General features: G+C 39.7%; 3 protein-coding genes, 1 non-coding gene and 1 pseudogene across 4 annotated transcripts; 3 read left to right on the top strand and 2 right to left on the bottom strand.

The window, feature by feature from the left end:
• Positions 1 to 34604: 34604 nt before the first annotated feature.
• On the bottom strand, positions 34605 to 35673 carry LOC146719913 (uncharacterized; annotated as a pseudogene).
• Positions 35674 to 43739: 8066 nt separating this feature from the next.
• LOC146719912 (uncharacterized) lies at positions 43740 to 44282 on the top strand. The gene has a single exon (XM_085489407.1). The coding sequence runs from the start codon at positions 43740 to 43742 to the stop codon at positions 44280 to 44282; it is 543 nt and encodes a 180-aa protein (XP_085345533.1).
• Positions 44283 to 49052: 4770 nt separating this feature from the next.
• TRNAV-GAC (transfer RNA valine (anticodon GAC)) lies at positions 49053 to 49125 on the top strand. Its single transcript has one exon. It is a non-coding gene; the product is annotated as a tRNA-Val (tRNA).
• A 573-nt stretch (positions 49126 to 49698) lies between these two features.
• Positions 49699 to 54321, bottom strand: LOC114936775 (uncharacterized). The gene is made up of 2 exons (XM_029310088.2): positions 53173 to 54321; positions 49699 to 53034 (listed from the first exon to the last, which is right to left on the bottom strand). Exons 1-2 carry the CDS (start codon positions 54319 to 54321, stop codon positions 49699 to 49701), a joined length of 4485 nt encoding a protein of 1494 aa, XP_029165921.2.
• An 11769-nt stretch (positions 54322 to 66090) lies between these two features.
• LOC114936773 (uncharacterized) lies at positions 66091 to 68699 on the top strand. Its single transcript, XM_029310086.2, has 6 exons — positions 66091 to 66181; positions 66264 to 66386; positions 67062 to 67339; positions 67422 to 67554; positions 67993 to 68221; positions 68322 to 68699. The coding sequence occupies exons 1-6, from the start codon at positions 66091 to 66093 to the stop codon at positions 68428 to 68430; spliced, it is 963 nt and encodes a 320-aa protein (XP_029165919.2). The 3' UTR covers positions 68431 to 68699.
• Positions 68700 to 72089: the final 3390 nt, after the last annotated feature.

Here is a 72089-nt window from a genome sequence, read left to right as displayed (position 1 = left end):
TCCGCCCCATATTCCAACACCGTTCCCACCAACCTTTCCATTAGCCATACTCTTTTCATCCAGTCTGCAAATCTTCTTTTCCCCATTCCCCACACCTGTCTTATCACCGCTCCTGCTTTCCTTACTCTGTCCTTTACCTGTACCTTCTGTCCCCCATTCCTTTGCAACTTATATCCTAAATACGTGAATTCTTTCACTTCCTCTAATTTTTTCCCTTTCCTCCTCCTTTTCTATCCTTCCTACCTCTCTATTCAGCCTTTCTGTCTTTTTACTCCTCCTTAGTCTTCTTTCTTTTTCATCTTTATCCTCCTCTCCTCCTTCCTCTCTGTTCCTTTTCAAAAATTCATCTATACATCCCATACTACTCCTCCTCTCTTTCGCTAACTCATCTACTTTCTTTGGCCTCCCTACCTTCTTTTTCATTTCCTCCTCATCTCCTTTTTTCCCCCTTTCTCTATCATCCTATCTCTATTAGTCTCTTCACTTATATTTTTTTCTTCTTTATCCATTTTTATCTTATCACTTTCCCTACTTTATTTCTCTTCCTCTATACTCCAACTCGCTAGTGAATTCCCTAGTGAATTCTCTATTCTTCTGCTCTACCTACACTTACTCCTTACACCTACTCCCTTCCTTCCACGTGTCACTCTCCGCCTGCCTCTCTCACCTTTTCCTACTTTCTATTTTCCTAACTCTTTACCCTTTTACTTCTCCTATCCTTTCTATCAATCCTCTACCTCTAATTCTCCTTGCCCCTTTTCTCACTCTTTCCTCAAAAAAAACCTGCCACGCTTTCACACACCTGTCACTCACACTCTTACCAGAACCGGAAGCCTCTGTATCAATTTAGCAATGATATGTAAAAACAAAGGAAGATGGTGTTCACTTAGAAAGAAAACTTAAAATAAACTAAATATATAAAAGTTAACTTTTAAATAACCAACTTCAAAGAAGAAATCAAAGTAAATAAATACATAAAATAAATAAAAATATGAAGTCACATGTATAACATAAAATAAATAAAAATATGAAAATAAAGGTCTTAAAAATCACCTAATGACAGTTAACAAATAAAAATAAGATATAATAAAAAAGGAGACATTAAAATGAAAAAAAAATTATATCTTATATAATAAAAAAGTAAATCTAAAATAAATTAAGAACACAATCATAAATATCATTAAGATTGTCCGTTTCCTTTTGCAAATTAATAGAATTTCTTTGTTTTTTGGTGAAGATCATCTCACTTATCTCTCTTTTCTTTACATTTGTTTCATTATGAAGAATAGATACATTTGACCAATCGAATTCTTGGTTGAGCAATGTTCTGTGTTTACTGATGGCCGAATGATTAGAATTATGTTTTTTAATATTAGAATTGTGTTCTTTTAATCGCGTTTCTAAATGACGTTTGGTTTGCCCAATATAACAGGAGTTGCAATTTATACACGACATTTTATACACCACATTTGTTTTCCTATAAGTCGGTACTTTGTCCTTCCCTTTTCTCACCAATTTATCTAATCTGTTGTTAACCGTATGTAAAATCTTTAGACCACAATCATTTAATATTCTTTGCACATCATCACTTAATCCTTTTACAAAAAGAAAAATGATAAACTAAGATGTGTCAACAGAATTATTTCTTTTCGATAAATAATTATTAAGTGATCTAACTCGTAGCAGTCGTTTGTTAATGATCCAATGAATTAACATTGGGTAACAATTGTTAAAAAGAATCTGTTTTATAAATAATAAATTTTACAAAAATATAGGTCGGAAAAGTTGCTGAAGCGGGAATCGAACCCGCGTTTTTCACTTTCCAGGCGACTTATTTCCATGGAAATATTTTTCCATGAGAGGGAGAGGGAGAGGGGGAGAGAAAAAAAGAGAGAGAGAGAGAGAGAGAGAGACGGTTCGCATTTACAAGCTCGAGAATGACAACTAGGGAGCACTCTCGGATGCATGTTCTTTAATCTCTGTGCGATTCCTACAGATATTGTATTACACGTGCAGGCAAAGTGGCACTTTGTGTGCGTGTTTTCTGGGCGGAAAGCGGCCGATTTCCCACGCCGCCATTTAGCGGCGACGCGGTGAGTGAATAAGTCGCATTCAAAGCTATTGCCTACGGCTGAGCCGCGTTCAAAGTTATTGTCCACGGCTGAAGCCGTAGGCAATGTATTGAACACGGCTATTCCCGTACCGTGCCGCCGCAAGATGGCGGCGTGCGATTGGCCACCTCGCGCACAGAAAACGTGCACAAAGCCACTTTGCCTGCACTTGTAATACAAAATAGTATGTGTATCACGTGCGGATTGACAATTGTTCACTCGTGTGGGGTGGTCGCACTCGCCTTCGGCTCGTGCGTCCATCCCCCGCACTCGTGATCAATTGTCAACTTTCCGCACTTGATACATAATATACTATTACTTGATTTCTTTTCTTCTAAAAGTCCTGTAATGATGTGTCGTAAAATTTAAACATGTATTTATTAATACGATTCTCTTTAGTCGTTTATACATTAAGGAGGAGTGTTGGAAATGTAATGTATGTACACGTATATATTTATTAGAGTTTACTTTCTATATTTATGTCTGTCTGTTTGTGTTTTGTTCACATGTTCCTTTTGTCTTGTGTATATATTTTCGTACCGAGTTTTTTCATTAAATGAATTTACGTGTCTGTTTATTTGAATAATGTGTGATTATTTTTTCATTCATCATTAAATATTATCAAATAGCAATCAAAAAAATTAAATAACTGAACATTTGTTTATTTTAGCTTTATCCACCTAATCGATTATATACAAACAAATATGATGCACGGAATGTTGGTAAACTCATATAAAGAATTTATTGAAGTTCTCGAAGCACACACCGCGTTCTTACCAGACAACACATTGTTGAATAACAACATCATTGACACCATTTTAGAAGAACATCGATTGATATCACACGCTATTCAAGTATGTTTTTCACTTTATATATAAAAAATATATATTTAACAAGCAAAAAATTTTCCGAAAGAATTAAGTAAAAATTATGTAAACTTAGATTTTGTTGTGTCTCCCATAGGGATGAGACACGGGAGGGTACTAGGTCGTCGCCAAAATAAGAAATTGGGATCTCAAACTCCGCTTAACCAACGGGGATTACCCTCGATTTATTAAATGAATTTTATTTTTTTTTATTAACAAACGTAGTCGTACACTGACCGGCAGGAATGGTGTCCGATGTCAGAAAAGTACGACGGAGGGAACGAGACATCGATAGACAAGCGCGATCCGCGGTGTCCGTATGTCCGTATAGTTGTCTCATTCACACTCCTTCAATTCATAATCGAGTGAGTGAAACAGCTATTGGACACCACGTCTGGTATTGCTTTCTCTTTCGATCATACGATGTTTGAAAGAGATCCAATATCGGAGTACTCCCTACAAATTTCTCCTTCGCTCCTTGATTTCCGCCGCGCATCAAGCAACACATACAATGTCACGCTACGTATGTGTGCATATGGTTTTCAGCTGTCATACACGTATATACATCTGAAATCTGACGCCGGACACCATTCCTGCTGTCGGTGTACATTCGGTTGTCTTTTGGTCAAACCACATACTGCTTGCGCTCACCGATTCAAACCAAATTTGAAATATAGTTAGGTTATAACTAAACATGACTCTTGGTAAAATTGTTTCGATGCATGAGCCTTGATTATCCTTAACCAAAATCTTAATGTTGCGCCTTTAGTAGTGCTTTAACAGTGACGAAATTTTTTAGATACGTTACTATCCACTTTATTTCGACGCGAACATATTAATTTGTAATTTAATGTTAAGTTAATGAAACAAACACAAATATTAATATTTTTATTTATTTTTATTTACCTACTTTTTAATGTTTAATTTAAAAAAATCTTTTTTATTTCAAATTTTTATATATGTTTACTTCTAGTATCACGTGTATTTTTCTGATTTCCATTCATCGATGAGGTAAATGCTAGAATATTGCGCTTCATTCTTTGTTGATTTACCGCTACTCTTTCGTTTAGATTATTCATCTAAAAGACAATTCTTAATAAAGCTTAGCGATAAAGGTCAGCGATTTCTTTGATAACGTTCCCAACGCTGTTATTACATCATACTCAGAGGGCATCATTAACAGCAAATGACACACGATATCCGTTTTTTCCATGTACATTCCTGTAGATTTAAGTTCTCGTACAAGCGATTCAAATTTTAAAAAGAGCAACGATAAACATTCAGCCAAAGGTTTGAATTTCATTAATAATAACTTTTTTCGTCAAAGCAACTGATTTGTTACGCTTCGACATTCAAATATATTTTATAACTCCATCTGTGTAGGATTAGAATTAAATTGCTAGTAAACTCCTTGTACAAATAATCGCTTTATTTTATGGAACATTGCACACGTTTATCTCGCAACCATGACTTATGACACATTGGCGGCGCTCGCGTCTTTCTCTTTCCGGTCGTCGTACGACCTGCCGGTGCGCAGGCGCACTCGTTAATATATCCGCCCTTCTTGAAAGGACAGACTTTCAATATAAACTAATAACTCTCTTAATTTCCAATTTAAGACTAAATACTAACTTAAGTAATGCACTGCAATAGGCTAATGAAATTATATCAAAACATAAATTATTCTTTAGCGACAATTAAAAAAAGAGGAAATTAAATTTCAAACTTGGCTACTTCATGCCCTTAACTTTACTATTCGTAATTAATTATTTAATGTCTTTTAAATTGTCTATGGGTATCGGGCATAATTTCTTGACCGATCTATTGACTTCACCGCTTCAGGTCCTTACGGATACGACCCTGACAACTCCATCCTATCCAGGAAATAAAGTAGTAACTCTGCCTAGGATCCATTGAAGCGGTAGCACGTGGTCTTCCTTTAATAGAACCAAAGTGTTTAGTTCTAGATTGTTCCCTCCGTCTGTCCACTTATTTCACCGTTGTAGTTCTTGCAAGTACTCGGCCTGCCATCGATCCCAAAATTGTTGGCTCAATTTTTGGATGTGCTGCCACCTTGTAAGACGGCTCTCCGAAATATCAAGATAATCTTTTCGTACAAGTAGAATGAGCGAATCTCTAATTAAAAAATGGGAAGGAGTAAGTACGGATAGATCAGTTGGATCACTGGATAATGGGGTCAATGGTTGCAAATTTAAAATTAATACGATTTTGGTTAGAAGAATGGCATACTCTTCATAAGTAAATATCCTTTCTCTCGTAACTGCGTAGAGATGCTACTTTGTGATCTTACCGCCTCCCATGAACCGCCAAAATGCCGAGCACGGGGTGCTATAAAACTCCGTGCTATCTTCTGTTGAGCGAGAGCTGTTTGTATTTTTTCTCCTTTCTTCCCGAGAAACACATATAATCTTTTTAGCTCTCGTTGTCGTTTTTAGTTCTGGCAACTCTGCTTCTAGTTCCTCCATGCTAACTGGTCATTGACTTCCGTCCGTCAGCCAATGTAGATCGTGCTATCATAGTCCGTTTTCGGCTAACACTTCGGTGCTGACTCCTCTTGACAGTAAATCTGCTGGGTTCTCGTTAGTTAGCACATGATACCAAAGGATGTTCTTTGTAATGTCTTGAATTTTGGAGATACGGTTTGCTACGAACGTCTATAATTTCTTGGGCGGAGTTTTTATCCATCCAAGTACGAGTGTTGAATCGCTCCATAATCTTGTGTTTCTGATTCGTTCTTCATACGCCTTCTTTGTAACAACTCACAGACGTAAAACCAGGAGAGCCACTTCTAGCTCTAATCGGGGAATGGAAACCGTGTCACTCTTGCCTTGGCACAGATAATGTAAGAGTGTATAATCCCTCGCTTGTTTTCGCTCACCGTATATATGCAAGCACCATATGCTCGCTCTGAAGCCTCTCCGAATCCACAGATCTCAAATTGCCTTGAATTAATTGCAGGAACCACGTTCCGGGGCGTGTTGATTTTTGCTAGCGATTTGTAGTCCTTTTCCCATGTCGTTGAGAGTTCTTGAGGTATCGGCTGGTTTCATTTGAGCTTATTTATCCACAGTGTTTGCATGATTATTTTTCCGATGATTAACACCGGTGCCATAAGGCCGAGCGGGTAAAAAATCTGAATTATTTTGGATAATACGATTCTCTTCGTTATCAATCATATTTTTTCTAACTTGACTTTGTACTGCAAACTATCAGATTTGGCGTTCTACAAAAGTCCTAGCATCTTAAGCGTTTCTTCCTTATCTATGACAAGCGCTTCGTCTGTCCTGCTCTGCGCAGCAAGATGTTTCAAAATTCGTGGATCGTTTGAATGCCAGTTACAAAGATGAAACTACCCTTGTTTTAATAACTGAGACAATTGTCTCTGTAATTCTGCTATTTCTTCAATAGTCCTGGCTCCGCTAAGGACATATATATTTTATTTTTATTAATAATAATACTAGTTATATTTTATTTTTATTAATAATACTAAAGAAATAAAAATATTGACATCAAAAAGTAGTGAAATCAAAAAATTGCGTTAAATAATTATATTAATAATATGAGAAAAAAACTTAAATTATTAGCATCAAAAAGTAGTGAAATCAAAAAGTTGCACTAAGTAAATGACAACACAATATATAATACTTAGATAAATTTTCTATAATGATACAAATGTATAATTATTGCTTTATTTTAAAGTGTTTATAATACATATAATTATAAAATAAATTTACTAAAATATACGAGGTGTGTTCAAAAAGTATCGCGAATTTTGTGTTTTTTCAAAAATTATTTATTTATTCATGAATATCTATTTTGTCCCCTTCAAAGTAATCCCCACCAGATATTATACACTTGTGCCAACGTTTTTTCCAATCCTCGAAGCACTTCAAAAAATCATTTTTTGTGATCTTGTTCAGCTCCTCCTTCGATGCCGTCTTTATCTCCTCAATCGTAGCGTAGCGTCGTCCTTTCATGGGCCTCTTCAGTTTCGGGAACAAGAAAAAGTCACAGGGGGCCAGATCTGGGGAATACGGTGGCTGCGGCATTATTAATGTGTTGTTTTTGGCCAAAAATTCGCGCACAAGCAACGATGTGTGAGCAGGGGCGTTATCATGGTGCAAAAACCAATTTTTGTTCTTCCACAAATCCGGGCGTTTCTGGTGGATTGCTTCGCGCAATTTGCGCATAACTTGCAGGTAATATTCCTTATTGACCGTTCTACCCTGTGGCAAGAACTCATGATGCACCACGCCCCTGCAATCGAAAAAAACTGTAAGCAAAACCTTCACATTTGACCGAACTTGGCGCGCTTTTTTCGGTCTTGGCTCGTGCGGCAGCTTCCATTGGGATGATTGAGCTTTGGTTTCCACGTCATAACCATAAACCCATGATTCGTCACCAGTTATGACCCTCTGGAGCAAATTTGGGTAGTCGCGGACAGAGTCCAACATCTCCTGAGCAATGTTAATGCGATGCTGTTTTTGGTCGAAATTGAGCAATTTTGGTACGAATTTCGCGGCGACCCGTGTCATGCCCAAATCATTGGTAAAAATCGAATGGCACGAGCCAATCGATATGTTTAGGTCCTCAGCAGCTTCTCTAACGGTGATTCGACGATTGACCAATACTATTTTCTTCACTTCATCAATGTTTTCGTCTGTTGTTGACGTGCTCGGGCGTCCGGCACGCTCTTCGTCGTTCACATCTTCTCGGCCCTCGGAAAACATTTTGTACCACCGATAAACGTTGCTTCGGTCCAAGGTAGCTTCACCATATGCCACAGTCAACATTCGAAATGCGTCCGCGCACTTAATTTTGTTTTTCACACAAAATTTGATACAGATTCTTTGATCCATTTTTTGGAATAGGCAAAAATCGAAGACGAGCCAAAACACGTGCAAGCAAAGCAGCTGTCAAAAATTAACTAAACATTCAAAATGGCCGTACTTGTCGGCATAAATGAGAAACATGAGTACCAACATAACGCCACAAAAAAATCGAAAATCGAATATACGTAACCCGCGGAAATTCAAAATTCACGATACTTTTTGAACACACCTCGTATATATTTATTTATTTCTCTTAAAATTTAAATAACATGAATAATTATGTAATTAATTTAAACTGAACTGTATATACATTGTAAAGTTATTATATATTCTTATAAAATATTTAGATAAATACGTATATATAATCAAATTAATTTATCTCTAAATAATTATTTAATTCAAATATTATATATTTAAACATATATTTAAAAAAGGTAATATAAGGCGCAAAATTAAATTTAGAAAATTAAATTTAGAAAATTAAAAATAAAAAAAAAGGTAAATAAAAATTTTTAATTTAAATTAAAAAAATAAAAGTAAAAGAAATATAATTTACAAAAAATACTTAGCACTGTTTTTGTATTGTTATTTTAACACATTAGTAAATAAAATAAAATATAAATCAAAGTATAGACTAATTTTTTGTGCCTTATATTACGTTTTTTGAATATACGTTTATATATATTTAAATGTAAACAAATCTATGCTTACGTACACACGTGCTTGTGTACATACATATGTGCATGTGTGTAGCTTTTATCGTTGTTTAATATATTTTTTGCTACAGTTACTTTTGATAAAAACTAAGCGAAACCTCAGAAAAAATGTTAGCAAACTAAAGTTTGGTACAGACTTTCGTTTTTGAATAAGATTAAAGACGAAAGTTTACCATTGTATAGTGGCCGCTAAAAAATAAAATTAAACAATTAGTACCCAAATTCTGTTATTTTGCAAATGTTTCGTTATATATTCATTTTAGAAAAAGATACAAAAGTATAAAATAAAGAATGGACAATTTTGCATAAAGTGCTCTATAATTTTTCTCGTATGAGCAATACTTTTTACGTAAAAAATTTGCAAGTTTGTTGTGAGGTAAATCGACAAAGCGTAGTGGAACGTTCCATCAGCCGTTACCATATGTGGATTAAAGTATTGCACGCGTGCACAAAAAATGTTATAACTTTTGAACAAATTATCGAACAAAAATGAGCAAAGAACCATTGAAAAGCTAGAGATTTCAGCTTTTTAATGTAATTTGTTTTGTTATTTTACGATAATTTTTCTAAAAATCCTAAGACTATTTGTTGCTAATTTAATGAGAAAAGGCAAAAATTACGTGTAACATGTTGTTTAAACTATCGTAAAATTTTAAAGAATTGGCGTAGAATAACAAAAAATTGCATTAACAAGTTGAAATTTCTGGCTTTTCAATGATTTTTTACTCATTTCTGTACTATAAATCAACATTAAAAAGTTGTGACAATATTTGTGCGCGCGTGTAATGCTTCAATTCACATAACGTCTGTCATCACGCTCCGTGAATTTATCGCGCAGCGTACATCTTGCAAAATTATTTACATAAAAAGTAATATTTGAATGGAAAACTTATAGATCAAAAGGTTAAGCAGTTGTAGAAAATGTCACTATTCTGTGATGGGTGATCGCGAATAAGGTAAAGCAGCTGCGGAAAAAATCACTTTTTTGGGATGGGTGACCGCGGTACGACGATGTATCTGAATAAAAAGTGACACATTTTCGACCAAAAAATAACTTAAAAAATTCATATCTCCTCAACCAATAAAACTATCAAGTTCGTTAAGGTCTCATTTTACTCGGAAAAAATCGCGCTTTCGATTGATATGGTCATCTTTTGAAAAATATGTCCCGGTTCATGAAATATTTCAAATTTTTGTTTTTAAGATTATAAAACGTGTGTTACGATTCTGTAAAGTATACACAGTAACGTCCTACGGATAATTTTCGTTATTGTTTCAATGTTTTCGCTATCTTTTCGATATCTTTTGATATTTTTTTGTTTTTTTGTAGATTGTATTTTGTAACGGTTCACCTTTCCCGACGCCGCGGATCGGCTCGCCGGTTCCAGGATTCGGGAGGAAGGGGGAGATTCAGACTCGCTTATTCCTTTATAATAATGCTTGGTTTATTCAAAACAAAAAGTAGAATGTTCGTTAAAGATTTACAAGCCACCCGGTGGGGTGTAACAAATCGAGGATATATACAATGTACGGCGATCGCACTGAGCGCTTGTGGCGTACAGCCTGGACGACACACAAGAAGACTTACTGACTACCCGGTATATTTACAATGCGCGGCGGTCGAACGGAGCGTTCGTTGGCGTAAAGCCTGGACAGAGAGACTTATTGACTACCCGGTATATTTACAATGCGCGGCGGTCAAACGGAGCGTTCGTTGGCATAAAGCCTGGACAAAGAGACTTATTGACTACCCGGTATATTTACAATGCGCGGCGGTTGAACGGAGCGTTCGTTGGCGTAAAGCCTAAACAGAGAAACTTGATGATTACCCGGTATATACAAAGTACGGAGAGGTATAGCCTATAACAGTGTCCGGAAAGGACTTACAAGTCACCCGGTATACGAAGCTGGAGATGCGGTGTACGGAGGCGTATCGCCTATGACGGCGTCCGGAAGGGACTTACAAGTCACCTGGTATACGAAATCTGGAGATCCAACGTACTGAAGCATATAGCCCCTAACAGTGTCCGGAAACCGGGGAGCCCGGCGTAACGACGAGAAGCCCGTCGTCCGGCTTGTAGCAGGAAGAAACCGGAAACCGGGAAACCCGGCCTAACAACGAGAAACCCGCTACCCAATGCTAAAGGAAGGAGCCAGTAACCGAGAAGCCCGTTGCCTGGCTTAGGAAGTCTGGAACGAGACTCGTGTCGGCTCATCCGCCGAACCGGCTTATATACCCGGCCGGCGGTTCCCCCGCTCCGCGTCGAGTCTACGGCGGGGGTAACGCGCCGGCGTCGTAGTGGGGCGCCTCCGGGGTGAGGCGGCCCGTATGTAGCGTTTAGGGGCGTCTTAGGCGCCAGAACCTCACGTGGCGGGCGGATGATCGGTCCGCGAGGCGTTAATAACGGCTACGCCGTTACAATTTTAATTTGACGAATAAAAGATATAACTTAGCGAGACGCTACCGCGTCTCCTGATCCTTTATGTACTTGATATATTCTGCTTTCAGATCCAGATTCTTCTCAATACGCTTCTCCAAGGATATTAGGTGTTTCATGGCTACTTCTGTTGATTCTCCTAGCTGGATGCTGGCTTGAGTCGATAATCTCACGATAAATCTTTTAGCTGAATCTCGCTTAAAGGTATTGATGAAATGCTTCTCGTAGGCTTTCTCCTTCTCTGACTGTATTTGTGTTTTGATTATCTCCTCTTAAGTTTAGAAACGTTCTAGTTGTTGATGTAATGTGTCATTCGTGATTGTTAAACACATTTCCGATTAATTAAATTCAGCTTTAAACATTTCTCCGCCGATGATTCAATCAAGTATTGTATTCAGCAATGCAGGCTGGCCTCTTAGCGGTTTTTCGGTGCTCCCGCAAAGTATCTTCTAGTACAATTCTGAATCGATGAATAGATCAATTGCGGCGGTTCGTCGAAACTCGGATCCGCTAAACGTACGTCGTTAGGCAAGGTGATCCTGCTTACATCTATCAATACAAGACATTCCAATGTCGTTGTAAATTCACTATTGGCTGCATTGATTCGTAAGTTTGTTTTCTTTGTTGACCTCATTTGCGTCTGACCTACTCCAATAATAGGGCAGTTTTCTGATTTGTATGTTATTTGAAACTTTCTCAAAATTTGAAATTTGCTGTTACTAAATTTGACTGTGATCCCGGGTCGAGTAATGCTCTTCATGTCTACAGGTTTCCTTCGACGTCGTAAACGCGGACTCTAACCGTTGATAAAATCACTTTTGATGTTGGTTTCTGTACGTAGTAGATGCTCATAGACAGATTTTTCTATCCAACATCCGTTGTAGTTTTTGTCGCAACCTCACTCGCTTTGTCCGAGTAGCAGGTGACCACCGATGTTGCTAACGTTTCGCTTTCGTTTGGTTGATTATCCACCTCCCAATAAAGGAGTATATTGTGACGTTTAGTACACTTCTTGTATGTCGACGATCTGCATTCCTTCGCTACATGTCCAGCAGACAATTAATACAGAGCTTTTTTTCTTGTATTGATTTCATCCTGTCTGCGATGGATTGCTTTAGAAGTTCCTCGCATTGATAAAAAGCGTGATTTCCACTGCAAACTTTATAACTCTATAACAATACGACTCGCGCCGCGAAGCTCGCGTTCCAAATATACCTTTTTTGACGCTGTGAGAATTCTCATGGATACCACATACCCCCCGGGTAGGGAGTGCGGGTTATGTGGGACTGCTCGTCTCCCTTGACCGAGCCACTAGTAGTTTGGCCAGGAAATCCAAGCCCTACCTCACTAAACTCACAGCGGGTGTCTACCTCGGGCGTTAGGTGAAGAACGGCAAAGATGCTGGAATTCCATTGTGCGGCCGTACGTGGTTGCGGCGCAGGGGGACACCACCCCCACGCCGCGCCTTTCCGCAAAGTGTCGAGAGTTCCCGCTCAAGCCGCCACCCCCCGCCACCGGAACCACTCCGGTGCTCCCTCCCCCTCCCAAAGGAAAAGAGGATTCGGCATTCACTCCGGAGACCCTCGCCGAGAGCCCCTTTCAGGAGGAGAGGAACCCCTTCTACACCACGCGCCTGCATCTACGTCCAAGAGGGGAGGCCGCGCGCCCCTAGCAGTCGGGCGAGCCCGACCCCGAGACGCGCGGCTCCCTCCGTTCCCTTGGGAATTAGGATTCGGCCGCGACCAGTGAAATTGTCCACTAGGGGGACGCAGACGCCCCGGTCCCGCAATAAGGGAAAGCCGATGCGCCCGCGCTCCTCCACCCAAGAGGGGGTCAATGGGGTATTATCCCCACCGAGACCCTCGACCTGCACTTTATCGATGTAGGTTTATGTGTAGAGGCGTCCCTCTCCCGACCTCCGCCGGCACAAATGGGACCACCTAGGTGGACACTCACCGACGATGGCGGAAGAGAAGAGTCGTCTCCCTCCCGTGAGGCACCCGGGAGAAAGGTGCGGACCTATGTCCTGCACCCCCCCCCCTCTCAAAAGCCTCATCCTGGTTCCACGTTTGGTTGCGTGAGTCTGGAAGTGGGAGCAACCCCCCCCCGGTTTCCGCCGTCTATGGGCATACCCGCATTCGACGGACGAGGAGGGGAGACTACCCCCTTGTCCGTCTTTTTTCTCTTCTTTCTCCGCCGCTGGACTGGTAGCCATTCCTTCTCTCCTTCCTTTTCTTTCCCTCTTTTTCTTCTCCTTCTCCTTCCGCGACATCATTTTCGCAAAAGGAGGAGAAGCTTTCCCACTTCTCCTCTGCCGATACCATCTCCCTCACCACACTGGTGAGGGAGAGGTTCTCTCCCACTTTCGCCTTCAACTCCTCTCTCTCTCTTCTATCCACGCAGCACGCCACTCCAAGGTGTGCTACGCGGTGTCCTCCTCGGCGTTGCAATGCCAACACCGCGCCGTGCGCTTCTTCCCGATTTTACTCAGGTACCTACCAAAGCATCCATGCCCGGTAAGCACCTGAGTCATCTTGAAGTTCCAAATATACCTATACAGTATATACACGCACGCACGCACGCCTTCACCACGGACAGAGATGACACTGCTATGTTGCGCGTCCCCAGGTGGCGGATAGGGGAATGCTCACTGTATGCGTCTCGCGACGGAGAGTAGGAATGAAATAAAATAGCTCCCGCGGACTAAACACAACAAAATAGAGAAATTATGGCAGAGTTAAGAAACGAAATTAAGTTTACGGTGCAGAAAAGGGATACCTCAGTGCCGGCGTTCGGGGGTGCCGATGTAGGCTCCCGCTCGTCGTCAGTAAACTACTGCAGTATGATGGGAACGGATTCTTTGGGTCTCGCAGCGGTCTTCGCTCCGAACAAACAGCACTGCAAAGAGTGGAACCAGGAGTTTGGAAAGCTTGAGGCGCAAATAAACACCATGCTTAAATATATATCTACTAGGACCAATGTCCATGAAGAACTTAGGACGGACATAAACACCATGCGATTAACATACGCCAAGGTGGCGAAGCTTGATGCGGGCTTCGCAGTATTGATGGCAAGTGTGCAAAAAACGGCGGAATCTCAGACCTCGCCCTTATTTGGCAAATCATTGCGATCAAGGGAAAACGATGTCGTGATAACTCCAAAGCGGAAATAAATCTCACCGCCTCAAGGAGATGCATGTAAAACAAAAAAGGTAAGAGAGAAAAAGGACAAGCCTAAACCAGACGAGACAGGCGGGGACGCTGACGGTTCGATAGCACCAAATGCCCCGAAGGATACGCCGTGGCAAAAGGTGAGAACAAAAAAAAAGAAAAAAAAGAAAAAAAAGACAAAACAAGAGACAAGAAACGTAAAGAGCAGGAGGGACAATGAAATCGCCGAGCCCGACCAAGTGCTTTGATTGTGAAGCCGGGGGCGAGAATGACGTTCGCCGAAATCTTAAAAAAGATGAAGAAAGATCCAACTCTTCAAGAAGTAGACAAAAAGGGTGCACGTGTGCGCAAGACTCGAGCGGGGGATCCTACTGGTCCTGAACAATACAAGCAAGTTATTGTAGAACTCAACACGGCAATTAATAACGCCTTGGGGGACGATGTTATAATCATTGCTAGAGTCCAGACGGTCATGCTGGAAGTGGTACATATGGACGGAACAACGACGAAAGAAGCCCATGAAGCAGTCCAGAAGGAGCTTGGCATTAAATTTGGGATCGAGTCGGTGGTGTCTGTGCGTGAAACCTATAGCGGCACGCGTGCAGCCTTACTGAAATTGACACCGGACGTAGCAAAGAAGTTATTGCAGAAGAAGACAGTGCGTATTAACTGGTCGAACTGCCGCGTGCGTTAAGGTGCTTAAACCAACTAAGTGCTTTAGATGCTGGCAGTTTGGCCACATTGCTAAGAAGTGCAGTTCGCCAGTGGACATAGCAAAGCTCTGTATAAGATGCGGTGGATCGACTGGTGATGGATGCTAAAGACCGCTATCCAATGGCTATCACAGGTAACTTCAACGCCTGGGCAGTGGAGTGAGGCAGCAGGGAGACGAAGAAGAGAGGGCAAACCCTCTGGGAAGCGTTTTCCGTGCTTAACATCACACTGCTCAATGACGGAAAGCAGCCGACGTTTGTTCTGGATGAGAAGAGCTCGACCGTGGATCTAACGTTCGTCAGCAGTACCCTTACAAAAGACGATAACTGCTGGTGCGTGATGGATTCGTGCACGCTGAGCGACCATCTCGCGATCAGATGGGACATAGCAAGACAACAGCACCGTGAAGGATGAGCACCGAGGAAGAGGAAATTCTGAGGCTGGAAAGTGAGCACTTTTGATGCGGATGCACTACGCGCATATATCCAAAATAGATGCTTAGAGGGATTAACAGCAGAGGGAAAAGTTGAAGAGGTCCTGAAAGGGATGACAGCAGCTTGTGACGTCGCCATGACTCGCCGTAGAAACGGAAATCCGCACAGAGCAGTGTATTGGAATGACACTATAGCACAGCTTCGAGCGGATAACAACAGGGCAAGAAGAATGGCGCAACAAACTAAGAAGAAGCCGTCTTTTCCTGGATTAGAACCAGCATTTAAGCTGGCTCAATCCAGACTGACCAAAGCTATAAAACGTAACAAAAGACAATACTGGGTCGAGCTCATAGAGGAAGTGGATGGCAATCTGTGGAGAAGACCGTACAAGATCGTTATGACTACAGGGTTTGTCCGGAAAGTAATGCGTCGCATTTTTTTGTGACGCGACTATACATCGCAGAGCGATGGGACCGGTTGGGGAGGAAGGGGGGTACCCTTAGCTTTCCAACGGTAGGTCGCTCAATTGTTTCCATGCGCTTGGAGGGTTAGGACGGCTTATTCTGTGAACCTCTGCTTAGTGGTCGCGTCGAACTTGTGATGGAGAGAACGATAGAGCAACGCTATGCGATAAAGTTTTGCGTGAAGCTGGACAAGACGCCGCTGGAAACTTTTGAAATGCTCAAGAAAGTTTTCGGGGACGATTGCCTTTCCAAATCGCAGTCAAACAGATGGCACAAGATGTTTAGAGAAGGTCGGAAGGAGGTCGCCGACGAGGCCCGCGCAGGACGCCCGTCAACATCGCGAACGGACGACAATGTGACTCGTGTGCGCCAATTATTGAATTCAGACCGTCGAATGAATGTTCGCTTAATGTCGGAATTATTGAACTTGCCGAAAACGATTGTTCACGAGATTGTATCGGAAGACTTGGCCATGCGGAAGATTTGCGCAAAACTTGTGCCCAGAGTGTTGACCGATGCGCAAAAGCAACACCGAGTGGAAGTTTGTGAAGAACTCAAGCAACTCTGTGCAGATAATCCCAATTTCCGGCGGACTTTTTTTTATTTCCTCGGCTGAAAAGGGAGCTCAAAGGACAACAGCTCGAGTCGGTTGACAACGTACAAGCTACTTCGACGGCCTCCCTGAACAGCATCCCAGTCAAGGAGTTCCAGAAATCTTATGACGCATGGAAATCGCGTTGGCAAAAATGTATTGACGCAGAAGGGTCATACTTCGAACAATTTTAAGTTGTTTTACCTATGCGATCAATAAATTCTTTTTTAAAAAAATGCGACGCATTACTTTCCGGACAAACCCTGTAAGCTCAAGGGCCAATCGAATCAACAACCTACATGTCCTAAACAACTGGAGAAAATTATAACAGTACTTTTCTCGGCACAGGAGCCATTCGACTACCAAGTGGGTCAAGAGAAGGATGAAATTATCCCTCCGATTACCCGAGAGGAGCTATTGCAAGCCTACAACAAGATAAGAAATAATAAGGCGTCGAGGATGGACAATATCCTCAATATAGCGCTAAAGACGGCAAAACAGGCAGTCCCTGAGATGTTCCTAGAGATGTACAACGCATGCCTCGCGGAGGAAACATTTCCCGAACAATGGAAACGACAGAGACTTGTTCTTCTGCCCAAGGGCAACAAACCACCTAACAATCCGTCGTCATATCGCCCATTGTGCATGCTGGATACAGCTAGAAAGATCTTGGAGCGAATTATCCACAACCGGATTGAAGCTGCTGTTGGACATTCTCTCGAAGACAACCAGTACCAGGCTTCAGGTAAGGGAGGTCCACAATAGATGCCATCATTCACGTGATGAGCACGGCGAAACAAGCAATCACTGGAGATCGATGGAAAAAGGGCAATAAGAAGTACTGTGCATTTCCGGCTCTGAATGTCAAGAATGCATTCAACTCAGCCAGATGGGACATCATCGGCAAAGCGCTGGATAAGCTGGAGACACCTCAGTACCTGAGAAAATGATCAAAAGCTACTTCAGTAAACGTGTATTGATGTATGACACAGAGGACGGTCCACGTAACTATCGGATTACAGGAGGGGTACCCCAAGGCTCAGCGCTGGGTCCTCTTCTGTGAAATATTATGTACGACGACTTGCTGAAGTTAAAACTACCGGCAGGAGCAAAGATGATAGTTTTTGCGGATGACGTGGGGCTCGAAATCGTCACGAAACATCTGGAAGAAAACAACCGCATCTTAAGAGACTCATACGATGAAGTGCAACGATGGATGAGCTCGGTCGATTTAAAACTGGCTAGCCACAAAACAGAAGCGGTGCTGTTCTCGAGTAGGAAGCAACTGGTGACAATCACTCTTGACGTGGGAAACTGTACTATCACTTCTTAGTCGCAAATCAGGTACTTGGGAGTGATGTTGGATTCCAGACTTAACTACAAGCAACATGTTGAGTAGATCACAAAGAAAGCAAGAAATGTGGCCGCGATGCTGGCGCGGCTAATGCCCAATATCGGCGGCCCAAGACAAGATAGAAGAAAACTCCTGGTCTCAGTGGTAATATCTGTACTCACGTACAGCATAGCCATCTGGGGCAATGTCCTGAAGATCGAAGAATATCAAAGGAAGGTGGCGGCAATCCACCGTCTTAGTGCTCTAAGAGTGGCCTGTGCCTTCCGTACGGTGTCCGACAATGTTGCGTGTGTCATTGCAGGAATGATACTAATTAAGGTGATAGCTATAAAAAGAAAGCAACTGTACGAGCAGAGAAGTACAAACCCAGAGGATAAGAAGGAACTGAAAAGGATCACAAGACAGGATAGCCTTCAGAGGTGGCAGGAAAAATGGAACACATCTGTGAAGGGGAGATGGACACACCGTCTAATCCCCAAGGTGGAGAGTTGGATTAACCGCAAGCATGGGGAAGTCAACTATTACCTGACGCAGATGCTGTCTAACCACGGATGCTATAAAGCCTTCCATAGGTTCAAATATGAGGATATGCCAGACTGTCCAGCAAAATGTGGAATGTCGGAAATGCAGAACACGCATTTTTTTAGTGCACATGTTTTGTAGAGGAGAGAGCGGTACCGCGGGGGCATCACACAGGCCATAAAAGATTTAAGGTTTTAGTCGGTAGGGCATCAAATGCCTAGTCCGACACACGGGTGCGCGCCAACAGCACCTACGGTGCGTAATGCATTTCCCCCACTTTAAAAAAAACACACACGCCTTCAGGCACATGTACACTTGTAAAAAGCACAATAAACACTTGTTAAATATTGTTACGTAATTGAGTCGTACGCTTCTTGGATTACCTTTTCCCAAACCTTGTAATCCCGACTCAGCAATCCGGCCGCACCGGGAAAGCGGTACGTTATATTGGCGCCCGAACAGGGACCTGACCGCCACCGAATCCAAAAAACGAACGACTCCATTCGATGAAAACGTGGATGTGTTCCCTAAGGAAAGAACTCGTCGCGTTCGCGGCAAAAGCAGGGCTTGATCCGACTGGTACCTTAAATGAACTGCGCCGCGTAATGGATACGTCCACAACCGGCTCAACACTCGCACGGAATGCATTCGCCCCAACAAACGAGCCCTTAGACGCCGTGCTACAACCGACCCGACCCTCAACATCCTTTGATGACACCCGCACCATGAACCAGATCAGAAAATGGGGTGTCATTTCGGCGGAAGGTCCATCTCCCCTTGCGTTCCTGGAACTCATTGAGGAATTGCGCGACTCGTACGGGGTTACCGAAGAGCAACTACTGAAAGGGGTGCCGGAATTATTGAGGAGGGAACCTCTTCTTTGGTGCCAAAATAATCAGCTCAATTGGTACGGGTGGGGGGACTTCGACTGTGCATATAATTTTTACCGCGACGGTACCAGGCTGCTCTCCGTCGCGATTGCCGATCGCCGACAGATAGCGAATGAAAAATTCACTAAGTATGCCACCGAGATTCTGACCTAATGAGACGCGAGGGGTTACTCTCGCGCGGAACAACTCGACCGCCTCTATGAAAATATGAATCCTGATTACAAGCTGTATGTCCGATACGACGACGCCGGGAGTCTTGCGGAATTGTAAGTCCGCGCCGCGGAATTTGAAGAAACCGAACAGCAGCGTAGGGCGCTATGTAAAAAAGACACGCTGAAACCGACCACCGCGGCGTTATATAATAAAACAAATGCTGTTGGCGTTGTAAACAACCGGGACACACGCGTTTCAACTGTAAGCGACCTCCGAAGAAATTCTGCTCCCAATGCGGCAAAGACGGGGTACTCACGAAGGAGTGCCACCCACCGACGGGAAACGTGGGACGGATCGGGACCGCCGCGGCCAATTCCGCTTTTCAAAGCTTTACATAGAATACACGCCGCGGCCGCACATCTTGGTGAGAATTCAGGGACACAGTTTTTTGGCCTTATTCGTCACTGGCTTGGAGGTGTCATTCATTAATGATCAAACCGCGCACCGGTTATCCCAACGCGGTCGGTTATGTCGCAAAACCCCACGAGGAACAGATCAAACAAGTCCAGCAATTCTTGAGGATAGCGTCCTGATATCGCCGTTTTATTGCTTTTCGACCCTTGCCGCCCCTCTCATGCGGTTAACGCGCAAAAACGCCCGATGGACGTGGGGACCCGAGTCGAAAGCTGCATTCCGTACGCTTAAAATCACGTTGATTACGGCATCCGTGTTTGCCTGCCCAGATTTTAACTGCCGATTTGTATTACAAACTGACACCAGCACCAGCGGCCTTGGCGCGGTCCTCACACAATATTTCGTCAAAGGAGAGCGTGTACGCAAGTCGCAGTTTGAATCCCATCGAGTGTAATTACAGTGTGACTGAATTAAAGTGCCTAGCCGTCGTATGGGGAATTCGCCGGATGGAAAACTATCTAGAAGGGTACGCCTTTACCGTGATTACCGATCATCTGTCGCTTAAATGGTTGCAGCATTTGGACCGACTGGCTCGGTGGCTATTCGAGTTGCAACAATATGATTTAAAAGTAAAATACCGGCGGGGCACTCTGAACCGCGTCGCCAACCCCCTGTCGCGGCAACCGATTACCTGCGCCGTCGGTCCACCCTGATGTCCGTGGTATCGCCGATTATATGATATCCGATCATCTGCGTCGTCTTCCGAGATTCGGATACCCACCCCGACTACCGAATTGACAACGGAAAATTGTGGCACCACGTCCTGCACAGCCTGAATTTCAAGGACATCTCAGCCGACACACAGTGGAAGGAATGTGTACCCAAGGAGCAACGTCTAGAGATCCTGCGACGCCACCATGACGCCCGATAGCCGAATACCTGGGCATCGCCAAAACAATTGCCCGGGTAGCAGAGAAATTCTACTGGCCAGGAATGTTTCGCGACATTGCCACTTACGTACGAAACTGCACGAATTGTCAAGCCCACAAAGTCGCCCAAAGGGCCCCGGCCGGCATGTTACACGCTACCGCCGTGGAGCGGCTTTGGGCTCAGGCCACCATCGATCTCGTCAAGCCATTACCACGATCACGCCGAGGGCACACTGGGCTTCTTGTGGTGCAAGTTGGTTTCTCAAAGTGGGCAGAAATGGCGCCTCTTCGCAAGGCCACCGCTACCACCACTGAGCGAGTGATTTTGCGTCACGGATGTCCGGAATCCATATTATCGGATAACGGGACGCAGTTTACGTCAAAGAAATTCATCGAGAGATTGACATTCAACATCAAATACCGGACCACGCCGGCCTACGCTCCGCATTGCAATCCCACTGAAAGATTTAATCGAACGCTTAAGACAATGATTAGCCAATACGTCGACCAAGATCATCGTACGTGGGATGAAAATTTACCGGCGCTATAGTTTGCTTATAACACCGCAGTTCACGATGCCACCCGGATATACGCCCGCTTTTCTTAATCATGGCCGAGAGTTACACGTGCTAATCGCGCCGCTAGATCAACTGCCCTCTGATCCGAATAGCATCAAAACTAGCCTAAACGCGGTCTACGAACTCATTCGCATTAATCTAGCTCGCGCGTTTCAATGACAAGAAAAACATAACTTGCGAAAACGTCCTTAAAAACCGGAAGTTGGAGAATGGGTGTGAAAGCGCGACCACCCTCTGTCAAACCGAGCGATTTAATTTAATGCGAAATTTGTGCCTAAATTTGTCGGCCCGCTCAAAGTACGAGTCATCTTTCCAGTCATCGTAGATTTATGCAGCCGACGGGGAAAATGGTACCGACACGTACACTTACAAGATTTAAAACCCGCACACGGGTCAAAATAAACAATAACAGAAACGATGATCCCACGCTCGACACAGAATCAGACGACGAGGGAAAAAACAATAACAATACCGAGACCGAGAAAGAAAATTCAGATGACACCACTGCCGAAATTAATAACGACCTATAACGACCAAATCCAAACGAAAAAGACACTAGTTATCAAGATGTCGAGCGAGTCAGTCGCGAAGAAATTGAGATCTTGGCCGAGACCGATCAGCCACCGGTCCCTGGTTCCGATTCCGGAACCACCGGCACGGTCGCCATCACCACAGCCACCCAGAGTCGGAACAATGGTGCAGCAATCCGATCATGTGAATCGCCGAAAACTAGAGGGGCTTATGTTGACGCCGCCACCGCCGACGCCTCGCAAGGAGACCACGGAGACTGAAAAGCCGCAACTGCCCTCCGGCCCCTTGCCACCTCCTCCGATTTGCGTCTGCATCGCGCCGGGCATCGAATTTGACATGTCACATTTCACCGTCCGTATGTCCCGGAAATATAAAATCCGCTCTTCGCAAGGCCGCTGGGTGATGCGCTTCAGTAAAACCAGCGCATTGACATACCGACGACGTATCAGCTAAGAGGTATTTTTGTAATTATTTTGTTCAAATACCTCAAAGTTCAGGCCTCCTTAACCGGTGGGAGGGGAGGGGGTGATATAACGATACGACCCGCGCCGCGAAGCTCGCGTTTCAAATATACCTACCATATATACAGGGTGTCCGGTAATTGTCGCTTCATTCGTCGTGTGCAGGTAAAGTGAGTTAAACCGAATAGAAAAGTCCTCTACCATTTTGCGATTTACGCAATAATTATTGAGTTATTATATAAAAAAGATCGGCCAATCCACGCAAATAAAAGCGCGCGACGAGAAGAAACGTTCTACTGTAACATGATACACAAAAATTTTTCGAACACGATTCGTAGACAGTCATCGTTCGCTCCTCCTTCCGCTTTGCTGCGCGCGGTGTATCGTGTTACAGTAGGACGTTTCTTCTTATCGCGCGCTTCTATTCGCGTGAATTGGCCGATCTTTTTTATTTAATAATTCAATAATTATTGCAAAAATCGCAAAACGATAGAGGACTTTCCTATTCGGTTTAACTTACTTTACCTGAACACGACGGTTGAGGCGACAATTACCGGACTACCCTGTATATATATATATATATATATATATACGGGTGGATTATTTGACCTGATGTGTGACCTTGGCTTTGACCTTAATGTCAAATTTGAAAGTCATTTAAAGATCAATTTGATCATTTAAAATAAAACCACCAGTTTTTTATTGCATATTCTTATAGCTTATGTCGAGAGCTTTTTAAAACACTATGTATAATAAGATTTTTTTTCATAAAGTACTTTTTGAGTTATAAGACAAAAGATCGTATGCTGCGCGTAACACGGCAAATTTTTAATTCGCTTACTTATAGCACTTTTAATTCTCTTACTTTTAGTTAAACAGCGAGAAAAATTAAACATTTAAAAAATAGTTCAATAAACAATATGGCGCACGGCTCGACATTGACTCACAGTACGGGATGGCGCCGCTAGGCCGCGCAAGACCGAAATGCTAACTCGTGAGTAGAATACGGCCAGCGGAATACATATAATATAGAAGGCACGGAGTTTTGTCGAAGGAGCAGTGTGGATAAATTTACACAAACTAAGAAGAAAGGAAGCCGACGAAGGATTTTGTAATACAATATTATACACTGACACAATTACACATGTAATTAATTGTAAATATTAAAAGTCATGTTTAACTCTAAGTTTCTTTATGTAAACTTGAGCGATTTCATTATCCTAGCGTTTTCCACTACAAAAAACGTAAATTGACCCACAATTGTTAAGCAGTATCAAATTTTATTGCTTAACAACTTACGATTACTGAAAACACTTATGGCTGATTATACTCCTTCGGAGATTGTTGATATTCTCCTTGTACTTGGAGAATGTCTACAAAATTATCATGAAGCTTCGCGAGTTTATCGGAATCGTTATCCCGAAAGAAAACACCCAAATCATTCCGTAATCCGGAACCTTGAACGAAAAGTTTGCCAAGGCCATTTGAAACGTTATAGAGAACATCGTGTGTACAATAATAAAGACGACGCGCGTATGCTTATTATTTTGGCAACTGTTCATCTTAATCCTCATATGAGTAGTCGAGTTATGGCTAGAGAAATTGTTATACCGAGAACAATTTTTAGAATTTTGAAGAAAGTGAAGTACCATCCTTATTATATTACGTTAACACATACTCTTAGTCTACAAGATATGCAATTACGTGTACAATTTTGCAATTGGGCACAAATGATCAGAGCTGATCCGAGTTTCTTCTATTACGTTATATTCTCTGATGAGTCGACGTTCAAAAATAATAATGAATTGAATACACATAATTGTCACTATTGGTCTGATGTTAACCCTTTTTGGCATAGACAAGTAGATAATCTGCATTGATGGAGCGTAAATGTTTGGTGTGAGATTATAAATGGTTACTTGATTGGTCCTTAATTCTTTGATGGAAATGTCAATGGAGAAAATTTTCTGGAATTTCTCAGGAATCATTTACCACAATTACTTGAAGATGTTGATTTGCGTGCACGATAAAGAATGTGGATACAATTGGATGGGGCGCCAACTCATTATGCAGAAATAGTTAGAAATTATCTAAATCAGGAACACAATGATAGGTGGATTGAACGACGTAGACCCGTCATATGGCCCCCACGATCTCCTGATCTTACTTTACGTGACTTCTTTTTATGGAGGTATATCAAAAATGTTGCCTATACACAGGCATCTACAACAAGAGAAGATATGATAAAGAGAATACGAGTAGTTTGCAGGAATATACCTCGTGCTGTCTTACTTAAAATGGTCAGACATTTCCAAGATAGGGTGGCGTTATATATTCGAGTGAATGGAGATAATTTTGAACAATTCCTTCAATAGAAAAATTTGTAAATTTGTAAAACCCAAAAGGAATAAACAACTACTCGTTGTTCCTGAATAGCGCTAAACGAGAATTAAAACTTTGCCGTTTTACGCGCAGCATACAATTTTTTGTATTATAACTAAAAAAGTACTTTATGAAAAAAAAAAATTATTATAGTGTTTTGGAAAGTTTTCGAAAAAAGCTGCAATAAAATATGCAATAAAAAACGGGTGGTTACTTTTAAAAAATCAAGTTGACCTTCAAATTTGACATCAAGGTCACCATTAGATGTTCCCCTCTGAACCCTGCAACTTTTGTATAAAACATATTTTTCTATTCTACTTACTTTAGAAGATATTTGCTTGGATTGATTAAAATGGTCCATATATATAGATATATATACTAATTATTCACTCTGCCTCTCTTTATACAATATATAATATTATACATACTTTTCTCTTTCTTCTTTCTTCGTCTTCTCAATAATTTATAATATTCTAATTTTGACTTTCGCGGCCATTGGAATCATCAATGCAAAAGATTTCCGGATTGATGCCGCGTGGTTTAACAGCGTAATGCCGACGTTTCGCAAACGTTGCAGTTTGCATTTTCAGGGCTGAGAGCTCCGATATTGAGCTTTCTTGGGTTGTGGTCCTTATATATATTATGGGAGGTTTTTCATCTACGGAAAAGTATTCCGTAATGACGCCGCCTAGTAGTGTGAGTGTATATTAAGGGCAGTGTGCCAAATAGGGTTTGTTTGATAACCTTTGTCGCGGTTGAGGTTGTCGAGATGTTTCAGAATTTCTAGGGCTTCACGTTTCCTGGCGAAATAGCTTTGCGAGGAGGCTAGTCTGGTTGCTTTGTCGTATTGTACCGAGTGTCCCGTCTCCATCCAATGTTCTGCCAAGGCTGATTGACTAAAATGGCAATACCTGGCACTCCGTTGATGTTCTTTAATTCGTGTACTGATCTTTCTCCCAGTTTCTCCTACGAGGTGTGTTCAAAAAGTATCGCGAATTTTGAATTTCCGCGGGTTACGTATATTCGATTTTCGATTTTTTTGTGGCGTTATGTTGGTACTCATGTTTCTCATTTATGCCGACAAGTACGGCCATTTTGAATGTTCAGTTAATTTTTGACAGCTGCTTTGCTTGCACGTGTTTTGGCTCGTCTTCGATTTTTGCCTATTCCAAAAAATGGATCAAAGAATCTGTATCAAATTTTGTGTGAAAAACAAAATTAAGTGCGCGGACTCATTCCGAATGTTGACTGTGGCATATAGTGAAGCTACCTTGGACCGAAGCAACGTTTATCGGTGGTACAAAATGTTTTCCGAGGGCCGAGAAGATGTGAACGACGAAGAGCGTGCCGGACGCCCGAGCACGTCAACAACAGACGAAAACATTGATGAAGTGAAGAAAATAGTATTGGTCAATCGTCGAATCACCGTTAGAGAAGTTGCTGAGGACCTAAACATATCGATTGGCTCGTGCCATTCGATTTTTACCAATGATTTGGGCATGACACGGGTCGCCGCGAAATTCGTACCAAAATTGCTCAATTTCGACCAAAAACAGCATCGAATTTTTGGCCAAAAACAACACACTAATAATGCCGCAGCCACCATATTCCCCAGATCTGGCCCCCTGTGACTTTTTCTTGTTCCCAAAACTGAAGAGGCCCATGAAAGGACGACGCTACGCTACGATTGAGGAGATAAAGACGGCATCGAAGGAGGAGCTGAACAAGATCACAAAAAATGATTTTTTGAAGTGCTTCGAGGATTGGAAAAAACGTTGGCACAAGTGTATAATATCTGGTGGGGATTACTTTGAAGGGGACAAAATAGATATTCATGAATAAATAAATAATTTACATAGCGACACTGATAAATTAAACGAGAATCTTGATCTGTTAATAGAAAAATTTACCAAAATCTAGCTTTGTGATTTTACATAGCCGGGTTTTTTTGTTAGACTTTTGATATGAGTGCCGATTAGTTTAGTTGTTTTTATTTTTATTTTTATTTTCATATTTTATTTTTATATTTGTTTTTTGCGTATATATGTATCGACTGTGTCGAAGTAGAATACCGCACAGTTGTTAGAGTGATGTGTCACGTGTAGCATCGTCTTCTCTCTGTTTTTGCTGTCGGGGTGAGTGTTCTTCCCGGTTCTTAATTTTTAATTCTTGTGAATTGTTCTACGTTTAATTTATACCATGTTGATTAGTGTTGGTAAGGGAGTCACTGCTCCGCTTCCTTCCTGACGATGGTCACCGTTAGGGAGACACTCCGACGGCCGGACGGTTTGAATAGGGAGGAGAATGATATTTAATTTATTTGCGGATTGTATGTATACGAGTTTTATAATTTTCTGATTGTACCGATTATCTTCTATTTTTGTTTCTTTGTATTTTGCAGCTACTGAAGAAGACCCGAAGTGGGTCGAAACGTTTAGAATTTAATAAATGAGTTTGACTTGAGATCTCATTTTAATTTATTAATTTTGTGCATGTCATCCGCATAGGCTCCGATTGCCGTCGAGATTTTATTTTTATTGTAACACAATAATTCGAGCCGAGATTAATAGTTTTTTTTTTATAAATAAATAATTTTTGAAAAAACACAAAATACTTTTTGAACACACCTCCTATGTACACTTTTCCGCAGGAGCAAGGAATTCTGTATACACCTGGTGTTTCTAAGTGTGGTCTCCGGTCCTTGGGATCAGAAAGCAGTTGCGCAATCTTATTTTGAGGTTTGGAAATTACTTTGATATTGTGTTTACCCAAGATCCTGCTAATGCGTTCTGTTGTATCTTAAAGATACGGAAGAATCGTCCATTTTTTATCTTCTTTTTTACTTGATGTACTCATATTTGTAGAACTGGAGTTCCATGAAAATGTTTGCAATGATAAGTGAGATGGAAGATCCCATTGCTGCTCCGGAGGTTTGTTTATAGAACTCTCCTTGAAATTGGAAATAGGTTGAGGTTAGGCAATGTTCTATTAATGGGAAGAAATTTGAGTCAATATTAGTAGGTATACTAGGGGAGTTCTAACCCAGGGGCAATGAGGGGGGGTGAGGGGCGGGGGGGAATCGGGGGCGAGGGGGGTGACGTCACGCGGGGGAGGGGGTCTTATCAGTAGATAAGCTTATCTTTTGTTTATAAACATATCAGATTACCTGATAAGGGGATCATATTACCTGATAAGGGGATCATGTTACTTGATATGTTTATAAACAAGATAAGATAAGGGGATCATGTTACCTGATATGTTCATAAACAAGATAAGATAAGATAAGCGGCGTCTTTGTAAGGTATCAAAGATAAGATAAGCGGCGTCTTTGAGCGGTATCTAAGTTTTCATAAACAAGATAAGATAAGCTTGAGCGGTATCTAAGTTTTCATAAACAAGATAAGATAAGCTTGAGCGGTATCTAAGTTTTTATAAACAAGTAAGCGGCGTCTTTGTAAGGTATCTAAGTTTGCAGATAAGATAAATTCTACAAAGGCTGCCGCCGTTTCAGGCTTGGATCGAGCGCCGACAAATAGATATGTATTATCCCAAGATAAGATAAATTCTGCGAATGGCTGCCGCAAAATCCAAGCTTGGATCCCGAGCGCCGACATTCAGATATCTAAATTTTCTCTGAAAATCCAAGATAAGATAAGATAATTCTGCGAATTATTAAGAACAAAAGGTTTGCCGACAATCAAGCGGGTTGATCCGTACAAGTTGCGACATGTCAATCCGATCCGACGTGTCGATCCGACGGGGTGAAATGAAAGGTAACGGGCGGCCTTATCTATGTATTTCTAAGCGATATCTAAATTTTCTCTGAAAATCCAAGATAAGATATCGCACAAATATTTCTCGCGAATTAACAATTGCATCATCATCCCACGAACAAAGGGATGATCGGGATATATAATGAGGACCGATGCAGCTGCCGGGCCATAGTACCACTGGCGAGCGCACGCTTCATTCGAGGTGCAAGAAAAAAGTTTAGTGTGCAAAGAAGTTTTTTTGTAATAAGTGTGAAAAAGTAAATTTTTTTACAAAAATGGAGAACGTTGAGCGCGACCTGTTGGAGCGTTCTCGCCAAGTTGCTAACTTGGGCGAATATTTCGGATGGCTGCAAGAGTGCGAAGAATTTATCGAAGAGCTGGAAGAACGCAGCCGTGCCAAGCGTCCGCGTCTCTCGATTGGACATAGACAATCTCTGGTGGCGAGAATAGCGCGACTCGAGGGTGCAAAGGTGCGCTTGCAGAGACGGTATGTCGGTGAATCCATGCCTAGTGGCGGCGGATTCAGTGGCGGCGGCAATAACGCGCAAAGACTCGTTTGGCGCGAAATCGATACGGCGTTCGATAGCCGTATACTGACCGGTGCGATAATTAACGCAGACCACATCGAACCGCGTCAGTTTTTGGAAAATGCCGCAGACATTGTAGTCGAGAACGTGGAGAATGTGCTGCAGAGACACATCAGTGTAAAAGTGAACACCGTTTTCAACGGTGAATTTGTGTCCGGTGACAAGCGCGCCAATAAAAGTATCAACACGAGAAACTTTGAACTCTTTCGCACGTCCGATGTACGCGAGTGGTACGAGCGCCGCGTAATCGAGCCCACGCTAGCATCGCTAGAAGAGTTCCAGGAACGCGATAGCGGCTGGGCATTGTCGCGGATAATAGATTTGACAGTGAATGTAAATAAGTACAATTCCAATGCGCGCAGGGATGTCCATGTCAAATTACCTGCAAAAGATTATGGCAAAGAGAGCGGTTGTTAATGTGCGATCAGCGGACAATGCGTGTTTCGCATGGTCGGTGGTGGCCGCTCTGTACCCCGCTGAAAGACATGTGGAACGAGAATCCTCCTATCCGCATTACACTACAGTGCTGAACCTCCAAAACATTGAGTTTCCAGTGACTGTGAATCAAATTAAAAAATTCGAACTTGCAAACGACATCTCCGTAAACGTGTACATCATCGAGAACGAGAACATCGTCCCGTTGCGTCTTTCGGAAAAAAAGAAGGACAGGCACGTCAATCTGCTGTACGTGGAGGACGAACACAGAGTGGGACATTTCGCAGTGCATAAAAAATCTGTCTCGCCTCGTCAGCTCACAACTGAGCAAAAAAACATGGTCAAAAATTATATCTGCGATCGGTAAGTATATATTAAACTTAAATTATATTTTAATTAAATTTTCATTAAATTTTTTATTTTTTACAGATGCCTACATTATTTCGGAGCGGTGGATAAATTGCAAGGCGCATACGGAAGATTGCGGGAAATTGAACGACTGCGCTATTCGGTTGCCGAGCGAGAATGACAAGTGGCTCAGCTTCGACAACTACACGAGGAAGGAGCGGCTGCCGTTTGTAGTGTACGCCGACCTCGAGTGTGTTTTGGCAAAGACCGAAGATGCCAAAAATTATCAACACCATCAAGTGTTCAGCATCGCGTACTATGTACAGTGTTCGTAAGACAGTTCGTTGTCCGCGTACAATTCCCGCCGTAGTGTCGATTGCGTCGCATGGTTCGCCAAACAGCTTAAAAATTTAGCAATCCGCGTAAAAAATATTTTAACGACCAATGTCCCCATGGTAAATTTAACGCCTGACGAGTGGTTAAAATTTCGCACCGCGACGCATTGTCACATTTGTGAAAAACCGTTTGACGAAGACGATACACGCGTCCGCGATCATTGCCACCTCACCAGGCGGTACAGGGGTCCTGCGCATTCAAATTATAACTTAAATTACAAAGAATCATTTTGTATCCCTATAGTCTTTCACAATCTGTCCGGCTACGACGCACATTTTATTATCGAAAACATAGCCACAGCGTTCAAAGGGGAAATCGAATTACTGCCGATAACAAAGGAAAAATACATTTCATTCTCGAAGACTGTTAGATTGACACAAGATAATAATTCGAAAAATTATATCAAATTACGGTTTATCGATTCGTACAAGTTTCTCAGCGCTAGTCTCGACAAATTAGCGTCATTTTTGGATAAAGAAAAACTAAAAATTTTACATTCGGAATATCAAAATTTAACTAGTGAAAAATTCAATTTATTGACACGGAAGGGCGTCTTTCCGTACGAATACATAGACTGCGTGGACAGATTACAAGACACATGTTTACCGCCGCGCGACTCATTTTACAGTTCCTTAACCGGCGACACAGTATCCGAGAGTGATTACGCGCACGCCGAGACCGTCTGGAGCTGATTCTCCCTTCGAACGCTAGGCGAATATAGCGATTTATATTTAAAAATTGATGTCTTGTTATTGGCCGATATATTTGAGAATTTTCGCGATAGTTGTATAAAAAGTTACGGACTCGATCCCGCGTATTATTATACTCTCCCCGGATATACATGGGACGCCATGTTAAAACATACGAATATAAAATTTGAATTATTAACAGACATTGACATGGTTATGTTTGTCGAACGGGGTATACGCGGCGGCCTTAGTCAATGTTCAGGCCGATACGCACAGGCTAATAACAAGTACATGCAATCGTACGACCCATCGAAACCCTCATCGTACCTCATGTATTTCGATGTAAATAATTTGTACGGATGGGCAATGTGTCAACCATTGCCGTATGCCGATTTTCGGTGGGTCGACGATATATCGAATTTTGACGTATCATCTATCGCGTTCGATTCGCCTATAGGCTATGTTCTCGAAGTAGATTTAGAGTATCCGCAGGCATCTTCATGACACGCACATTGACCTACCGTTTTGCCCGACGCGCGATAAGCCGCCCGGCAAGCGGGAGTATAAACTCCTCGCAACGCTTTGCGATAAGAAGCGCTACGTGATCAGCGCTACACTATCGTAATCTACAGCAGTGCACGCGCCACGGGCTACGCATAACAAAAATATACCGCATACTACAATTCACGCAGTCAGCGTGGCTGCAAAAATACATCGAACTCAACACGCAGTTTAGAACACATGCGAAAAACAATTTTGAAAAAAATTTATATAAATTGATGAATAATGCGGTATTTGGCAAGACGATGGAAAATGTGCGCAATCATGTGGATGTAAAATTATTAACAAAATGGGACGGACGGTACGGTACGGAGGCAATGATCGCGAAACCAAATTTTCATAGTACTAGCATATTTTCGGAAAAATTAGTTGCAATTGAATAACGCAAATTCGAAGTTAAAATCTACAAACCAATCTACGTCGGCATGTGCATACTCGACATATCAAAAGTATGTCTTTATGAATTTCACCACGAATACATGTCACCGCTCTATCGTGACAATTGTAGAGTAATGTACACCGACACGGACAGTTTAATATATCAAATTAAATGTCAAAATGTCTATGAAAATTTGAAACGCGATATCGCTCGATTCGATACCATCGACTACGCCGCGAATAATGCGTACGGTATACCACTCGCGAATAAAAAGGTGCCAGGTCTGATGAAAGATGAAAATAACGGCGCGATAATGACCGAATTTGTCGGGCTTAGAGCAAAAATGTTTGCTTTGCGGGTGGACGGTAAAAAAGATACTAAAGAGGCAAAAGGTGTCAAAAATAACGTCGTAGCGCGTAGTATAACATTCGACGATTATACGCGTTGCCTTAATGATGAAATAGAAATGACGCGTCAGCAGTCATGCATAAGATCGAAATTACATAAAGTGTATACCATCAGCGAGACAAAAATTGCTCTAAGTCCCTACGACGACAAACGGTATGTCGTACCTGAGTCGACCTTGCCGTGGGGACATTATAGAATACCGTTGTAAATTATATTTATTATATTTATTATATTTATTATATTTATTATATTTATATTGTAAGGATGTATTAATGAGAAGTATATATATTTTATATATTTTTTGTTATATATTTTATATATATATATGGTATACAATATATAGTATGTTATACAATGATTGAATAAAATACATTAAATAACATTGTTTTTATGTATCCAAGAGTTGTGCGAACTGTCGAATCCCATTTCACGTAAACCTCGTCACCCCTCCTGCGCAGTATTTTCTCCACGAGGTACACATCCGGATAATTTGCGCGATGCAGCTCGTGCTCGTAAAACGCTCCAGCGATAGATGTCTTACGATAATCCTCGAGTAGATATGTTACGGGATTAGTATGCTGCACTTTAACAATCTTAAACACCTCGGTTGTCCAATTTGGCGTGTAACCCTTCTCGAAAAGTTGTTTGTACTTGCTGACGCGTACCTGATCACCTACTTTGAACTTTGCCGGGCCCGCGATTTTTACACGATTGTACACGGTAGCCAAGAGTCTTTCGGCGATCGCGGGGGTAACGTCGGCGGGTCGCATACCAATCGTTCGATGCTTGCGTCCGTTGTAATCTGATACGAGGCGTGGCAGTATGTCGAACCACTTGTAAGTGCCATTCAGCGTAAACATCTTCCACATGTCGTTCTTTAGCGTGCGATTGAATCGCTCGACGACCGACGCCTTCAATACCGAATATGTCGAATAGTGATTAATGTCATGTTTTCGCATAAGTCGTTGCACATCGGCGTTGTAAAATTCCTTCCCGTTATCGGTTTGCATGTTTTTCGGACATCTCTTGCTGTCTCAAATTATCTCAGCGATTGCGTCAGCTGTCTCGCTTCCTCCTTTACTCTTGAGTGGTACAGCCCACGCATACTTGCTCAACACATCGATGACGGTGAGTATGTAGTGGTAACCTCTGTTGAAACGGGAGTACGGACGCATCTCGACAATGTCGGCTTGCCACAGATCATCGTATCCTCGCACTATGACATGTCTTCGAGGGAAATTTTTTCTCGCTGACGCGTGCAACTCGTTTACCAACTGCCTTCTCTCCAAACTATGTTGCTCGTTGTTATTTTCACTATTCATTCTCATTCTTTCACGTTCGTTCACGTTGTTTCGGGGTTCGTTCAGGTTGTTTCGGGGTTCTTTCACGTTGTTTCGGGGTTCTTTCACGTTGTTTCGGGGTTCGTTCACGTTGTTTCGGGGTTCTTTCACGTTGTTTCGGGGTTCGTTCACGTTGTTTCGGGGTTCGTTCACGTTGTTTCGGGGTTCTTTCGGGGTTTGTGCCACGTTGTTTCGGGATTCGTACCACGTTGTTTTGGTGTTCTTTCACGTTTGTACCACGTTGTTTCGGTGTTCTTTCACTTTCGTACCACGTTGTTTCGGGGTTCTTTCGGGTTAGGTAGTCGTTATAGCGTTGTTCACTCCCGTCCTTGACCCATTCGAAAATCGTCTTTGACTCGTTTGCAAGCCTTTTTCACAGTCGCTTCTGATCCGTTCGCAGCCGCTTTTGAATCGATCGTAACCGCCCCTGACCTGTTCGCAACCCTTACTGAGTTGGTGATAGCCTTGTATGTAACCTTTAAGGACTTGTTCGTAGCCTCGTTCGCAACCCTGTTTGACATGATCGTAACCTCGATCGTAGCGGTCGCGTTCACCACCGTTTCCAGGTCGTTCACTGCTGCTTCCGGGTCGTTCACAGCTGCTGCTTCCGAGTCGTTCATTGTTGCCACTCATTGTTGTTTGGTAGCACGTCGATCGTAACCACTCGAGAATCCCTTCTTCTAGACGTTTGTTTGATAGACGTTTCTGAGCCAACCGCTCATTAGATGTCTGAGGTAGTGTTTGGTGCACGCAAAAGTTCTTTTATCGCAGTCTCCAACGCTCGTACATCCTTCTCTAACGCAGTCAGCTTCTCATCTAACTCTTTCTGTTGGACCATCAATGTTTTAAAGCACTCTTCCAGGTACAATTTGTTGACGGCATCGGTATCCGCCTCAGGTTGCGCTACACGGCGAATCTTGCGCGATCTCGCGTCATAATCTGTAGCGACGCGACATAGAGCGTTTTTACGCACACATCTTCTCATCAATGTGTGCCAATGATCGCCGGTTGTATCAATTCTCCTCTCGAATAATCCAAATTTATTGATAGACATTTTTTTTGCAATGCTTTGTAGAGTGTCACGCGATGGACTGAATAGATTGTCGGGACCCCCGTTTAATTTATAATAATGCCCGCTTCCCGCAGTTCCTCGATGATCGACAGGATCTCGTTGTCATGCGCGTTGTTGCCAGCTTGGCGCGAAGCGTCGAGCAATCGTAGGCGATCCACTAGCTCGTTGGGGTTGTCCCAGTGCACGTAATCAATCTTATTGTCGGTTAGCGTCATAGCGCGAGGCATTCCAGTGCCAGATTTTGGGCTCTCTACCCGCGTCAACGGTGCGATTATATATTTGTACTTGTCCCCCTTGCTACCCTTCACACGACCTTGCGCATCAAAATTGCGTTTATGCACGTTTGTCACCAATAATATGTGCTTGTATTTTTGCAAATCGTCATCCCGGTAATCGGGTCTTTTCTTGAAGATCAACTCGTACAATCCGGGCGTTCCAATGTACCGCGTGTCACCTATGATTATATTGTCATCTTTGTCAATCGCGAATCGCTTGCTGCCGAGCCGCAATTCATTCTCGCCGAAGTAGACTCCGTATACATTATCAATTTCTTTCTTCTCATCAGCACCGAGGAGAGCGTCTATGTACTTTTGTCCTAATGGCCCCCAATCCTTTCGCATCATTTGTCGACCTTCCGACGATCTTAACCAGTGTCGAAGGGATATTTCGGGCAGGTTACGCGTGGTTTTGAAAACATTTTCGTCTACGAGTGCTTTGGGTATCACAGGTAGTACGCTTATCGGTGTAGATGTTGTCGGCAATGAAGCGTCCAATGGCTTCGAAATATCATATTTTCTCTTTTTCAATGCCTCCTCCTCCTCTTTATATCGCTTGATAGTTTTATGTTTTCTCTTTTTTGGTGTCTCCCCCTCATACCGTGTCTCGATTTTCACATCGTCGTCGTCGTCGGTGTTAGGATCGTTTTTCACCGAAATCGTCGCGTTGTCGACAATCTTTTGTAGCGGCTCGATAATAGGTTTAAAGTGAGTCTTGACGGCGATATCATCATCGATCTTTCCGGTCTTCAAAGCGCAGGTGTTTCTTGCGGATCGATTCGGCCGTTTTCGCAATCTCCTTGGCAACCTTTTCACGCTCGCGAATATTATCAGCCATCCTAAACTCTAGAGAGTGCTGTCGACGACTAATGGCTCCTGCGGTATCGCGAACTCGTTAAATCCTTTTCTGTATCGCCCGTTCGTAAGCGAGCTGTCCTTGTCTATCACTAGAAATCCATACTTTTGCTGCCAACATGTACGACATAACTCCCCGAAATCCTCATACGACATGTCGGTATTCACGTGATCGTTGTACACGTGCTTTCAAATTGGTGGCGTCCTGTTTAAACAGGATTAGCAGGTTCGCGTTGTCGCGTATAAGATGTTTCGGTATTCTCGCGTATGTCTGACAGAGATAGAAGCAGTCGATGTTCGAGTGGCGCCCCATTGAGAAGTACTCTCTTATCGTATCTTGCTTGTCGCATGCCACGTCATCAAAGACAAAAATTGAATTTGGACATGCCTCGCTCGGTGGAATGACGTCACTGTTATTGGAGAATGTAAAGTAGCCGATTTCGTCAATCGGTGTCAATAAATCTTCCAAATAGCGATATTTCGGCTGTTGCAGCGATTTAGAGTACACGTACACGTTCTCGAAACGCACACCGTGCGGACTTTCCAGCAGGCTTATCAACACGTTGGTTTTACCGCAATTTGAGGGGCCGCAAACGATCGCGCGTATAGTTGTCGGTAGCATCGTACCGTGTTTGCGCACACCTTCGTTCACGCTGCAGCGTACTCTGTCGTCGTAATTCATCACTCGTATCGTCAGAGGTTGTCGCACGAATTTCATTTTCTCACTCCCGATTTGACCTCCAACGTCCGCCTATTTATAGCTGCGCGGACTCGCGCTTTGCTCAGTATCGTCTAGAGATTGCAGGCGGATGTCAACGAAAATAGGCACAGGTGTATTAAATCGTGCGATAAACGCACTTCCGGTCGAGCTTCATATCCCCGGCTATCAATTTTGCGGCCCGGGAACTCGTTTGGAACAGCGATTGGCTAGAGGTGATCAAGGTGTCAACCCATTGGACGCGGCGTGCCGTGAACACGATATAGCGTACTCTCGGAGCAGCGAACTCACCGAGAGACACGCGGCGGATAAGGTACTCGCCGAGAAAGCGAAAACTCGCATCGTCGCGAAAAACTCGAGTCTCGGTGAGAGAGCCGCGGCCGCAGTTGTCTGAGCAGCGATGAAAGCCAAGACGAAGCTCGGCATGGGCTTGAAGAAGAGGACGAAGAAGAGGAGGGTACTTTCGGCAGCGAAACAAGGCGGATTTTTGCCGATTTTACCAATGCTGGGCGCGCTCGGATCCCTGGTCGGCGGAGCGGCTGGCGTAGCAAAAGCGGTAAACGACAATAAAGCCGCGCAACGTCAGTTGCAAGAGATACTACGCCACAATCGCGCCATGGAAGGCCGCGGACTGTATCTCGCCCCTTACAAATATGGACGAAGAGCGAGGAAAAAAAAACGTCAAAAAAAACGTAAAAAATGCCGCAAGGTGTAATTACAAATGTGCAATTGCTACAACTTGCAAAATGTATGCACATTCCATATTTTCAAGGCGTATTTATGCGCAATAATTTACCGATAAATGGCGCGTGAGAAAATGAGAGCGGTATCGTCAATCTGGACAGCACAGACGGTCCTGGCACTCATTGGGTGGCGTATGCAAAAAGGGGAAATCACGCAATCTATTTCGACAATTTTGACAATCTTTGACCACCCGAGGAATTGGTGCGATATTTAAACGTGCCGAAATTGGAATACAATTACACCTCTTATCAAACGTATGATCAGAGTATCTGTGGACAATTGTGCTTGCAGTTTCTCCGAGAGATTGAATTTTAGTTCAACTTGCAGCGAATTTAAAGACTGACATTGCGCTATTTCACTCAGTTTTGTCAACATGTCGCTAACACTAACATTGACTGGGAAGGGTAGCGTCCTCGCGGCGACCGACTTTCCGCCCATAGATTTGAGCGACGCGGTCTACGAGCTCGGTCTGACGGATTTTGAAACTTATCACACCATATCGAATGCGAATTCCTCGAATAATAAATCTTACTACGGCAAAGACGATGCGGAAATTACGATTCCCGAGGGATCGTACGAGCTGCAAGCGATACATGAATTTTTGAAACGCGCACTTTCTCGAAAACATAATGCTGTTAGTGATAAAGGTGTCGACGATGAAGATTTCCCAATCGTGCTCCGCGCTAATTACAATACGATGAGAAGCGAGATCAAGTGTGCCTACAGAGTAAACTTTAGCATGCCCAACAACATTGGATCGCTGCTGGGATTCTCGAATCGTATACTGCAACCGCGAAAATGGCACAAATCGAACATGGCGATTAATATTATCAACGTGAACATTATCCGCATAGAGTGTAACGTGACCGCGGGTGCATACAGCAACGATAAACTCGTTCACACGATACACGAATTTTCACCGAGGGTACCACCAGGATATAAGATATCGGAAACGCCGGCGCAGATCATTTACCTGCCGGTCTTCGTACGGAGCATTACTGATTTAGTGTTACGCGTTACTGACCAGGAGGGGCGATTGCTCGATTTTTGAGGTGAAGAGATAACAGTTAGATTGCACGTACGACGGCGGGCCACCCTCGTGCAACGGGATGCTCGTGTTGAATAAAGACACGAAAAACACAATCAGGCCAGCAGCAACATCATTCGCTAATATCAAATCAACGACGAAGAAGAGACTCACCTCGTCAAACGTTGCGTTTTTACAATCTTTGGGATTTGCGGTGCGCGCCATCTGAACAATGACTGAGATTCTCAACATCGAGGAAGAGCCAGTCTTTAACGATCGCATCGTCAAGATTGAGACTCACACATACAACCCGTTTGCCAACACAACATTTGGATACAGCGACGAGATAAGAATACCCATACAACAACAGGATTTATATACGTTGCCGTATGAGAGTTTCCTCTACATCGAGGGTGAACTGCGGATAACTCATCCAGTTGAGGGATCCAATGTGATGCTGGAAATAATTGCGTCGCATTCATGTTTGACGAAATTCGCTATGAGCTCGATGGTGTGAAGATTGATCGCAACAGGAATGTGGGAATAACAAGTCTGCTGAAAAACTATGTAACAATGTCATCCGATAGAAGCGTGATTATGCGAAATGCAGGCTGGGATAGCCCGACTACTGTGAATGGATACTTTATTTTTTGCGTACCGCTGCACATGTTGCTGGGATTTTGCGAGGATTACAAACGCGTGGTTATTAATGCGCGTCATGAGTTGATCCTAATACGAGCGCGCAACGACAATAATTGTCTGTATGGAAATTCTGCACTGGCGCCTGCGATCAACATATTCAAGATACAATGGCGAATGCCACACGTGTTGTTGAGCGAGATTAAGAAGCTGTCGATGCTGCGCGCTCTGGAAAGCGGACGTTACCTCAGCATAGGTTTCCGCTCGTGGGATCTATACGAATTTCCGCTATTGCAGCGTACGACCAAGCATTCGTGGGCCATTAAGACCGCGACTAAACTGGAGAAGCCGCGATATGTAATTTTTGCTTTGCAGACAGGGCGGAAAAACGTCATGTCCGAGGATACGAGTCGATTCGACAACTGTAAATTAACCAACGTGAAACTCTATCTGAACTCGGAATGTTATCCGTACGACGATATGAATCTGGATTTCGATAGAAACAGATGGTCGATTCTGTATGACACGTATGCGCGTTTCTGCAAAAATTATTACGGATACGAGTATCTCGAGCCGAGCCTCACCATCACACGGTTTTTACAAAACGGTCCGTTTGTGATTATCGATTGTTCTCGACAAAACGAATCGGTCAAGAGCGCAACGGTGGATGTGAGATTGGAATTTGAGTGTAAGGAGAATATACCTAATAATACCACTGCGTACTGCCTCATCATGCACGATCGCGTGATCCAGTACAACCCGTTGACCAACGTTGTGCGCAAAATCACCTAAAATTGTTTACACAACTACGCGCGTGAGAGAGGGGAGGAGGAGGATACATAATCATGATGATGCGAGATGTCTGATGTTAGTGAAGTAATACCTCTCGACTGACTCACATCGAAGAGATCATGTCCGCACCAACGTTTGTCGACCTGCAAGGATTTATCCTAAACAAGCGATTTATCGTGAAGGAAGCGGCAATCCTGAGAAGAGGATATATCATGTCGCACTATTTCTTCGCATGCCCTGTGCCGTGCAGCGTGCTTATAAAGTTGGAAAGGCGCCAGGCCTCATGGATAACTCAGCATCATCACAGCTTGCAATAGGAGGATGGAAATGTTCCATACTGCATGGCTCAGCGCTTGATCACGGCAGCTATCAATGGCATAAATGAACAAGACGAGGAGGAAGAAGAAGAAGAAGAGTCCTCTCTCGTGTATGTAAAAGGACTCGAAAAGCGAGAGTGGCTTGCCAAAATAGTGGACGATGTGTGCAGCGGTTTCATGATTGAGACCTTGGATGCCATATATGAAGATGTGCCTGCATTAAATAAATTAGATCCCACATATACTCTACGATGTAATAAACATGTAAAAAATTGCGCGTTACAAAATGTATTTAAATTATTCAATTGGTGGTCGGCTAATCGCGACGATCATCCGTTTTTTGAATAAACATATTATTTACATACTATTCTCTTTGTTATTTTTCCTAATCAGATATTTCTAAGAATTCCTTTTACCCCCACTATTTTTAAAAATTTCTCACGCAATCGTATTTCTAAGAATTTCTTTTATCCCCACTACTTTTAATAATTTGTCTTTCCCTCCAGATATATTTCTAAGAATCCCCCCCTCCTAATATTTTAAATATTTCTCTTTGTTCTTTCCCTCCAGATATATTTCTAAGAATCCCCCTCTCCTAATATTTTAAATATTTCTCTTTGTTCTTTCCCTCCAGATATATTTCTAAGAATCCCCTTCTCCTAATATTTTAAAAATGACCGTTACTCGATTATTAGTACCTTATTATACAATAAGTTTTTCGTCGACCGTTCTAACTGACGGTTCACTTTTTAATACCCTTGGTTCAAAGAAGCAGCAGCAGCATGAATTACTACATGCCAAGACATGAAGAAACGTGCGAGAAGAAATGCGACGAGTAAGTATAACTTTTTTGTATCTTTTATATATTTTATATTTTTTAATTTTAGTTTATCTTTTTTATCTAATTTTTACAGCGTTTCGCTGGAGCCTCGTGCGGTTCGCATACTTGGAAGACGATACGCATTGACGGCAACGGAATTCAAATTCCTCGAAATCGGCATCAGAGTGGATCCGCCGAGTTATGTGGAGATCGCCATAGGAGATCATCGGGGAAAACAGCTATTACTATCTCTTGAAACGTGGAAAGGACTCTACGAGCAACGCCACGCTTTTCACAATTACCTGAACAATGACTCCTCCTCCAACAACGATGTGTATAATTGCATAAGTGTCGGGCCGCTAACAGTGCGATTTCACAAGATAAACGGCACCAAGCTCATAAGTCTCGAATCGGCGGACGTGCGCATGATGATGGTCGAATCAACGTTACATCGTATGTTCGAGCTCGATTTATGTATCGAAATAATGTACGATCGATTGACGAGGCTCGTCGCAACGGTTGATATCAAAAATATACTCAATTCTCCAATATTGCATCCACTGTAACAAATGCGAGAGAATTGTCGAATGCGATACGCGCTAGCAATGCCTTCAACATGCACCAACTTGTCGATTGCGAGCTGGTGGCTTTAGTTTTTAATATGTAATAAAACTTTATATATAATTATGTATTAAATATAAGACGAATAAATACTTATATGTATATATCATGGTGTACTTTATTTGCGCGCCACCCGTTACATACTTTGCGAGATATAATTATTGTGTCAAGGACATTGCATTCAGCGAGAAAAAATCGATAATTTTATCTTACGAGGCGCACGCCTTCAAGAGTGAGTGAGTGAGAGAAAGATCCAAGCCTGGATTCAGCACGCATTTGATGCAGCGTGATAGTAAGAGAGAAGACGCACGCATTTCGAGAGAGAAGACGGGCCGCAGCGGCGGTATACGCGCTCTGCCGTCGGAGCGAGAGAGAGAGGTAGCGCGCGGCGGTATACGCGCTCTCCCGTCGGAGCGAGAGAGAGAGGCAACGCGCGGCTTGCGGCGAGAGCGAGATCCAAGCCTGTGAAGTCTGCGTTCGCCCCCGCTGATAATTCTTAAAAATACATAGATAAGGCCGCCCGTTACCTTTCATTTCACTCCGTCGGATCGACACGTCGCGCAAACATGTCGCAACCTGTATGGATCAACCCGCTTGATTGTCGGCAAACCTTTTGTTTTTAATAATTCGCAGAATTATCTTATTTTATCTTCGGAGAAAATTTAGATATCCAATTGTCGGCGCTCGATCCAAGCCTGAAACGGCGGCAGCCATTCGCAGAATTTTTATCTTATCTTGTTTATGAAAACTTTGATACCTTACAAAGACGCCGCTTATCTTATCTTATCTTGTTTATGAAAACTTAGATACCGCTCAAAGACACCGCTTATCTTATCTTTGATACCTTACAAAGACGCCGCTTATCTTATCTTATCTTGTTTATGAACATATCAGGTAACATGATCCCCTTATCTTATCTTGTTTATAAACATATCAGGTAACATGATCCTCTTATCAGGTAACATGATCCCCTTATCAGGTAATCTGATATGTTTATAAACAAAAGATAAGCTTATCTACTGATAAGACCCCCTCCCCCGCGTGACGTCACCCCCCTCGCCCCCGATTTCCCCCCGCCCCTCACCCCCCCTCATTGCCCCTGGGTTAGAACTCCCTTAGTATACCTACTAATATTTTTAGATTTTTTAATAATATCTAGAGTGTCTTGTACTGGAACATTTGTGAACAAAGATACTATATCAAAACTGACAAGAATGTCATTAGTTTTTGTTTTGAGTTTGGTAATTCTGCTCACAAAGTCTGTTGAGTTTTTAATGTGGAAATCATTGAGTCCTGTAAGAGTTTGGAAAGATTTGACAAGAAACTGAGCTAATTGATAAGTGGGTCTTCCAATATTGCTAATAATAGGGCGTAATGGAACTGATGACTTTATGGATTTTTGGAAGACCATAAAATCTGGGGGTTGAAGAGTCTCGGAGGGGTTAGCTTTTTAGTTGTTTGGGGAGAGAGACCTGCATTCTTGAGAAGCAAAGAAGTTTTTTTCTCTATGCTGGATGTCGGATTGCGTTTAAGTTTTTTATAGACATTGTGGTCTGAGAGCATTGCCTTGATTTTGTCGCAGTATTCATCTTTGTCCATAACTACCGTGGTGTTTCCCTTATCTGCCTGTAGAACAATAATCTTACTGTTCTGTTTGAGACTACAGAATGCTAGTCGTTCTTCCCTGCTTATATTTTGACTGGGAAGTTTGGCTTTGTGAAGAACGTTAGTAATTCGATTTCTAATATTGTTGCTTGTTTCAGCGGGAAGATGGAAGATAGTTGTTTCAATTTGGTTGATAATTTCTTCCGTAGGAATATTAATGAGGGTGATGGCAAAATTAAGTCCTTTGGCAAGGATAGAGATTTCAGAAGAAGAAAGAGCTTGACTGCTAAGATTTTTTACTGTATGGGTACTGGAGTTAAGGTTTCTGGTTTGATTTATTATATTTGTTTTTCTGTATTCGTGTTCTGGCTTCAGCCGAGCGAATAGCTTGTTCATATGTTACTCTATCTAGGATTTGTCACAGTTCGTGGTCTAATGAACTGGAGAGGAGAAGGTGTAAATTAAGAAGTTTTAGAGAAATTTTAGCTAGACCTTTTTGGTTGCTGAGATTCTTTCTTTGACTAACCTCAACGACGCTTGTCGGGGAATAATTTTGGCTTGTTTGAAAGAAGGTAAAGAGTCCTTTATTTGGAAGCATTTAGGCATCACTTGGTGGTCGCGACACCGTTTTAGAAAGGCTAGAGAGCATAATTGAATATGTAAAGACTTTCTGAGTTTGGTAAATATGTTTACCGACCCTAGGATAGCCTCTCCGTGGAAGTTTTTGATTTTAGTTTTGAGACTTTCGCGGCCATTGGAATCATCAATGCAAAAAAAAGGTTTCCGGATAACTACATCAAGTGAAAAAGAAGAAGAAGAAAAAGAAGATAAAAAATGGACGATCTTTCCGTATCTTCAGGGTACAACAGAACGCATTAGCAGGATCTTGGGTAAACACAATATCAAAGTAATTTCCAAACCTCAAAATAAGATTGCGCAACTACTTTCTAATCCCAAGGACCGGAGATCACACTTAGAAACACCAGGTGTATACAGGATTCCTTGCTCCTGCGGAAAAGTGTACATAGGAGAAACTGGGAGAAAGATCAGTACACGAATTAAGGAATATCAACGGAGTGCCAGGTACTGCCATTTTAGTCTATCAGTCTTGGCAGAACATTGGATGGAGACGGGACACTCGGTACAATACGACAAAGCAACCAGACTAGCCTCCTCGCAAAGCTATTTCGCCAGGAAACATCGTGAAGCCCTAGAAGTTCTGAAACATCCCGACAACCTCAACCGCGGCAAAGGTTATCAAACAAACCCTATTTGGCACACTGCCCTTAATATACACTCACACTACTAGGTGGCGTCATTACGGAATACTTTTCCGTAGATAAAAAAACCTCCCATAATATATATATAAGGACCACAACCCAAGAAAGCTCAATATCGGAGCTCTCAGCCCTGAAGATGCAAACTGCAACGTTTGCGAAACGTCGGCATTACGCTGTTAAACCACGCGGCATCCATCCGGAAACCTTTTGTAATTTATAATATTAAGTTCTATTGGCTGAGAGGAATGGAGTGTAGATTGTGTTATAATATTAACCGTAAAACCTGTCGAACTGTCAAATGATGCGAAAGCTAGTCACGCGTATGAGCGCACCTTGACAACATAACAGCCAATCAACATCGCGGAAAAGCGAGGACAAAATAAATAACATGCCTTTTTTAAAAGGAGGATAACTCTAAACAGCAAAAAATGATTTTATTTTGTATATGCAAATTTATATTTTATATATATTTTTACACACACACGCACACGCACACACACACACACACACACACATATGTTTGCATATATACATATAAAACTATATTATTGTATAAACACATAAATATATACTATTTATATTTTGTAATAAAAAATGATATAATTTGGTATATATGCAGACTTATATTTCATATATATTTTTGCATATATTATAAATATATTATAAGCGGCCAAAAATGATTAAATTTCTTATATGCACTTATACATTTTACATATATAATAATATATATCCAAGTAGCAAAGTGACGTCAGAAGACGTCATTAAGACGTCTATTTTTAGTCATTTTTGGTCTATGACGTCAGCGACTAATAATGAACGTTTATAAGACGTCATTTTTTAGACCAAATAAAGACATTATTTTAAAGACGTCTTAAGACGTCTTGAAGACGTCCTAATTTAGTTTCTTAATTTATCTATGCGACGCATCGCGATGTCCTCTATCTTGCATGTAAGATAGAAGTTTAATCAAAGAATTATATAAAGCTGACAAACAGAGACAATTAAGAGTAAAGTCATAAGTATATTCTTCTAATGTAAAGTGTACTCGGCAACAGAAGAATGAGTTTTTAACAAATAAATTTACGGACATGTGCGTAAATTTATTTATTAAGAAGGCATTTTTCTGTTGTCGAATATACTTTTATATTTTATATTATTGAATTCTTACTATGAGTCGTAACTGATACTATGTGTATATTAATTGTTAAAATTGTAAAAATTTCATCAATTTAAGTCTTATATTCGTCATATTATGCCGTCAATAACACGTCAAAATGACGTTAAAAGACGTCAAAATGACGTCAATAAGTCGTCAGAAAATGATGTCTCATGGATGTGACATTTCGACGTTATTTTCGGGCCTCATAGGATCTAACATGTTGTATAATATATTTTAGATATATATATATATATATATCTAAAATATATTATAGAATATATTTTGAATATATTTTTGAATATATATTTTTCCATGAGGGTTACAACCACCTTAAATCTAAGAAAATTGCACAGTTAACACACAATTAACATTTTCTTTTTTGTATTAATCATACTTTAATGTCTAAAACTGCACAATCTTTGCACCTAACGTATTCACCCTCAGTTTCTTCGTCAAGCATTGATACAATATACGCTTTGTTGTTTACAATATTTATTTTGTGCTCAGGACAAACTTTTTCTCTGATATAGCATAAGCTTTTTCCTCGTTTCAATTCAACATATTTAATTGCTTAAAACGCCATAGTTTTCATCTTTATCGAAGTATATATCGACAAGATAACAAATGTGTATTAAAGGTTATGTGTGTGTGTGTGTCAGATGTTATATTAAAATTAATATACTTCGATATATCGTTTCTTACTGTATATGTCTTATATCTTATATTATATCTTATATCATTATAAGTTTTACTATTGATTTTTTGTTATTACACGTTTTTAAAAATATATTTCTTAGCTTTCACACCACAGGTTTCTACGATATTAAACACACCACTTTCAGCAAAAAAAAATCAGAAATCATTACCGTTATTATAGGTAAATTATCCAACTGTGCTTTAATAAATTTTGTGTCAATTAATTGCTACATTGTATCAAAACAATTGGATAAATATATAAAATACTATAGCAACAATTTAAAACTATTGTATAATGACGTCGTATATAGTCCCAGCCAATCACAGCGTGTTTCATTCCTTTTCCTTTTATAAACAATTTATTGTTTACAGATTGGACCCTCTTATAATAAAGAAAATGTAAACATATACAAATAAATTCAGTTATGCGTTAATTTTGTTTACTTTAATTCTCGACTAATCATCATCCATTTTTACCTAACCATGTGATCCTTAAGCGTACGTAAAGCGTATTAGGGTATACTACGAATCAATAATTTACTAAAAACTTCAACAGTTGTAGTTCTGTTAGGAAGCATTTTTGCGCGGACATATGTTTATTAAACAATTTTAACTTTAAATGACTTCCATAACACGTGGACCTCGAGACACCTTCTATACATATTGCGTATTGGAGTTATCCATAGCAATTGTACATGACAATACATTATATATGGTTTTGATTTCACGTGATTTTCTTCCCACTAATGAAACCCTCTCGCTACCAACACTTATAGTACGATCAGTGTCAAAAGGTAACCATGCAAATGTATAGTGTTATATGGACATGTCGAGAATTACCAAAAGTGATTAGTTCTAACACAGAGAGCTACTGTAAATGCTTGTAAAGAGCAAGGGTAGAGTGGTCGAGACGAAAAAGTAGGCCTCCAGTCTGGCGAAAATATCGATGGATAGATATATCTTGAGAGAAAGTGATCTTGTATACTTTAACTATTATTGAGAATTATTAATTAAACACTACTATTGTTGGTGCACTAAAGAATATTTAGTGCAAAAATGACTAATTTTGTGATTCACAAGTCCCTTGACCTTCCAAGAAACAATCGGCGAATTATCGAGAATAAACTTGAACTGTGTATTTTTAAACACATATGTATCATATTAAGTTATGCTCTTAAATAATATTAAAAAAATTTATTTTTTAGTATAATATTAAATACAAAGAATTATATATTCTATTATAAATATATTTTTCAGTATCCATATTTTACGGTGGACTTACTGATATCCATAACAAACGGAATCATTATAGATCCATCACAAAATGTGTTTTATTTTATGATTCAAACGCTGCAAACTCTGTGGGAGGAAAATTTGAGCGCTATCAAGCCACTATTATCTGATCCTGTCTTCAAATATTTTACCAGGTATATAAATTTACATAAATAAGTGAAAAAGGGCAAATAAGAGCTGTAAGCACTGGAAATAGAGTGCAATAATAATTATTTATTTATAGAAAAAACTTTATTGTTTACCGATGACAAGTTAATATATCGACACACTGCTTCATTTTATTTATTTTTATATACTGAAGATGGTTCTATAGAAGGACCAAAACGTCTAGATTTTGTATTTTCTCTATGAATAAATAATCATTATCGCACTCTACTGCCAGTGCTTACGACTCTCATTTGCCTTTTTTCACTTATTTCTCGTTACGTTTGTACTTAGAACTTGAATTGAATTTATTAAATTTTTTACATATATATCAAATTATTCTAACTAAACATACTTTATAATAATAAATGGAAAAAGCTGTATATAAATACAAAGTTAGATTTAAAAAGGACTAATAAGAGCTAAATGTAGATAGGATATTAGGCGTAAACAAACTTGTTTTTAAAATACTTGTTTAATTATATTCCTTACAATAATTAAGGGGTCAAAAACTATTGTTTAAAAAATAAGCAAATTTTAAATAGCTGTGAGTTGGTTTTAAAAAATGAGAATTTAAATTCTAAAAAGATTCGATTCCCAATTCAGCGACTTTAGAATTTTTTTCACCTCTTTTTCTATAGTTGCGGAGGGAGGGGGGTCAGAGGGGAACACAGCAATAAATAATCTCGAATGAAGATACAATTCCTAAATAAGTCTAAGCAATATACCAAACAAAATTCGTGCCCCAGGCACAATTATCTGATTGTAGCAAAAAATTAAGTTTCACTATAACTAACGCACAAATATTCGCGTTCGGCTCTTATAGCTCGTTTATTTCAAATAAATATTTGATATTAAGTCTTTAAATTTCTTAATGTTTGATAAATAACATAAATAAATCTAAATGAGATTTGACTATGAAAGTAATATCGCAGTTGTAAGGACGCAAACTTGTAATAAAAAACAATAATTACAAATAATTCATACAGGGTGTCCCATAGGAAATTGCCCCCTTGTTCCCATAGGAATTGAAACTAATCAGCTGCCATTTTTTAATGCATGCAGTTATTATGAAAACAAAAATTGTGTTGGGCAAAGAAAGTTTGCAGTTTTTAATGAAAATAAATAAAATGTTTATTAGTTTATTTTATTGAAAAAAAGTAATTAAAAAAGTGCTAATAATCACATGTATGATGAATAATCATATGTAAACTAATAATAAATATTTTTGAAGTGCGCAGCATTTAAATTGGTACAAAATTTTGTTCTTTTACGAAAACTCGTAAAAACTTTTTCTAACATGTCATTTTTAATGTTATTGATGATCCTTTTAATAGCTGTTATTAAATCTGACACTATTGAAAATATTTATCATTAGTTGTGTGCGCGAACGCGTGAAGGAGAGCGCGTATTTGAAGGCCGAAAAGAATTGTTCACCCTTTAAAAAATAACATATAAAATAACAACTGAGGGGTATAAACATTGAGAAAAATATTGATTTGTAAGTGTCTGAATAGCTCAGTTGGAAGAGCAGTCGCCCGACAAGCGGAAGGTCTCGGGTTCGATTCCCGATTCAGCCGACTTTCGGACCAATATTTTTCTCGTCTTTTTCTTACAGGGGATGTTTAGAGAAGGAACAAGGGGAATTTCTGAGATCCCAACCATAGGATTCAAATTCCTCAGTTTCCAAAAATCTTCTTATCTTAATTTGTCGCAATAACATCGCGTTTGGCTCTTAGTCGAGATGAATATGGAGTTTTTAAAACAATTGGAGAGCTGACTTACAAATATTCTTATTAATTAAATAATTATATTAATTTTCTTCTCAATTTCAAACATTCCGCCCGCCTTGTCACCCGCTGACAATAAGTCGCTATAAATTCTCGATCGCGATTGATAGTGGGGTAGGCGCGCGCCGGCGCGGCGAGATACACGTGATTATCGCGTGGAATGTCGCTCGATCAGCTGAAACGATGAACACGTGTTGACAGCGTGGTGCGATCAGCTGAGAATAGTGAAACGCGTTTTCGATGTGAAATAATGTGCGTGAATGTGAAAAGTGGTTACAGTGCGTATGTGATGTGTAATCAAGTGCATAGCGAATGAACGTGAGTAAAGGTGTGTGAGTGATGTGACGCGTCGTGCATTTCTGTCTATGCGTTGCGTGTCGTTACGTCCGTTGCGAAGTCGGGAAGTAAGACAATTTTTACGAGCGGACGCACGAGCTCGGAGGTCGCGGTTTGAACAGTGACCACGCGTACGATCCCGTCGTCGCCGGGATGCAGTTTTGTAATCCGGGCGAGAGGCCACCGGTTTAGAGGCGAAATCTCGGAGCGCACAAGGCAGAGTGCTCCGATGCGAGGTGTTGTCTCGACCTTCAGCCATTTAGGTTGTGAGGTGAGTCCATGGATGTATTCTCCCGACCATCTCCGCCAAAAGTCTCGCATCGCCTGGAGATGATGCCATCGTGATGCTGCGGATCCACGGTTGTCCTCCTGTACTGGCTCCGGGATGGCGAGAAGCGGCGCGCCGATCAGGAAGTGGCCCGGAGTCAGTGCTGTAATATCGTCTGGATCGTCAGAGAGTGCCTGTAATAGACGAGAATTTAAACAGGCCTCAATTTGTGTGAGGAGAGTGGTCAGTTCCTCAAAGGTGAGGGTGGTTTCACCTATCACCCTCCGTAAGTGATACTTAGCGGATTTGACGGCTGCCTCCCACAATCCGCCGAAGTGCGGAGTTGCTGGTGGATTGAAGTGCCACCGTATGCCGTGTTCAGCAGCTACGCGTGCGATTCCACGACCCTCTGTGGATGCAGCGACGACGAGCTCACGTAAAGTGCGGTCAGCTCCGATGAAGGTCGTTCCACAGTCGCTATATATGTCCGTACAGAGACCTCGACGTGAGACAAAGCGACGTAAAGCGGCGATAAAGGCCTCTGAAAAGTAATCCGAGACAAGTTCGAGGTGGATGGCTCTGGACCAAAAGCAGATGAATACTGCGATATAGCCCTTATAGGCGCGGTGTCCTCGTCCCTTGCTCGTCCGGATGAGGATGGGTCCTGCATAGTCCACTCCAGTGCGCAGAAATGGCTGAGTCGGAGTGACCCGATCGCGGGGTAGATTACCCATCGGTGGCTGAAGCGTCGTTGCTCGCCATCTTGTGCAGGTGACGCAACGATGTAGTTGTTGTTTTACAACTGTGCGTCCTCGTGGAATCCAGAAGCGCAGTCGAAGCAGCCCCAGGGTGAGTTGCACTCCTCCATGCAGCGTCCGACGGTGACAGGATTCCACCAGCAGACGAGTCAGCCACGACGAGGTTGGAATGATCATCGGATGCCTCTCATCCTGTGTCAGCAGGGCGTTCTTAAGCCGACCTCCCACTCTCAGAACACCATGGTCGTCGAGGAACGGAGTCAGCTTGGCTAATGTGCTGCTTGGTGCGACGGAGCGTCCAGCTGAGACTGCGGTGATCTTGTCCGTGAAGTGCAGTGTCTGCACTTCTTGAAGCCAACGAAAGAGTGCCATGTCAAGTTCCTCCGGACTCAACGTTAATCCAGCAGTGTGAGTCGGCTCTGAAGCGCGCAGCCAGCGACGGCACCATGCGGATATCCGTAGCAGGCGATGCAGTGATGAGAAGCGGAGCAGGATTTCTGGTTCGACGATGACCCGGTTCACAGTCATCAGGCTCGTGGCTTTCCTTTCTGGCACGTCGTCTCCTCGGATCTCCATCTCGGAATTTGGCCAGGCCGGTTCGTTCTGTGATAACCAGGTAGGTCCTGTCCACCATAGAGCGTGATTGATCAGTTCGCTTGGATTAATACCCCTTGATGCACAGTCCGCAGGGTTGTCGCGACCAGCTACGTGTCTCCATTGTGCATTAGGCAGCTGCGTCTGGATGTGAGCGACTCGATTGGCGACGAAAGTCTTCCAGCGTGAGGAGTGACCGCGAATCCACTGGAGGGTCACTGTTGAATCAGACCATAAGTATGTGTCTGACGTTGCCAGGTCGAGCGTTTGTTTGACATGTCGCATCAAATTGGTGAGTAGCGTGGCGGCGCACAACTCCAGCCTCGGCAAGGTCACTTGTTTGACGGGTGCTACCTTGCTTTTGGCCATCAATAACCTTATTGACGTTTCGTTCCTTTCAGTGATGCGGATGTATACGGCGGCGGCATATCGTTCGGATGCGTCGGCGAAGCCATGAAGCTGCAGCGTGGTCTTATCTGCTCCGGTCCCGAGCCAGCGGTTTATTCGCAACTGATCTAGAAGATGGAGTTTTTCTAGAAGACGTTGCCACTCTCGAGCTTCGGATGGCGACAGCGGGGTGTCCCAGTCCAATCCTTGCAGCCACGTGGATTGGATGAGAATTTTTGCTCGAATCACGACTGGAGCGAGCCACCCCATTGGATCGAAGAGCCGTGCGGTTTCGGATAAAACCGTTCTCTTCGTGTGGTTGATGGCAGCGTGCGGATGAAACACGAAGGAGAACTGGTCGTGTTGTGGGTGCCAGCGGAGTCCTAGCGTGGAGTGGCTCTCTCCTTCCCAGGCTGGCGGTAATTGCTGCAAAAGATGATCGCTTGGTACTCCAGTCAGGATCCTCTCGTCGTTGGCTGCCCACTTCTTTAACGGAAATCCGCCCGCCAAGCAGAGGTTGCGAATTTCCGTCTGGAGTGCGATCGCATCGTTCAGCGTATTTGAGCCGGTGACCACATCGTCGACGTAACAGTCTCGACGCAGAGCCACGGCGCCACAAGGAAACTGCTCTTCTTCGTCTGTTGCGAGCTGACGGAGTGTCCGTATGGCGAGAAACGGAGCACACGCCAGACCGTAGGTGACCGTTCTCAGCTGGTATTCTCGCACTTCATCATCAGTTGAATGACGCCACAGGATCGTTTGGAATTTGCAGTCATCCGGATGCACGAGTATCTGCCGATACATTTTTTCTATATCAGCAACGAAGACATACTGGTGTTGACGCCATCGAAGTAGTACGTCAGGAAGAGCTGGCAGAAGATTTGCTCCAGTCATGAGGTGTGCATTTAATGAGTCTCCTGTTCGCGTTCGCTGCGACCCATTGAACACGACCCTCAGCTTTGTCGTGGCACTGGACTCCTTAAGTACTCCATGATGTGGTAAGTACGTTGACTGATTGCTAGTTGTGGAGCATGTCACCAGCGTCATATGTTTTAGGTCTTCGTATTCTGTCATGAAGTTGCGATACAGATTGCCGAATCGACGGTCCTGGACGCATCGCCTCTCCATCGTTGTAAGAAGCCGCTCAGCTGGTTTGCGAATTTCTCGGAGTGCAGTGATTGGTGAGAAGAACGGCAGCTTCACCACATATCGTCCTGAAGAGGTGCAAGTGTGCGTGTGCACGAAGAATTCCTTGCATTGCTGCTCTTCGACGGAGAGTGTCGTGACTGCGTTGGGCTCCCGTTCCTGTTCCCAAAACTGCTGCACCAGCTCGAGTAGCTCGTGATCGGCAGTGCACTGGAATGTGCGACGGTGCTCTTCTGCGGATGTGACGTCGGAGCCTCCAGAGAGTATTCATCCTAGTGATGTCTTCTGCGCAATTGGCATCTGAGGTCCACCTTTGCGTAGACCCTCTTCAAGAATTAAGGAGCACACCTCCGCTCCCAGGAGTAGCTCGGCTGGATTGTTCTCGCGAAATTGAGGATCCGCCAGTTGGAGTCCTCGAATATGCGGCCAATCTTGTAGTGTGCTGGACGTGGAGCCTTGAAGAAGTGATAGGCGTGGCAATATAAACGCTATCACGGAGAGCCGGGCGTTCGTGATGTCCAAAGTGAGGTGCAGCGTGACCTTGCCACGCGTTGATCCTGGTCGTGCGCCTCCGATCCCAAAGATGGCCATGTCGGTGCGTGATCGAGGCAGGTTCAATCGTTGCACCAGTGCCTCAGAAACGATCGACACCTCTGATCCTTGGTCGATCAGTGCTCGGACGTCGTGCGGTGCTCCATGGCGATCGGCTATGTTCACCCGAGCAGTGGCGAGAAGTACAGCCTTCTGTTCTTTGGCTTTGTGCAGTGCGGCGAGTAAAGTGGCTTCTGGTGTATGTGCGGTGACCGTGTTGTATGCGTCGTGCAGTGAAGTGTGATGACGTGCCTTGCATGTGTAGCAGTTCTTCTTCGACTGACATTTTGTGAGATAGTGATTTCCGAGGCAGTTGAAACACAGTCTGTGTGTCTCAACGAAGGCCTTTCGATCTGCAGCGAATTTTGTCTTGAATTCGCGACACGTCATCAGATGGTGCTTTTCATGGCACAGTGCGCATTGTGGAAGGTCAGTTCCGTGCTTCGCAACATGTGTCTTCGCCGTTCGTGAAGAATCTCCGAAGTTCTTCTTGAGAGTCTTCGGATGCACGGCGTTAAGTGTGAACATCCGTCGCGTCATGAAGTCCAAAAGTGTTTCGTGCTGTGGTGACTTGTTGGAGTCGGATATGGAATTCTCCCATTCCATCCGAGTGTGTGCGTCGAATTGTTCGACGATCAGGTAGTTTAGGAGGTCCATTCCGTGAGATTCAATGGAACGACCTATACTTTCCTGTGCGTTGACGACTGTGACGGCAGCGTTATGGATGCGATGCAGTTCTTCAGCGGTTCCGTTCTTCATTCTCGGCACGGCGGTGAATGCGGCGAAGTTGCATCGGATGAGTTCTCTCTCGTTTTCGTAGTGTTTGTACAGTATCGTCCATGCACGTTCGTAGTTGTCTCCTGTCACCGGTAATGAGCTTATCAATTTTTCAGCCTGTCCGTTCATAATATCTCCTATTTTATTTTATTTCTGTTTTTATTTAAGTAGAGTTTATGTATAATTTGTTTTCATCATTTATGAAGTGTTTTAGAAGCGTCCCTATGTTTATTTATTTTGTTTATTTAATTTTATTTTATTCGATTGACTTCTATTTTTCTATTTTTCTTTTTAATTGTGTTATTTATTCGAGAGCTTGTCTGTGTGTCGGTTTAATGTAAAGTTATATGTCAAAATGAACACTGCTGTTCTTTTATTACTTTCAAGTTTGTCATATTTTGATCGGTTACAACAAACAGACACTATGATCATTTACTTTACCATGTACTTTAAATTAACAGGTATTTAAAGTGTCAAACAGGCAATAAGAGCCAAATCGCGGATGACAGTGCGTTATCCCAACAAAACTAAATTTTTTCGTTAGAATTAAAAACCTGTGCACAAGGCACCAAATTTTACTTGGCCACGGCCAAGATTTAAAATTGGAATAATCTCTACAAGAGATTTAATTCCATACATCCCCTGTTTCCCCCTAAGAAAATAAATGCGAGAGAAAAATATAGATCCGAAAGTCTCTGAATCGGGAATCGAACCCGAGATCTTTTGCTTGCCGGGCGACTGCTCTCCCAACTAAGCTATTCAGATCCCTTCGATTCTATACTTTTCTCTGTTATATATATAATACTGTTGATAAACAAACGCCTTTAAGCCAGCGTGTACAAATTAAGAATTTAACAAGGCTCTGTAATATAAATATAAATATAAATTGAGTGTTAAACAGGCAATATAAGAGTCACATCGCGGATGACAGTGCGTTATCCTAACGAAACTAAATTTTTCGTTAGGATTAAAACCTGTGCACAAGGCACAAAATTTTTACTTGGACACGGCTAAGATTTAAAATTAAATTCATAATTTGTACACGCTGGCTTAGAGGCGTTTGTTTATCAACAGTATTATATATATAATAGAGAAAAGTATAGAATCGAAGGGATCTGAATAGCTCAGATGGAAGAGCAGTCGCTCGGCAAGCGAAAGGTCTCGGGTTCGATTTCCGATTCAGCGACTTTCGGATCTATATTTTTCTCTTGCATTTATTTCCTTAAGGGGGGAACAGAAGATGTATGGAATTAAATCTCTTGTAGAGATTATTGCAATTTTAAATCTTGGCCGTGTCCAAGTAAAAATTTTGTGCTTTGTGCACAGGTTTTAATCCTAACAAAAAATTTAGTTTGGTTGGGATAACGCACTGTCATCCGCGATGTGGCTCTTACTCGTATATTGCCTGTTTAACACTCAATTTATATTTATATTTATATTACAGAGCCTTGTTAAATTCTTAATTAGTAATCTCAAACCAAGAGATACAGTTCCGAAGAATTAATTTTTCGCGCTTGGGCTCTATTGGCCGATTTAAAATTCATGTATTATTATTATTAATAATATTGAGAGCCGACATATATTTCTTATCTGAATTTATTATTTTATTAAACTAATAAAGTTTTTGGTGCAGAAAAATCTATAATCATCCGATCGATAAAACAGACATCCAGCATCCCCTTAAAGATATTCTCAGAAATCCGATTTAAATTTTTTAGCGAAGCTATCGCGCGATTAGCTTTATCGCAAACCTAACCTTGTTCAGTTCGAATACAAATTCGCGCGAGACATTTGGAAGATTATATAATGCCGAGACATGTATCTCAATTAATCGACGTTTATTCTCGTAGCGTGAAGTTAGAGTTTTCCACGCGATATCAAAGTTTTGAGCTTACTGAATATTCTTAATTGTCTCTAGCGCGCGTCCGGTGAGACTCGATGACAAAAAGTGCATTTGCGCGAACTTTGATAAATCCGGGTTACCGACTATGAACGATTTGAATCGATCACGGAAACTTTCCCATTCTTCATACTTGACGGAGAACAGCGGGAGATTGGTGGTTGGCAGATGCGACAAAGAGAAGTTCGGCGACGTTGTACCCGTTGGCTGCGAATAATCAGGAGCCTGATGTAGTAGGACAACTGGCTCTATTACTTCGAGACACTCAGCCATGTAATCGAATGTATCATGGTAGATTTCTTCATAAGTCTCAAACCGTTGCTTAGTAAAATAGTCTAACGCCTCACGTTTCTACTACGCAATGCACTGAAGAAGAACGGCGTGAGTCTGAACACACTGGACCCAAATCTCTTTTAATACGGACACCTGCGATCGAATCTTAGGTCCGGTGTAATTGTTTTTTCCGATTTTTTTGAAATTGTCAAACGAACGCGCAATCAAATGTAACAACGTAAGTTGTTTCCCATGAGTTTACTCATCGTAATCGCTGTGCACTGTTAAATTCCTCGACACTACGTTCTGTAGAACTCCACGCGGATGTACCCCAATCCGGCTCGAAAGACCAAAATGATGTTCGAGACACAAACGGAACCGAGCAAACGCTCAGAAAAAGAGCGGGAGGGATCAAGCGTGGAGATAAGAATTTATAGGATAAATTTCCATTTCCCACTTTACCATCGGGCGCGCTTGTTCTAGTCAAAGAAGAAAACCTACTGCCGTCCAAATGGAAATTGGGAAGGATCCAGGACACCTATGCTGGTTCTGATGGCATAGTGCGAGTGGTGTCGATACGCACATCTTCCGGCGTAATTCGTCGTGCTTGTGCAAAAATATGCCCACTACCACAAACCAAAGAAAAAACCGCGTGCGAATAATTTAAATTTTACGTTAAGAGAACTATGTACATTTAGATTTAAGTTTAGTTTTTGAGCTTATCAACGCTAAAACACAATTTTGTTTAAATGTGCTTTATTTTATTGTTTTAAAATTTTGCAAGTTTAGTTTCAATGTATACAAGTTAGCAAAGTTCGCAAAAAGGGCGATAAGATTATTTTTCTTTTCTTGTTCTTTTATGTTTATTAAAGGCAATGCTTTAATGTCGGGTGGATATTTATGTTAAACATTATATTTAAATTTAAAAATTTCTGTTGCCCCGCGCTTTTGTAAGGTAGTGAAATTCTGCAAGCTACAGTGCCACGCGCATTCTTTTTGGGCAGCTGAACAAGAGTTAGTTAGTTGGCGAATAAAGCTCGATGATCACACATGTGTCTCATTCCTTCCGTAAAGTAAAACGTGAAACCCAGCATTTCCCAACATCATCATTGCCATCTATATCAGAAATTTGTTCAGCCAATTTAAGCTTGTCTTTTGCTTTATCGTATGTGTCTAAAAATATATAAAAAAAAATTATAAATATTTTTCAATAAAGCAAACATCATATAGAATTAATAAACTTATAATATAACTATTTATTAAATAATTATTAATTTTTTGCTTATTTTACAAAAATATAACTATTTTTTCTTAACTATGTGATATTTGCATTTTTAAATGTTTGTATATTATATATATGTATATGATGATATAACGTTATAATTAATATATATAATAAGATGCAATTTAATTCGACCAAAAACTGGCTATTCATTTATTGAAAATAAGTACATACTACGTTTCGACCCACATTGTGGTCTTTTTCAAGTGTTGTTCTTATTCAGCAATTACATTAATTAAAAATAGAAACATGAAAGTTGTCCTTCATATCGACAATCTGTTAGCTACTGATCAGTTGTCCTATCATATCGACAATCTGTTAGCTACTGATCAGTAGCTAACAGATTGTCGATATGATAGGACAACTGATCAGTAGCTAACAGATTGTCGATATGAAGGACAACTTTCATGTTTTTGGTTGAATTAAATTGCATCTTATTATATATATTAATTATAACGTTATATCATCATATACATATATATAATATACAAACCTTTAAAAATGCAAATATCACATAGTTAAGAAAAAATAGTTATATTTTTGTAAAATAAGCAAAAAATTAATAATTATTTAATAGTTATATTATAAGTTTATTAATTCTATATGATGTTTGTTTTATTGAAAAATATTTATAATTTTTTTTTATATATTTTTAGACACATACGATAAAGCAAAAGACAAGCTTAAATTGGCTGAACAAATTTCTGATATAGATGGCAATGATGATGTTGGAAAATGCTGGGTTTCACGTTTTACTGATCAGTAGCTAACAGATTGTCGATATGACAAGACAACTTTCATGTTTCTATTTTTAATTAATGTAATTGCTGAATAAGAACAACACTTGAAAAGGACCACAATGTGAGTCGAAACGTAGTGTGTACTTATTTTCAATAAATGAATAGCCAGTTTTTGGTCGAATTAAATTGCATCTTATTATTTGTGAAAAATTTTATCACTGGCGATCAACAATAAATTGTGAAGATTTAATATATATAATATATAATATCAGTTTCTAATTATTATATGCATATTACAGTTATTATTTCACTCGTGCAATTAATAGTCAAATAAAATTAATTATTTCTAAATTATATTACTAAACGTGTAAAAAAGTAATAAATAGTTATTAAATTTAATAAATATTATATAATTAAAGTTAATAAATAGTTATTAATAATATTGTTAGTTTTAACATTTCTTTTTATTTCTTCTTTTATTAATTTCGCTATCCCCCCTGTCCTACTCTCCCAAAACTTCTGCCCTACCCCATCCACCCTCCGTTTCTTTCTATTTTCCCATCATACCCCCCCCAGATACCTCGTCTTACCCCCCCCCCCTATTTCCCTCCATATATTTCTTTACTACCTTCCTCCTCCCCCCCAGATATTCCGTCCTACCCCACCCAACGTAATACTAATTCCCCGTGTTCTGTTGGAGACCATATGTGTGTGTTTATATGCGTGTGCGTGAATGAATGAATGAATGAATGTGTGCTAGTGCGTATGTATGTGTGTATGTGTGTGCGTGTGCGCGTGTATGTGTATATGTGTGTATGCCCATATGATCTCAAGTCTATATTGATTCTCTTCTTCCTCATCGTATCCCTCGCCTATAGATATTATTCAGTGGTCGATAGGGTACCATCCTCTTCGGCATCAAATCTCCTTTGCCTCTCTCTCTTTCCGCCTCTTCTTTAGCGCGCATGACTGATTCTGCAAAATCAATCACCGTTTTCCATGATTCTTTATTCTCAACTATTTTATTCATTATAGTCTCGAATCTCAAGTCTTCTCTTATTTGTCTTATTAGTTTCCGTCTTTCCTCGGTCCATGCTGCACATCTTTGTATTGTGTGTTCTGCCGTATCGATCTCGTCTTTACAATGGGCGCAAATTTGGTGTGTTTGATTTGCCTATCCTATACAGGTAGTTGTTAAACCGCCTAGTCACTATCTGTGTTAGGTGAAACGTTAAGTGATCTCTTTCCCTATCCAACAATTCGGAGAACATCGGCATTATGATGTCTCTTGTTCTCATCCCTGGATTATTAGGATTATTTAGGTGCAATTCCCATTGTCTCCTCATGATGAATTCTTCGTTCTTCTTAATTTCTTCCTCCTCTTCTGTACTTCAGTCTTCTGAATTCCGGAGGTCTCGGATTCGGACAAAAATTCTCTTTCTTGCCGCAGCTACAAGATATAGCGGGACATTTCTCGCTAGGAGTGTAGCCTCATATGATGTTGTCCTGTAAGCTGCTATTACTCTGATTGCTAAGGATCTCTGTAGTCTTTTAAAAGGATCTTCTTTGTCGCCGTCAACACGTCACTCCATACGGGTGCGCCACCCGTTAGCACTGATATTATAACCCGTATATTAGCACTGATAATATAACATTGGCAAATAGCTTTCTTTTAGCCTCAGATGGTCAAACGAGGTAAATATAAAATTCTGAAGTTGAGAAAAACTGAAGTAATATATCAAATTAAATAAAAAATTGTGATTTCTCATATATAGGACAAACAAAAAGACATTTAAATACTCAAATTAAAAAACACAAAAATGATATAAAATTGCATGAGAGTAATCACTCAGTTATAAATAAACATAGAGTGGATTTTAAATATTAATTTGACTGGGAAAATCCGAATATTTTACATAATAAGATATATACAAAAAAGAGAACTGAAATGTTTTTTATAAAAAGGTTAACAATACATTAAATGCTCAAAATAATAAGGTCATTAGAATCGTTTAAAAACTTATATTGTATTGACGAATTGCTTACATACCAACAAGATGTCTTAAGAGACGCAAGTTTTAATATATAGTGACAGATATGTTCTTAGGAATTAACACTACTTTAATTATATTGCCATCTTAAAAGAATTGTAAGTTTTTAATGTTAGTTTTTCTTTTTTGCTTATCTGTTTTGATTATTTTTGTATGATTGATGAAATTGCTTTTGTTGTATTTATAATTTCAGAATTATTTGATAAAGACCTGATAAAAATTATCGTTGTGTGGGATAATTTAAGTAACGGAATAAGTTTGTATAGCGGCAACATTTGTCGAAGATTTGAGCGTAATATTAAGCATTATAAATTTAGATTATTGAGACTCGAGATAAAAGACATTAATGTTAACTTGAAATATTTACACAAGAAAATAGCATATATTGAGCGCAGACTTTTTGATTCATTACCTCGAGAGTTACTCACGAATTTTACAGAACTTAACAGGAATAGAATTTCGGTTTTTAAACATATGACTAAAAATAAATTAATTGACAAATTTAATGCATTGCTACGTAAACATAATGTAGTCGTGAATCCTTTCATTAATATTGATAAATCTAAGTGGATTGTTAATCTTATTGTAAGAAAGAAATACCGGATAATGTACTTGACTTATTAAGCCTTGGCGATCATTTCGGTTTACCAATACAACAATGTTTTAAGGAAGACCGGATTAATACCGCACTTGAGATTGTTAAAAGTCTAGAAGTGAATATTAACAAGATCCCTTCTAACTTACGTGAAACAACTAAGATTTCGGTAGTTAATTCTATCCAGAATTTTTTAAGTACACAGAGGCATACTAATTATATAGATAAATATATTCTTAAATGTTTTGCTGAGTCAAAAAATTTTTTTGAATCCACAAAGTTGACTTTCCACTGCAAATTATAGTATCGTCTTTATGTAGCCCGTTATATAATTTGTCGAACTACATCCATAGTATACTTATTAATTCTATTAAAAAACCGAGATCGTTTATTAAAGATGGTTGGTCCTTTGCCGAGAATATTAAGAACAAAGTAATTAATGACGATAAAGTACTAATATCATTAGATGTTATTTCCTTATTTACGAATAGAATTAGTAATTAGCGGAGTAAAAAAACGTTGGATGGACATCTCAACCAATACGAAATTCAATCTTTCCCAATTTTTATATGTGATTGAGTTCATTATGGATTCGACTAGTTTTGTTTTTAACGGACGGTACTATGAACAGATTTTTGGTAGTTCTATGGGATCTCCGCTTTCACCCATATTAGCGGATATGGTGATGGACGACTTAGAGACTGATTGTCTGGAAAGGTTGAGTTTCAAAACTTCGCTGTTTTACAGATATGTGGATGATATTTTCACGATCATCCCATGTAGGAGTGTTGATGAAATTGTGTCGGCTTTTAATGATTATTATCCGAGATTAAAATTTACGCATAAAATTGAAAGTAATAATGCGATTAATTTTTTGAACACTACTGTGATCAGACATAATGGTAGATTGTTAACTGATTGGTTTATGAAACCCACTTGCTCGGATAGATATATTAATTATTATTCTAATTATTCTTTTAAATACAAAAAGAATACCATTTTTAGTCTTGTTGATCATGCAATTTTATTATCGGACGATTGTTTTCATCAAAAGAACATCTGTAAAGTAAAATCGATATTGACAAATAATTGTTTTCCGTCGGATATTATTAATAAGTTTGTGAATAACAGATTAAAATTGCTTAAGACACGAAATAATGACGATCGCAATGTAGATAACGATAATTCAGTTAGTGCAAAATTTGACCGTATTATACAATTACCGTATGTCAAAGAACTTAGTGAGGATGTTTCGAGATTATTACAATTTATACTGGCATGCAAAGCGTTTACTGCATACCGAAAAAATTAAATACATTAATTAGACGCGTCAAAGATCCTTTACCTTTAGAAGAAAAAACAGGAGTAGTATATAAAATTAATTGCGCAAATTGTTCCTCATCATATATTGGTCAAACTAAATAACAATTAGGCACACGTATAAAAGAATATTTTAATAATATTAAAGTACACAATAGTAATTACCCAAACATAAGTAATCATAAATTGGATAATGGTCATGATTTCGATTGGTCTGCACCAGAAATTTTATATCATGAGAAATACGTAAGTAAACGAGAAGATGTTTTTTATCAAAAAATTTGACAACACAATTAATTTACAAAAAGACACGGATAATCTAAATAATGTTTACGAGAAACTAATAAAGGTCGTTTAGTTTGATCAAAATAGTGAGTATATAAGGAGCTTGAAATCGACACGATAACATAGTTATTTCGTTTCATACTATCATGTTATTATATCATGTCATATTCTAAGATCGAATTTTTGTTTTTTAAAAAAGTTGTGATTTAGGTAGATTTGTGTATTAACGTGTGAAAGTTTTTATATATTTTATTATTTTTATATTTATTTTTCTAATAATTGTTAATATTATATTATAACACTTGATAAGGGCTGAAACTCACGGCCGAAATGTGAATATTCAATAAAATTACTTATTTGCCAATTGTTGATTGAATTATTACCAATTCAATTAAAGTTAACACATTATTATATAAATTTGTCAGTCACATTTCATAAACTATATAAGTGTTATGAATTAAATAAATAAAAAATTGTTTAGTCCAGTATTGGTCGTTTTTTATGGATTAATAAGTTTTAATTATAAATATTTGTTTTTTAATTTTCTAATTTGACATTTATTAAACTCTGTACGTGCCAAAGAAATCACTTTTTGTAATAAATATAATCTATTGGTACATGTCAAAGATTTTTATTTAGACCAATAATAATTTGCAGAATTGGAGATCAATCATACGAAAATTCTTTGGAAATTCTCAAAATCATAAAAGAAGATCTAGTAATTTGGAGCCTAAAGAACAAACTCATCGATATACTGGAAACAAATTTCCGTGCTATGAATCAATATTGTCAACGTTTCAATAAGATCAAGGAATTTTATATTGAGGATATGAATGTTGATGACAGTATCATTCGAGATAATAAACAGTGCGACTTGTTTCGAAATTGGTGCATTCGCTATAAGAGAGAAATCGATTTGATCGACAGAGTTGTTGAGCACCAACCATTGGGTATATTCATTGTTCAGCTGGAATCTTTCAAGAACGCAGCTTTGAATGCACCTAGACGCAAGAAAAAAGTTATAGAAGCTGTCATACCAGGGTAAATTAAATCACCTTTAAAAAAAGGTAAAAAAAGGCGACCAGTTAAGGGCCCCCAATAGAATTGTATGAAAAATTATCGATTATAAACCCATGTACAATCGTAACAAAAGTAATGAAATAAAAAAAAAATTGCGACAAGTGAAAGTAGAAACTTGTACCAGTGGAAAATTAAAGTTGCAGACATATATATAGTCGTATAATGAATCAGTAAAAATTTAAATTTGCAAATGTAGAATCGTACCATAAAAAAACTTATCTTATAAAAAAAAAAGATAAACAAGATGCCAAGTCCATTAATATAAAATAAAAAGAAATAAAAAAATTGTAGTTAAAAAAACTGGGCGCGCTGCTAAATAATATTCTAATGATATAAAAATTAAATTGTTATTTTTAAACTCATTGCAGTTAAAATATGTTTTGTGTTTAAATTAATTAATGTTACTTTAAGGTGCATTGTAATTTTGAAACTTAGCAGCGCGCCCAGTTTTTTTAACTACAATTTTTTTATTTCTTTTTTATTTTATATTAATGGACTTGGCATCTTGTTTATCTTTTTTTTTAAAAGATAAGTTTTTTTATGGTACGATTCTACATTTGCAAATTTAAATTTTTACTGATTCATTATACGACTATATATATGTCTGCAACTTTAATTTTCCACTGGTACAAGTTTCTACTTTCACTTGTCGCAATTTTTTTTTTATTTCATTACTTTTGTTACGATTGTACATGGGTTTATAATCGATAATTTTTCATACAATTCTATTGGGGGCCCTTAACTGGTCGCCTTTTTTTACCTTTTTTTAAAGGTGAGTTTTTAGAGATTATATCATTCATTTTTGTATATGATAAGCATTTTTACATAAATAAGCCAAAAACCCGCCACCACCCCTGTCATATTTCAAAATACGATGGTCCTCTTTGCTTATTATAGATAAAAATAATTATCTTGTATTTTAAGTAAAAAATATTTCCAAAACACTACAATCAAATATTTTTTTATTAAGTATTTTTCGAGTTATTAAGGCTGCAAATTTGCAGTATTTTGACATAAAAAACAAAATATCTTGGGAAATATTCATTTTTCGATTATCATACCTTAATACTTTTATGCACAGAATAATGAGACGAATCAGTTTGTGTAAAGAAAACACATAGTTACCTTTAAAAAAATATGAAAATTGCAATAAGCAGTTAAATAATTTTTCTTTAAGACAACTATGTGTTTTCTTTACACCAAGTGATTCGTCTCATTATTCTGTGCATAAAAATATTAAGGTATAATAATCGAAAAATGAATATTTCCCAAGATATTTTGTATTTTATGTCAAAATACTGCAAATTTCCAGCCTTAATAACTCGAAAAATACTTAATGAAAAAATATTTTATTGTAGTGTTTTGGAAAGATCTCGAAGTCAACTACAAAAGTATGCAAGAAAAAATATAGTGTTCCATTTAAGAAATTGAAGTTGACCTTCACGTAACCTTCAAATGGCTATTCAAGGTTAAATCAATGACACCATCTCATGTCCCCCTTGAAACCATACAACTTTTATCTGAAACATTTTTGTCTTGAACTTTTAGATTTTGAGAAATTACAAATGATATTGAAATGTATAATTATAATATACAGGGTAGGCCATTTTAATCTTCGTACTAAAATTTCTCAAAATCTAAAAGTTCAAGACAAAAATGTTTCAGATAAAAGTTGTATGGTTTCAAGGGGGACATGAGATGGTGTCATTGATTTAACCTTGAATAGCCATTTGAAGGTTACGTGAAGGTCAACTTCAATTTCTTAAATGGAACACTATATTTTTTCTTGCATTCTTTTGTAGTTGACTTCGAGATCTTTCCAAAACACTACAATAAAATATTTTTTCATTAAGTATTTTTCGAGTTATTAAGGCTGCAAATTTGCAGTATTTTGACATAAAATACAAAATATCTTGGGAAATATTCATTTTTCGATTATCATACCTTAATACTTTTATGCACAGAATAATGAGACGAATCAGTTGGTGTAAAGAAAACACATAGTTGTCTTAAAGAAAAATTATTTTACTGCTTATTGCAATTTTCATATTTTTTTTAAAGGTAACTGAAGATATAGCACAGACACCGCTATATATTAAAAATATATGCATAATCATACATAGGCATTTATATAAGATTTATATAATTACAACTAATATGGGTGCGTTCCGTTTCACGCATAATGCGCATAGACTGCATAAAGAACCGTTCCGTTTCACTCAATGCGCGCATTGATAGCGCACAGAATTCCCTATATCCCCACCACTTCTCGCGCATCAACGTGCATCAGCTACCGCAGCTCGGGCGTGAAGCGTTTGATGCGGAGTTGATGCATCAACAGAAAAGGCGCCTTTTTTATTCAAGTGTGCACAATGGCATTGGTCAAAGTCCCAGTCATTGATGAAAATAATGAAGTTTTTACTCTTATACTGGATCAAAAAACTGCTGCAAAGGCAAATCAAGGTATTAAATTATGTACAATCAGTATATACTTATAAAATATAATTCTATAACCTAAAAGTAATGAAAGTATATAATTTTACAGATCCACAGTTTTTGCAAGATATCTTTATTAAATGGAAAGAAAATAAATGTAATACTGAGGGACTTAATAATGGAAATAAAGATGTATTGTGTGTGCCTGAAATTAACACCACTGAAGAACCTGGTAATTTTTATAATTTAACATTTTGTTAAACAGTAATAAGTAATATTAGGCTCCCAATTATCAGAAATATAGGAAAATAAATGAGCTCTTGAGCCAATCGCTGTTATTGTAGCGTGTTTAATTAATCTTTATTTAAAAGAACACCGTAAAACGTTTCAGCCCTGATTGGGCCCTCTTCAGTTACATTAATTAATATTGTCATGCTTTGTAAATTTTAAATAATTATGTCCTGTACGCCATATGTATATAATTTATCGATCCTTTGTTTGATCATTGTTATTTCAATGCCTTGCTGTTCATCTGACGCTCAGAGACCTTCTGTTTCTGTTGGATGGCATCCAAAGGAGACACGACAGAAACAGAACGTCTCTGAGCGTCAGATGAACAGCAAGGCATTGAAATAACAATGATCAAACAAAGAATCGATAAATTATATACATATGGCGTACAGGACATAATTATTTAAAATTTACAAAGCATGACAATATTAATTAATGTAACTGAAGAGGGCCCAATCAGGGCTGAAACGTTTTACGGTGTTCTTTTAAATAAAGATTAATTAAACACGCTACAATAACAGCGATTGGCTCAAGAGCTCATTTATTTTCCTATAATTTTGTTAAACAGTATAGATTTTGTAATAAAATTTACTTTATGACTTGAATAAAATTTTAGATGAATCCAATTCAAAATCTTTTGTGTGGCCTGACGCTGCAGTACTTTTGCTTGTTGAATTATATAGAGAAAGAGAGCAAGAATTTAATACCGGCATGAAAAGACACAATATCATTTGGGGAGAGATTGCTGCCCAAATAAAAGAAACTGACAAAAAGTATATAGTTACTGGTCTTCAATGCTCAACAAAATTTGCTGGCCTCAAACGGACATATAAAAATATATATGAGCAGAATAAAAAAAGTGGTAACTCCCACAGTAGTTGGGCTTTTTATTCAGTAAGTATATGCATATGTGTTTGCAAATATAATAATATAATATTGAATGTATAGACTTACAAAACTGATTTTGTATTTGTAGGTAATGGATTCATTACTTGGTGAAAAGGCATATATACAACCTCCAGCTGAAGCGTCCAGCGAAGGTCCATCACAACCGATACTATCTACATCAGGATCTTTATCTCCAGCGAGTTTCTCAGAGGATTTACGAAGTAATAACATAATTAATAAACCATAGTTGCTTTGGCGACAGAACCAAAATGATTCACAATCAGATTAAAATAATCCGTGCGTGTCAATCCGTGATTGAAATCTGAAATTTCATTGATTGTTATAATGAAATTTCAGATTTGACCAATCACAGTACATGGATTATTTTAATCTAGATCATTTTGATTCTGTCGCCAAAGCAGCCCACGACTGAAGGCATTTTCAGTGTTATGCATGGTCTACAATAACAGCAAGAGTACAGAGTACAAGAATAAGCAGTAAGAAGTACGAAATGGGATTTGTTCATTTCGTTACTCCCGACGAAATGAGCGAATCCCACTTCGTACTGCTTACTGCTTTACTCTTGTACTCGTACTCTTACTACCATTGTAGACCCCGCATTATACATAATCTTGTAAACATTTGTATTAATATTGCAGGTGCGCCTAAAAAAAGACGAGTTGAGAATATTCTAGAAAATTATATTGATAATATAAAGCAAGAAAGGGAGACTACAAAAAAAGAGCGAGATGAAGAAAGAAAGAAAAAAGAAGAAATTAGAGAAGCAAAATATGAAGAAAAGAAGAGAGAGCGTGAAAAAATGCATCAAGATAACATGGAGGTACAGAAATCACTACTTGCCGTCCTGCAGAATTTTGCAAATAAAAAGTAAGTTAATCGAAACGATTAACGTTAGTGCAATACACTGTGATATTAAGGGTGCAATTTAATCAGCAGAATGATTAAATTTTTTTCCATTATATATAAGAAATACGCAAACCAACCTGGGCGAGGCTGGATTAAGATGCGCGAAAAATGTGCCTGATAGAGTCATATTTAAATGCACAGGGTATTACTTATTAATTCTCGCCCACTAAATAGATAGCGTTATTTCTTATCAAAAATAAGTTGAAAAGTCCTGAATAATTTTAAATAAAATAATAATTTGAATAATTTTTAATAATTTTATAAACCCGGCGCTGTTTGATCGTACTTTACTCAATAATTACTAGTTCATTAAGTGTAAAAATTCTTTAGGACTTTTCAACTTATTTTTGGTAAGGAATAACGCTATGTACTTAGTGGACGAGAATTGTACGCTTTTGAGAAGACTGAAATAAAAAGTTATTAAATTTGTTATATTACCACGGTGATTTTTTAGTTATAAGCTTATTAGTTTAATAGTTTATAGTTTATTAGTTTAATTATTGGGTCTGTTTTTTGTTCCTGAACTGCTGCACTAGTTCAGAGGTTGTCTTTTCCTCGACACTGATAAGAAAAGGACAACCTCTAAACTAGTGCAGCAGTTCAGGAACAAAAAACAGACCCATTACCTCGTATGTCCACCGAAAGAACCAAAGATAAGATCTCTCCCATGCACGCGCGCGCGTGCACAGAGAGGGAGAGAGAGCATACTACAGTTTTTATGTGTTAAATTGTACGAAATATGTTATTATTTTAACGGGTGCATCCCGATTTCAGATGTACAATTCTAAAAAAGAATAAAAAGTATTTTTATACTTATATATTTTTTATTAATAATTATAATCTCATTCGTAGCGCATTCATAATTGTTAATCGTTTCTGTTTTCCTAATTCTGAATCGTGGTGTGTATTAACAAGGTTGTCTTCATCAAGATTTAATTGTATACCCATGGGAATTTCATCATTTTGTAAAATGAAAATATTGTGTAAAACAAAGAATGCTAGGATAAATTATGGAACTTTTTTTATGTATGTTAATGGCAAACAGTCTAAAAGTATCCTAAAACGCATTTTTAGGGACCCTATAGCACGCTCAATTGCCATTCTCGTGGACGACAAACAATAATTAAAGTTTTTTTGCCGATCTGTCAAATATCCATTATTTCGAAAAGGCACCATTATGTGAGGTTGAATGGGGTATGGAGCATCTCCGATGATATGTGAATCATTGGGGAAATATTCTTCGGGCAATCGAACAAACCGGGCTACTGGCGAGTTTCGAAAAACTCGAGAGTCGTGGACTGATCCAACTTGTCCAGCATATACATGTGTAAAACGACCAAGAGAATCACATATTACTTGCACGTTAATGGAATGGAAACCTTTTCGATTAATATACGATTGAGCATCTTTAGGAGGAGCTCGGATTTTAATATGAGTCCCATCAATCGCTCCGATAACATTTGGGAAGCCGCATGATCGTTTAAATCGTTCCATTACACTAACGGCAATCTCATCTCTCGGCCATTTAATAAATTGAGGTGCAACACAATGGAGAGCATATGTTACACGCCTCAATGCTCGAAAAGAAGTTGCTTTGTCTACTCCAAATTTTGTCGCTACAGATCTAAAATAATGATGTATCATATAGATTAAGGTTGCGTTCCAAAAAAATACTGTACATTGCTAGTCATTAATTCGTTCTTTGAGGTAAGGGGAGTGCACTAGTTCTTAAAAAGAGACAAAGATATATTTTAACCAGAGGTTTAATTTAATCGACGTTGGTAGAAACGGGCCTAAGAGCTAATTTCACCAACCTCGGTTAACTTTAACCTCCGGTTAAATTATATCTTTGTCTCTTTTTAAAGAACGTATCTGAAAAAAGACAAAAAATTTGTGAAATTGGTTTTAAATTAAACTTTCTAGGTACCCCCCTTACCCTCAGGGAACGAATCAGTGACCTCCATTGTACATACCTGTAAGAATCAGGAGTAGCCATAAACCAAATAGCAATAAATAATTGTTTTCTTTCTGGTATTGCCTTTCTACCAGAGAGTGTATTATTAATTGCTCGTAATGCTGGACCAATTATTGTCAGTACCATTTCAAAAGTTTCAGGAAAGATTCTAAAAAAAGAACGGTGAAAATAATAAAAAGGTACTTCCCAAAATTCTTTTATATATAATCATATATAAAACAATATAATATTACATAGAAATATAGAAAATTATATATAAGCTATTTATAATTTTTTATATTATTTTTTTTATAAATTTTTTTATAAATTTATATTATTTACCGAAAATGTTCTTTGAATACCGTTCTAGAATAATTAGGAACAACTCGCTCAATATAATCCATTTTTTCATTAAAAACGGTTTCCCCGCGTGTTTCAGCAATCATCAATATTAAATATATTAACTCTAATTCATAACTATCTTCCACTTCATCTTCGCTATCACTATCAGTAGTATCACTGCTTGAATTAATTTCTTCAATATTTTTTATTAATAAAAATGAAGTTACAACTATTTTATCCATGGTAGTAGCCATTTTTTAATCGCATTAAACGCATAATAATCGTTTCGTTTCCAAGCGCGCATCATGCGCATTAACGAAACGGAACGATATCAATGCGCGCAGCACATTGAATGCAGTCTATGCGCATTATGCGTGAAACGGAACGCACCCTATGTAACATGACATTGTAGGGAATGTAACCTACATACATGTTACATGCAAAGAGATTACATGTCATCAAATCTGACATCTGATCTGACACATATACCTAACATCATGGATCATGGAGCGACATACTATCGCCGTCTGTCGTAACGTTCGAGATGGACATTTCCAATACATGCATCTATTCATGTGTTGTGTACGTGTGATATATGTGTGCGCATGTTTTGTATACGTGTGAATACGTGTAGCACGATACTACTATGTTTGCGTGGTCGATGATGACGGGGACGTTTCTTAAAAGAAATTTTTCATATTTCGACTTTGCAATTATATATCTCTGCTTACAAATCACGTAGAGCAGAAATAAAGACACTTTTATTATATAATTCAAACTCAGTCTATCGATTAAGTCTAGTATAAACTCGATTGCTTCAGCCGTTATTGAGAATTCGAAATATTATAAAGACTCAAATGTCCGACTCGCGTTAAGATACACGGTGTCTCGGCTACGCCCTTAACTGGTCGCGAGACACTACCGTGTCTCTTGATGTTTCTTAGTAAAACAAAAATTAATTTAATTATATAAATGGGGTGTTCTTTGTCAAACCGGCCACTCCATCTGCCCAAAATTTATTTAATGAGAAAAAATTTTTAAAGGCTTAAATTGTAGTTTTATATGTTTAGTTTCATCAGCAATCTAGCCTTTTTGAAACTTCCAAATGACAGACTTACAATTAATATGACAACAAAAATTACGAAAAAACTAAAAATAATTTTAATTTTTTCAATAAATAGTTATCAATTTGTTGTTAAAAATTTTTTTAACTTAAATTGTAGCTATTTATGTCTACTTTAATAAGCAGCTAAATTTTTTTGAAAATTTAAACTAAAAGATTTAATATGGACGCAAAAGATACAGAAAACTAAAAAATCATTGTAATTCTTTAAATAAAAAGTTATAAATCCGTTTTAAAACTTTTTTTATCTGAAATCGTAATACATATTTACTTTCATTAGCAGTCAGTTGTTTGAAAATTAAAAATGGCAAACCTAATATGGTGGCAAAAATCCACAAAAGACGATTTTTAAATGATTAAATAATTAATAAATTATTTTGAACAAATTTTTTTATAATACAGACTAACAA

The sequence above is a fragment of the Nylanderia fulva genome, unplaced genomic scaffold (assembly GCF_048542155.1).
Source record: "Nylanderia fulva isolate GAGA-0341 unplaced genomic scaffold, ASM4854215v1 Scaffold82, whole genome shotgun sequence".
NCBI lineage: Eukaryota > Metazoa > Arthropoda > Insecta > Hymenoptera > Formicidae > Nylanderia > Nylanderia fulva.
Note: the sequence above shows the minus strand (reverse complement) of the source record. Positions and strands in the feature narration are given on the sequence as shown.

Bases quoted from the DNA above. Each gene is read 5' to 3' on its own strand.
- LOC114936773 (XM_029310086.2), top strand. From the start codon at position 66,091: ATGGCATTGGTCAAAGTCCCAGTCATTGATGAAAATAATGAAGTTTTT. The intron at 66,182-66,263 runs GTATTAAATTAT...ATAATTTTACAG, and splicing joins TGCTGCAAAGGCAAATCAAG to ATCCACAGTTTTTGCAAGAT. The intron at 67,555-67,992 runs GTAATAACATAA...TTAATATTGCAG, and splicing joins TTTCTCAGAGGATTTACGAA to GTGCGCCTAAAAAAAGACGA.
- LOC114936775 (XM_029310088.2), bottom strand. From the start codon at position 54,321: ATGAACGGACAGGCTGAAAAATTGATAAGCTCATTACCGGTGACAGGA. The intron at 53,035-53,172 runs GTGTGCTCCTTA...CGCACATTCCAG, and splicing joins AGCTACTCCTGGGAGCGGAG to TGCACTGCCGATCACGAGCT.
- LOC146719912 (XM_085489407.1), top strand. From the start codon at position 43,740: ATGCAAAAAAAAGGTTTCCGGATAACTACATCAAGTGAAAAAGAAGAA.